Source organism: Falco peregrinus, chromosome Z (assembly GCF_023634155.1).
Source record: "Falco peregrinus isolate bFalPer1 chromosome Z, bFalPer1.pri, whole genome shotgun sequence".
Classification (NCBI taxonomy): domain Eukaryota; kingdom Metazoa; phylum Chordata; class Aves; order Falconiformes; family Falconidae; genus Falco; species Falco peregrinus.
The window spans coordinates 37,210,930-37,283,018 of NC_073739.1; the positions used below are offsets into that span (position 1 = coordinate 37,210,930).

The window sequence follows — 72,089 nt, forward strand, 5'->3', positions numbered from 1 at the left end:
TAAACAGAATCAAAGCTAGAGGGAAAGTCTGCTCCACTCTAACACATGGACTTTTCACTTTTTCAAAATGTGGCTGGTGGATGCGGTTCAGTGTCAGAAACAAGTGGTTCATGAGTCAGGCCTGAGCTAGGAAAGACAGTGGAGCCTCCTTCCTTCAGACACCTCCTTTCTGCATTCCCCTGGGATGGCCTGATGTGCAAACCTCTCTGTGTATTATTGTTGTGAGTCAGTCAAGCAGTCACTGCATGTCATTCAGTGCACCAGCTGTCGCTGCACAATAGCATTAGTTCCACTGAACAATAAATTAAATCTCCCTAAGTGGTAGCTGTAGTCTGCTCTGAGGCTTACTATCACTTTAACACGTGTTACTCCACACTACATGCTGCATGCAGGAATTCAGGGCTGGCAATGCAGACACAGAGATTGCCACTTGAAATCCCTCATGAAATGCAGGTTTCCCTTTTTTTCCCCTTTAAATATGAAATCTGTAAGATTTGTAAACGATGAGCTCACAGGCAGGTGGAAAGAGAGATGCAGAGCGAAGGTTGACAAGTTCTTGCTGAAACTGCTCTGCAGGAGGTGGTGACTGGCAGCACTACACTGTCTGTGCTTCCTGGGGCCCTGTTAAGAAAACAGCCACATTTTGTGGGAGAAGTGATAGAGGCTTATTTCTGCCTTGTCCTTTGCTCTGCAGGGAAAACAACTTTGCTGTATCAAGGGCTGTGACATCTCTCACTTAAAAAGCCCACTGCATATGCGAATTTTAAATGTCTGAGATGAAGCATGAAAGTACATATCTGGAGTGGCCAAATACAACCTCTTGTTTATTCTAGATGCTAACTGCCCTCTTTTCCAGTCCTTCCTTCATGCCGGGCAGTTCCTAAACATTTCTCCTTGGCTTGTATGAGCCAAGCACAGCTCCAATCCATTTTCTTAACCGAAAGCAAGCTCTCAGCTCTTCAGCCTTGGGCACTACACTGGCCTCCTGAGCTGGTCATAGACCAGCTGGCCCACAGTTAACATCTTCATTCCTAGCTGTGTCACTATGTCATATATATATATATATATGTGTGTGTGTGTGTGTGATATATAAATACGAATTTTATTCATATTTAGCATGGCTTGAAGACCTCCGTGACTATAAATTTGTTCTGAGGAATCATCCAAGATCAGGAAACAAAAGACAACCACCAGGTAGCAATAGTCCTTTTGAGATATCAAAAAAAGGTTGAGAACTTTAATTTTTTTATATATATATTTTTTTTTTGGGGGGGGGGGGGGATGGGAAGAGTTACTGTTTTAAACTTTTTTGTCTCAAAACAACAGGGATTGCAATTGCCAACATTCCTGTGGGTTGGAAGTACCATTTCTGATCAGCTCTGCAAGCCAGCAACCACCAGGAGCAACTATGCAGATTGTAACAGGTCTTGGAAGAACAGCACCATGTTCAGTTTCCTGCAAATTGTTTTGCTTTTGGAGGCATTGCTCAGCCTTCTGTGTCTATTAACTTTGAATTCAGGCTCCTCAAGAGCAGCAAAACTGTCGTCCTTTGTTCAGCACTTTACTGTTCACTGACTACTGTCCCAAACAATAACCAGAATGTTGAAATCATTAAGGTCATTGCTAAGTACTTGCAAAATTACCACAGGCCACTGTGCAAGTGATCACTGGCTGAAATACGAGCTTTCCATGCATGCTTGCATATCTGACTCAAGACAAAACATGTTCAAGCAGAGTATGTTGTGGTCTTGCAAAAGCATAACTCTTTGAGTTTATGAAAAACAAAACCAAAACAAAAATAAACTTGTCTGGGAATATTCATCTCTCTGTTTCTTTTTATCCAAAACATAATGCCTCAGTTTAAATTCTGGGGATTGCTTTTTTCAATTTGCAAAAAGCATTTGGAAGAGCAAGGGTGATAAACTATTAATGTTATTGGACAGATCTGTCACCTAATCATCAGCAGGCATTTTGCTAGCTCTGCTGGTTAATAAAATATTTAACATGAAGCAATCCCTAACAAGAGATAGAAACACACAATAAATGAATCTGTTATTTCCAGCTGGTTTGAACTGTGAGAGGGGAAAAGTGAACAACTTTTCAAAGACCCTATATTTTCTATCTAAATGAACTATTACATATAGGTCAGATGAATTTATATTGCTGTAATGGAAAGCTAGCTTCTAGAACCAGAATTGGAACTGCTTCTGGGCTTTGGATTTGTAAATCCGTTAAATCTTTTCAACATGATGTGCTGTATTATCCAATCCTTTTGAATTACTCCATCCCAGCCTCCTGCACAGCCTGTTCTGCTGTCACCATAAGGATAAATCAGTATATTCCATCGAGTTCAGGGGCATAGGTTTTAGGGCTTGTTTTTCCCCCCTTGCTTTTGTAAATGCTCCATATCAACATGTTACCAGACAAGCTGCTGCATGTAAATCTGGAGGCTGGTTTTAAATTTATACTTCTCATCTTCTAACTTCATATAGCTAAGTTAACTTTTACGATTATTTTCCACAGCGCCTCTGATGGATGCAGCAAAGTTGCCAGGCCCACACCCATGGAGAGCATCGGAGAATGAACATGTTGCCAGAGGCAAGAGCAAGATGATGCCATGGCAGCCAGGTGAAGGTCCCCAGGCTCGTGGCACAGGAGAGGCAGAGAGGCTGGGGATGGCGACTGCTGCCAGTGGAGAGAAGGAAGGTGGAGCTGCCAGTGCCTGACAAGGTGGCACAGGCCCAGAGCCATTTCGGCCACCTGGGTGCCCCACGTCCAGGCAGCCCCCTCATTCCTCACAGCTGCCTGCTCTGCAGCAGCCTGACCTGCTTGGTTACCCTCCAACCAGCAAGCACATGGAGGAATTTTTGCAGGAGAGTAAAGGCACTAAATGGGATGAAAGGAAGGGTGTTGGAGATCTAAGCTGCATCTGGGTATGACCAACACAATTGGCCGCCGCATCAGACTGCCCAGCTCACCACAGCCTCCTGGCCCGCTCCTGCTGCACACACAGCCCCTGTGGGCCGCTGGAAAGCCAAGCCCTGCTGCGTCGGCCATGGGGGCTTCTGGGGCACAGGGACATGGAGGGCAGGCAGAGCACAGCCTGAGAGCTCATGATCCTTCCAGGGCCCTTTCCTTTTCCCACTGGCTGGCAAGCCTCCCTCCACAGCTCCAAGCTCAGCCTCGTGCCCAAGACTCAGGGGTCTCCTTGCACTCATGGGACCCCTGAGAGCCCTGGCCTCCCCCCTGCTCGGGTGCAGCTGGATCCTTCGTTCCAGCCTGGTGCCCAGGCTGCAGGTAGGGCTGCACACACAGAGACTTTCCTGCTGGGCAACCTCTGCTCCTTGAGATGAGTTCATAAATGGCCTTAAAGAAGGATTTCAAAATCCTCTCCAGAAGCAGTGGTGAAAGTAGCATGAACACCCATAGTTCAATCTACCAGTATGACTCTGATCAAAGCGATCTTTTTGTCAATGCATTGATAAGCAATTATACAGCTTAGAATGGCTCATTGTTCAAAAGCTCGTTTTTAGGATACCCTTTAGAAGAAACAATGAAAGGTACACATACAGTACAGTCAGGGTGGTAAAACTGTGTCAGGTTAGGGCTAAGATTTCCACATTGGTGGGACCCATCAATAGATAGGAAAAGGAGTGAGAAGTGTCAGAACTCACTGATACAGAAGTTACTTTGTTTAAACAGAATTACAGAAGATTGTCCAGAACTTCAGATAGTTGCATGAAAGCTAGATATACAGACAACATAATGGCAGATGACATTAGCACTGATAAAAGTGAATTAATGCACATTGAAGGAAATCCTTTGCTCAGAGTACTGAGTCCTAAGCTATTTGTAATGATTCAGGAGAAAATACCTTCCCTTTCTGTGGACAGTGCAACAGAGAGACTGTTAAAAAGACAGTAAAAAGGAGAAAGAAAGAAAAAAAAAAAAGAAAGTGGATTATAGTTTCATCATATTTAATCAGTGCACCAAAATTTCACCTGAAATAAAGTTTTGTTCCATCCATTAAGAGTGTAACAAAGCAGAAGTTTCAAAGATGCAAAAAGAGACTGTAATGCTTAGGATAATTTAGCTAGAAAAAAGATAAACTGGAGGTCATATCAAGGGCATATCATTGAGAAATATTTTCAAGGAGGTAATGCACATACTTTTCCTATTTCTGCATTTCCAGGTAGAAGTGGAACTTAAGTTGTTTACCTATTTTGCAAGAAAAAATTAAGGAAATTTTTTCATTGCTTTTTTTTCTTCTTTTTTTCTCTAATGTTGCCATTCTTCATTACAAGGAAGTCAAAACCTTCTGGAAAGAAAAAGTAACCAAGCTCAAAATATCCAATCCTCTCATAGGTAGGGACAGGGACAGAGAAGACCTATGTGCAGAGGGCCACCCTGTCTAGCTGAAACCACAGGCCCCAGGTAAATACATTTTTCTAGCATTACAGCAGTGCAAAGGTAAAGGAGGTCTCTCATTCTCTTTGGTTTTGACAGGAAATTTCTCATGGTACTTGAGAGACTTGTTCTGCTAAAACTGCCACATCCCTTTCCCAAAATAAAGGTTTTGACAGATTGATGTTAAGTGTAATGATTTTGCCTTAAAAAATTCCTAATAAAATCTAATAACTACAAAAGAGAGAAAGACACATCACTGAACTTAGAAAGGAATGCACTTAAAGGAAAATAATTTGTCTGCATAGTAAATCATTAGCCAAGAAAATTCTGTAAATACTTTCAAGTCCAAGAACAAAGAGGAAAGATGGTGTCCCTACTGACATGACTGGTACAGGTTCCAGGATATCAGAAATTAGTATAACATCTCTTCTACTCTCATGTACTCAAGAAGCTGCAGTTCCAGCACAGCCTTATTCAGCAGTTTGGCCTCAGAAGTTTGTAAGTGCGGCATCTCCCCATGTCAAAAAGCAGATTTTTACATTTTTTTGAAGTTAGTTTCTTCCCTTACTAAATTCCCCTTGCCTACTACTTCTCTGAGACAGCTTGCACTGACCTGCAGCAGAGTACCATGGCAAAGCTATATAATACACTAGAAAATTAATTAACCTAGTGCTTAGTGAAGAGATTTGTTCTCAGTAACATGATTCTGAATAATCACTTATCTCTTGTTTTCATTGAGCGAACAGTTTGCAAGCATCAGCAGCTATTGCAGGCAGTTACATCACTGATCTGTCATTCTTTCACGGCCATACCATATGGACAATAATAACTTCAATGGAGCCTAGCAGATGTTAAGGACAGTGCAAGGCTGGGAATGCACAGATAGGACCAGTGTGTTTGCATTAATTGTGATTTTTATGTTAAAATTCTTTTCTAATAATAACAAATATTTGTGTATATCAACATATATGTAGTGAAAATCTGCATTTACATTTAGTTACGGTGATGGAAAAAGCAGAAGGCACTACCAAGCAGTATTTCTAAGCATTTAATTGTTTTTCTAAGACTGACTAGCTTTCTAAAAGGCAGGGAGAAAAATTATATAAGATCATTTTTTTAATCAGTTAGCTTAGCAAGAGGTTTTGTGTGCACATACTCAAAAATAGGGAAGATATCCTGTTTAAACTCAAAGTATATAAATATCAGAATCTTTGTTTTCCCTACCTTTGCAAAATACATTCCATCATTTGATTAGGGAACAGAAGAGATACTGCTCCATTTCTCAGTAAATATACACTAAGAAAACCAAGAAACTAACATTTTTTAATCACTCTCTTTTTTCAGTACTAACATGCATGAGGAGGAATGCCTGAGCACCTCCTTCAGTCACCAGCAGTCCCTGCAAATAGCACCCCATCCTCCTCCTTCCAGGGTCCTGGAAACATGGGAAGCACCATAGGAAAGCCTGGGTCCACAGATCATCTCTTCAATAACAGCACAAACACCCCTGTCCCTCTCTTTCCCCCTTCTTACTCTGTGAAAGGTGGAGGGGGAAAAAAAAAAAAAAAAAAAAAGAAAGAAAAAAAAAGGTCGTTGTGTCCTTCACAAAAAGAAGTGAAAACTTTCAAAAACAAATAGGAAGCTCCATGCTGCAATGAAGACAGCACAATATTACATGCACACACACACAGACACACAAGCACCTTTCACAGCTCTCAGAGGCTAGTGTTTCTCTAACTTGACCTTTGGGCTGGCCCATAACCTTCATTTCTGCAACTAATGCAAATTCAAGGGCATTCTCTGAATTTTAAGAAAATTCCTGTCCCTGTGACCTCTCCTCCTGGCCTAAAGTACCTGTCTGCACAGTTACTTCATAGCATCAGAGTTCTGGGGATTCTTCCACTTCCTTATACAGTTACAATGAGTCAGAGTAATTGCTTCATTTTCTACCTGCAAGCTCATTTTTACACTAATTTCACCTATATCTCTTTATATTGAGAGCAGTGAAAAAAGATTTTTTTCTACTAAAGTTGATTGCAGAACCTGAAGTCAGTATTATAAATGTACAATGCAGAATTAGAAATTGCATACATTAGTCAAAGAAGAAAATGCTGTATTGAACCAATGGAACTTTCACAATAAAATAAAATGCTGAAGTGCTCATGTAAAACATTAGGTTGAGTTGTGTCAAACAGCTCAGAAGAACCCAAGAATTCAAGAAAAAAAGAGATCAAGAAAGAAGAGAGAGAGAAAGGCAGAAAGAAGGAAGAGAGAAAGAAATAGAAAGAAAGAAAGAAAGAGAAAGAAAGAAAAGAAAGAAGTGAGAGGGAAAGAAAGATAGAAAGAAAGAAAGAAAAGAAAAAAGACAAAAGAAAAAAAAAGAAAAAGAAGCCACTATACTAAAATTGTTCTAAGATAACATAAGTAGGAGGTTACAACATAACTGCCAAGGTTACAAATGTGGGGAGGAAGACTGATAGCCAAGGTTACAAATGTGGGGAGGAAGACTGATAGCCCCTCTGTTCATATCAGTGGGCTCTACCTATTTCTGGGTTGTGTAAAAAGTTTCACCAATGGACTCTAAACACTATAGACAGAGAAGTGGATCATTTCAGAAAGCACTAGGGCCATGTGTAAAGCAATGTCTTCATGTATTTTAAGTGAAGGAACTACTGAAGCCTGTTTAATGTGTAATTTCTACTGGAATTTTGTGTTGATTCTAAATCCCTAAAACCTCAAAATATCTTGCTGCCTTGTGGCAGAGAAAATTCAGTACTTTTAAGAAGAATGCCTTCTACTTGTGGACAGACCTTGAGAGCACAAAAAATTGACTTCCCAGCACCAGGCTGCAAGCAAAATGGGTCTCAAGGCATTTATCTCTTCAACAGTACTCTGTAACCTAAGGGTCACTCATTTCCCTGCTCTTTAGTCAAAATATCAGTTCTTCCCAGGAAACCTACCCCTCTTTGGAAAGAAACCTGGTCATTCTAGGAGCCTAAAGTCATGTTGTGCACATGAGGTCAGCAGTATAGTAATGTGTGTTTCCCATCATAGCTTCAGCTTTGAGCTAAACTCAACAAATGCATATATACTACAACATAACTTTATCATTCCATCTCCACGGAGGCCAAAATAAACAGAAGGATATACTGCTGAATCCCACAAGCACTGTCAATATACAAATATATTGCAGTCATACATTAATATACATATACAAGCAGCTAGTGTGTTGCCTAAACGTAGCAGAAACAGTGCACAGGATCTTCCCACAATTAAGCCAGCCAATATGTCTCATAGCAAAAATTCACAAACATTTGTTGCCCCCACCCCATCTTGTGAAAATATACATAACAAATCACTTTTTGATTTGCAAGCAGGGAGACAGAGTGATTGACTATATACAAAGTACTGGCCTCAAACCTATGAGAGTTTGGCACTGAGCCTCTGAAAATTTTACCTCTGAAAACAGGCAGAGCACCCACTTCCCACATCCCCAGTCTCTAACCTAACCATTCAGGCTGAGCTTCAGCTATATTTTTCTCACAGAAAGGTGTGCTAAATGCTCTGTGCTGCAGCTTACTACAACTCCGTAAAGAATTACAACACAAATTTCAGTTTGAGCAACTGAGGAGACTCTTCTCCCTATTTTTCTGCTTCCTCCACAGATTACAGCAGATATCTTCGGACCAGATCTATCCCCTCTCATTGTTATCTTTGCCCTTTTCCAGTGATTAAAAAGGCAGAGATGCTCAGGCATTCAGCTGAAGTCTGTAAGAGCATAGCGTGGTTAATTTTTTCCCAAAGGAGGACAAGAGGAAGAGTGGAAAGAGGGATGCCTCCTTATGTCTCTGTCACACTACTGCCCCGGAGCAGCATGACTAAGGGGCTGTGGGGGAGAACAACAACATGATGCTGCTGGCTTCACCCCTTGCTTGTTCATGTTGTCTTCCTTTTCCACCCGGTGACTTGCAACCTGTAATTTTGTGAGCAATCTGGGTGTTCCCAGCTCTGCTCTCCATGTACTTTCAGGGTAATTAGTCAGCTGTTCCAGCCTTCCCTCTTCCCAGAGGATCAGCACTAGTTAATGAGCTAAGAAGGAGGCAGAATACAGCATGGGTGACATTTGCTGAGTATTTTAAGCAGAGAGGAGTTAAGAGGGAGAAATGAGAGTACGAAAGCACTTACACAGGCCCAGTGTAAGTCATCATGACTCATCAGTACATAGCTGAAAGAGCAGTGGCAAACTGAAACACAAAAAAGGGAGTTTTCAGATCAGAATCTGCTTCCCACTTGCAGAAAACAAACAGATAAGAAGGCAGGAGGCTATCAACTAGTGGTTCAATTATGACCAATACATCAGGCCTACATTAAATGAAATAACGAGGCTGCTGCCCACCTGAGCAGAACTGTACTCCTCTGTGGATGAAGAATGCAGTTCAGTGCTTTCAGAAGAAGTCAGCTTGTTGAAGACGGAACCATTTTTGAAGGAAAAAAAAACCCAAAAAACAATACCCAGCTGCAACTAGTGCTGCTGAAGTTATTGCATGCTTTAAAGAATGTCTTAAAACTCATCAGAGATGTGCAAGGGTTAAAAGACCGCAGGGAATAAGCCATTGCCAGTCTGTGATTCTTTCAAAGGAGTCTGCTGGCTCTCCGTGGGGGTCTACCTACAGAGAAGAAAGCCACAGACCTACCCACCCTGTGTCAGGAAAGCTGCTTTTTTTCATGGCTGTTAAATCCTGAAAGCTAAACTGTTGTAAAGGGCTGAGTCCTACCCTACAACAATATGCATAATGTTACATCAAGATTCACAGAGAAAGTTAATTCTGCTAGATAGCACTGGCTGTATTTAAGCATCCTTAACTAAAGTGTATATGCAAAGAAGGGAAATATAGTTTTAAAACTGGCCAGAGTGGGAGGGTGGTAAGGGCACAGTGCTGTGATGTGATAAGAACCTCCAGTTTTCACCTGTATCTCTAGAAGCACAATGAAATTATTCTACTTCATCTGGAACCTCACAGACTCATTAGAACAGTTCAAAGCTCACTCAGAACCACATTTCTGTGCAACTGACCCAAACAGCTGGTAAAAGAAAAGCAAGCAAAAGCCCACAAAACTGCTCATTCTACCTATGGCAAATGGCTATATCATTATTATTAGTTTTTCATTTTGTCAGCATGTAGCTGAATATACATGCACTATCCATTGATTTTACCTCTTTTACTCTCTAATTCCCCTGAGATACATGAATTACTAGTTATCATGTTGCCAAAGCACCTTTTTAAAAGTTAAGAATACTTTCAGAACTACTTACGATTTTTCAAATGGCATGAAGGGCATTTTTCAGCACAGCTCACATTAAAAGACTCTGCCTAACTCTATATAGGCATTTGGAAAGTGTTTAAGTCAGTAAATGTACTCATGATCTGCAAAAGATCTGAGTAGGATGAAACATTCCAAGAAGCCTTCCTTAGAGCTAACAGTTTCAGAGGATTCAATAAAGCTTTTGGGAGTAGGAAATGGATCTGTAAGTCAGGTCTTACTTCCCCTGCTGTATAGGACAGGGAGATCAAAATCGGTGAACAAACAGGAAAAATAAAACAACCACATTCTTACTTGGCAGGTTCTTTATTAAGCTAACTCTTCCCACATGTTTGAAGATCAATCAAGTAGCACAGACTGATTTAGAAGATGTAATCTTACCTCTCCAAATCCTTCACAAACATAGCATTGGAAGGTTAAGTATATGGGTTATATTGTTATTTCACAGCTACAATGCTTTAGCACAATGTGGGCCGCTTGATTCAGGGTGCTAGTACGTTAAAACTTGGGCATGAAGTCAGGAGACAGGTTTCTTCCAGTATAAATTAAATCCAAGAATTTTGTGTCTGATGCAAGAGAGAATACAAGGCCACAGTGAAGGGACAAACAAGCATGTGCTGAAGTGATGCAGAGTATGGGGAAAGCCACAGTGTCTAGCAATGCACATGGACAAAAGCTTACGACATTGCTGCCATCAGGACTTCGACAGTCTAGAAGAAAGCTCAAAAACAAACGTGAATATCAGCAAGCTGCAATTTACTGAACAGAAAGCTAAAAAATGCACTTCTGAAGACTAAAGCTTAATCACAGTTCAGGAGTTCTCAGCCAAAACTGGAAAACCAAACTATAAAGTGGCTGCATTTTACAATCATTATCCTAGAATTGGACATTCTGCACAGCGCTCCACTGGAAAATCACATGGTTGATGTTAGAAGGAAAGTTTCTCTTTTATCTGCAACTCTTTTCCTGTGAGCTCCTTTTTTTTTTTTAATTTTCCTAGAAAGACTCAGTCAGCAGCATCACACAGCATACCCCACTAACTTCTCATACAAGGACGAATTCTTATTTCCAATTATTTCCAATAATTTGCAAAAACCTTTACTCAAGGCATTTACCCTGTAGTCTTTCTTCAAAGCTAGGGGAGAGACTTTTCCTCTTCCTTGCCATGAACTGGCTATTCTGCTCCGTCGCCAGGTAGAGACTGGGCCTGCAGCTTAATATTTCTAGTATTCGAGCTCTACATCTCCAGCCCCATGCTGTGAACTCATGGGAGTGGAATTTCTGACCAGCCATGGTTTGATGCCAAATGGCTTTGCCTTCCCCTCTGTTTGTTTTCAAGCAGCGTTTTGTGCGTTTTTGTTCATTTGCAGGAAGGAACACTGAGATTTTATTGCTAGTGAAGATAGTTTCACAAGCTGTATGCCTTCATTGGCAGCAAAGTTGAGAACACTGGGTTAGCTGTCTGAAGGAGGCAATAAGCCTCCTGGCTTAAAATATCAGACACCCAGTTCCCACACAGCTAGAACGAAAGCATCTCCTGCTAGGTGACAGACATGAAGGCAATGCCACAGGGAAGACCTACAAACTTGCACAATAGTACCAGACACCTCAGTCACTAACTGAGCATCTTTGCTAGCTAAAACCATGGGAATTGTCAGCAAGCGTTAGCATCCCCAATAGGAGAAGGAAGAGGTGGGGAGCTATCCTTTGGCAAGTCCCCTTCCCAAGGCACCTGCCACTGTTACAAGGTGCCAAACCCAAGCTGCATGCTCCCTGAATGCCTGAACTGGGACACTGAGCAAGGGTATCCTCTGCTAGAGAGACCCTGACCCTGTGACTACTGACAAAGCTGCCCAGAGTAAATGGCCCTCCAGATCCTCCCTGATAGCATCCCATTGTCCTTCACAGCTTGCTAGTGTGGTCTCCTGCTACGCATGCCTCTGACACTGCTGCAGGCACACCTTTGCTCTGCGCAATGACCATGGACAGTGTCACTTCCCAGCACAAGCAGAAGGCAGTTTTTAAGAACTTAGGGGGTTTTTAAAAGTCTTAGAGATTTTTAAAGAACAGTATGCTTGCCCTTCATAGGGCATGTTTATGTGGCTTGGCTGCTTGCCCTAATTAAAAAAAAAAAGCAAAAGCAAAAGCAAAAGAAAAAAAGACAACTCTGAATTTGTTGAGTTGTTTTTAATATTGTGAATGAGGCAGAATTTTCATCCAACTAAATTTCTGTCATAAAAGTCAAAGAGGAAAGTCAAAGGGCTCACCCTTTCCCCTATCCCTGTAAGTAGTTATTAGGATTTAATAAATGTCAAGCCTGGAACATGGAGTGAGATCATGAGGTTTTTATTTCAAAACTGTTTTAAGAGCTACCGATTTCCCATTCATGCTAAAATCTCACTCTTTAGCAATTGTATTTGGACCTTGACTCCACAAACACATAAGCACAACTGTAATATTGTGCAAACAAGGAACTCCATCTTGTGCAGCACAGTCATCAGTCCCACTGCCTGCTGGACTGCAGCTTTATTTTGTAAATCAACACCACCACTTTAAAGACTATTTTTTGCTGAAGATATCTCACAGACACATCACACATTGTTTCCCTGTGCATTCCAGATGTACATCCTACTAGAAGGGCAAATCCAGCCTGTCCATGAAAACCTAATTCTCACAGGTAACAGACAGGCTGGATAATGTGCCAGAATATTTTTAATGATATACATTAAAAGAGAAAATCAGCTAATGCTTAAAAAATGCTTTGAAGATATTTATACATAAATCCTAACTAATATTTATGTAGAATGCAAACAGAAAGGGAGCTATAGTATTCAGGCTCCTTTTTCAGGTAAACAGTGACTTTAGCTCTATACAATGTTCCTGAATTGTATTTTCATTGGAAATCAAGAGCTCCAAAATCCCTCCAGAGCCAGCCTTTCAGCAGCTAGTCTGAATTACACAGAAATCATTCTGCTGGGTGAGCTTTAAAAGGGTCCAAGGTGCTGTTGAGCTAAGCAACACTGTCTGGTGATTCTTCGAAACCTATCCAAATTTCTCAAGATTATGAAGCTAGGTTGGAAATAGACTAGCTATGCACTTTCTTGTGTGCTGTTTCCATTTCTTCCTGCTTCAGGCTAGACCAGAAAAACAACAATCAGCTCAGGCAAGCCTGCCAAGTTTTCTATTTTTCCCAGGAGCTTGCTGCTTTTTGCTCGCTTATATGGGTCTAGTGGAAACCCCAGCTACATGCTGCAGCTCCTAATGACAGGCTTTACAATTGGCATGGGTGGGCGGATGCAGCTGTGATTCCACACATGATCAGATAATGACTTCTGGACTTTTAGAAAACAGCAATATCTCACAACAACAGTAAAAGAAAACAGCGATATCTCACAACAACAGTCAAATAATTGCTGTCAGGTTCAAATTGGTCAAACCGGTAAGAAGCAGAACTTTTGATTTAATAGATGTGAACCTCATTACTTTATGATTCTGCAAGCATGCTTTTCTAAGAGCAAGCTTTCTTGTTTGAATGGTTTCTTAATACTTCTGATTCCTGTGTTCCTTGTGGGAAAGATCCGAACAGATTATTTATTAAAATAGGAAAACAGGAAAATTGACATTTCTCCATATAAGGATAAGCAAGGGAAGACAAAGGTCAACACAAAGGCAGCACAGAGCATCTGGTGACAAAATCCTTCCTTCTGCTTTTAAATAAATAATTAAATAAACACCCTCTCATCTCAATGTCCTTTCACATCCAACCACAGATGAGGGAAAACAAGAGGCAGATAATTGGCTTTGTGACATCTTTTTCGTCTTAAGTGACTCTCTGAGATGGTCAGTTGACCAAACTAGTGTTAATGTTTTACCTCTGGTCAGCCTGGCAAAGCCAATGCCCTGAAATTTTGATGTCTGTTTGCTTTTAACTGGTGCTTGACTGAGGCTGAGAGGCCTAAATATGTGTAAAATACTGTATTTGTGTATTTCTGCACCATGTGTTCCCAGACCACTATGTGTCTTTCTGAAAATCAGTGGGGTTTGACCTGGCTGTTGCCAAGCCTTTGCAGAAATGAAGGCTTCAATTTCCCAAGCTATTTTCTCTCTGAGTGCAAGGATAGCACTTGTGGCCAGATTTGTGGTAAGACCTGGGGTGATGCTCTAGGCACTTTGTCTTCTTTGGATGAGTATTTAAGACTAGACTCACTCTAGTTCAACGAAATTGCTGATTTCACTACATCTTTGATTCTTACTCAAACTTTTACTGCTCCTGCTAACATCACAACCATTACCCAACATTGTTGCAACGTCACCACTTGTTGCAGGAAGGGAAATGGCTGTGTAGGCAGGTCCCTGGAAGTTCACCTCTGCACCCTTTGGTCTTACTCATAATAGTAAAAATAACCAAAACCAGACTATCCTTCAGCAGTCTGGAGAAAAACAGCTAAAATTTTTTTCTGCTATAGATGTGGCCTTTCAAGGAGGCACTCAGAATCAACTTTCTTAAGTAATAAATTGCGAATACGTATGCTAGGTTGTGGGTGTACAAACCAATTCAGTTTAGCTGATGATTTAATAATTGGATAGGCTGGTTACAGTATAATTTCTTCAATTTCCCATTTTAAAATCAAGTTGAAAATGTTTTGATTCACAGCTGGTATGTGCATGATGATGGCAACAAGCAGTAAGTCATTAAGCTCAAATACTTGGCTGTATTTATTGCCTGCACCCTACGGCTCGGCGAAGCAGTGAGACAGGGGAGTGAGTTTGCAGTACACTAGCTGGCTACTTGGTTGCTCTGTGCTGTTTTCCAGTTGCATATAACACATCTGCATTAATACTGATTATCCTCTTGTGTTATATGCAAAGCACACTATGCATACATATTCAGACCTCTCCTCCAGTCAAGTATTATCCTTAGGTTTTGACTGTGGATAAGAATGGCCAGACTCTCATCATTTTAATTTGTGCTATGTATTCTCCTCTGTTCCTCCCTCATTGTGCAAAAATATCTGAAGTATCAAATTTTAATGAAGTGCATTTGTACCACCTTTCCCAGAAATTCCTGAGCTCCTGTTCAAGATTGTCACTAATGCACCTAAAATTGCATTGGAACACAGGCTTTACACAGGCATAGACCCAGATAATGCAGAGCAGTGTGGCTCTGAAAGGTTACAACAGAATCCCTCTTCAGGAAAATTAGCTGAGTGTGAAATCATATGTGGGCTTCAAACATCCTCCTTATGTCTCTTTGGAGTTTGTCTCTCCTCACTTAATATTGAACTGATTCTGCATTCCCCAAGCCCAAGGACTGCATTTTTATCTACTCATACCTTCAGGCTAAGGAAAGGGAATATATATTTATTAAATAATATTTATTCATATTTATTCTATATGTTCACATCCATTTTAAGAATTGTGTTGGATAATAACAATCTTTCTCTGAACAAGTATTTTTAAATCTACCAGAGTGCAAGCCTATAAATCAGCTTTCCCCCAATGAGGATGGGTATGCAGACAGGTAGGTTACTCCAGAGGAGGCTTGTCCTCCTTTCTAGAAAACAACTCCCATACAATAACAGCTTTAGCTCACCTGCCTTTGCTCACCATGATCAACATAAATTCAGATGAGTAGGAACTGCTGCATTTAAATACATAACCCTTAACTGTGAGCCAATTCTTACAAGCAACCCAAATGAGGGTTTGGGAGGCCCAGCTCTAAGGGAAAAAAGGAAAAAAAAAAAAAAGGAAAATCACCCTTCTGATTTCTACGTTTAGGAGGCCCACATTCAGGAGTATGATCTACTCCATTGCTCTGTGCAGCAACATTCACTTTAGCACCTATGTTAGACTAGTGTTTTTGCTGAAGATCTATCTACCTCAATCTGATGAAGTTATCAGGGGCAATTACTGCATCCTGATAGCTACCTGCACAGTGTGGTGGTTATAAAGTGTGGTGGAATTATCTATCCATCCTAGGAATGGTCTTGCTGGGAGGGACCAGTGAGCAGTGACAAGACAATATGCAACAGTATGGAGTGTCAACCTGTTGTGCATCTGCTGTGGGTGAACAGAAAGACTCCAGTCTCCACTATGTTCAATCCAGATATTTTCAAGTACATTCAACGTATACTCAGATGAATATGGAATTGAAAAATATTGTGAATATATGCCCATTAAAACTTAGTTTGAAGAGTCAATTATTTTTTGTGTGAAAAGAAAGCAAAGTCTACTATTCAACACAAAGTCTCTTACAAAGCATTCAGAAGCATTTACATCAAAATATGCTGTCTACTAACACACACTGTGCCCCATTACACATAAGTATTAGACGTTTGCTGTTTGAGCATCAACTGAGTATGTCAAACTCTCAGTGTTCCCCAAAGGTATTTTTCCTTTATTGAGTACATCTGTATTATTGATGTTTTTATATACTTTGAAAATACTGCCTCTGTGGTCAATGGAGGTATTTATGTACTCCCACAGCATACCAGGCAGCTTCCTGATGAATCACTTTCCTCCCTTGCTTTGAAACACCAAAGAATTACTATGACAGCATGAGGAAGGTGATGAATTCAACTTATCCTTCGTGTTCAAGGCTGCACAATAAATCGTGGTACAGCTAGTCACCGTAGTGTGGAGCTGGCAAACACGTCAGGTTTTTATGCAATTACTACCTCTCTTTCATTGTACTTCATATCCTCTGAATGTCAGTTCACTGTCTTTTCAAAATAATTCACTCCTTTTTTAATTACTTTAATCACTTCCTCTTCTTTTCACCCTGACAAAATTATTTTGCACTGATCATTTGTGTTTAGCATAGGTTACACAGGGCCAGCATTATGAGAGGAAGGGTTTGTAATTAACCATGCCGTTATGTTGTATAGCTTCGTATTTCTTCCAAAGATCCTTTTATGCAGCATCATTACCTACAAGTCTCTGAAAAAAAAAAAAAAAAAATTTTAGTCTGTCATAGCAGGGAAGAGGAACTCTTAACTTATTAACGGTCATGATGGTATTAACCCTAACCATGAAGTTGCCAGGTCAAGCAGCTGAGATAACACTTGCGAGAAATTGTTTCATATACAAGCAATGCCTACCTCACCTTTTAGTGACTTGCTTTTACTCTAGCCTACCTCTTCCTTCAGTCCTGTAACAATTCCACGTAGTAACACTTTCAAAGTGATGTGCTAGGATGCAATCTTGTAGTTTCCAGAATAACCCAGAAACCATGGTAGGTGGCAGCATTCATGAATAACTATGACTCAGCTGACATTGGCTACTGTGGCCAAGTCTAAGATAAGGGCAATTGTCACAGCTCATCTGGAGTGAAAATATTAATGATGAAGATGGTGGTGATGATGATGACGACAACCACTTGGTCTAAAGAAGTAAATTCACAATTAAAATCCAAAACCATTCATGGCAACAGGCTAATAAATCAAATTATACTGCAGAATAGTGCATGCCAGCAGCATAACACAGTTCAGTGCAGATGAACAGGCAACAGAGACCATTGATTTGGGGATATACCACAGAGCTTCCTACCTGAACCTTCCACTTTTGCAGCTATGCTACCAATTAAATCTCAACTAAAAAGAAGATACAGCACAGTGACCTTTTGCAGATGCGAAACACACTGTGACTGGGAATAATGACTAAGGATAAGAGAGCGCTATGGCAAGCTGCTGAACCGGACGACTTTGCATCACATTCATAATCCACATGTAGATTGTAAAGGCACAGTACCAGAAGAAAGTACCAAGCCAAACCAGAAAACTCATTTCTGTAGTAAACACTTGGAAGATCTAAAAAGGAATTCCAGAAGTTTAACACTTACTAGTGAACCTTTGAGATAAACAAAGTTACATTACTGAAAGCCACATACTATGTTATTAATTATAAGAACTAAATGCAAGGTGAGAAAGAAATGGTCCAGTGAACCAAAGCAAGTTGCTGAGCCAAGTTCACATATCAATACCTAGACATACTTATGTGGTCACTCAGACTCATATTTTTACCTTTGTGTTTTCTCTTAGTACTGAAATCTTGCTTATGTGCTGAAGTAACTCCCTTAGGTTTATATTAATTTTAAAAACTGGAATTATATAACTTTCATAATATGTGCCTATAATCTGGTTATCTATGGAATGTATGTGTTCAAAGTACATTGGAGAAGCTATGCAATGAGGACAGGTTCTTTTGTAATGCTAAAATTGCAATCTCAATTATGTTGAAAAATCTACTGTCAAAACCAGTGCACAACACCACCTAGTTTTGGTTTTTCTTTTCTTTACAATGCAAATTCATTAAGGCTTCTCAGTAATTAGGGCAAGTTTAGGTACTTCCTGATGTTACACTAATTCTAACTTAACTAAAAAAATAGTAATACATATACATCTGTTTTGTATTCACATTAATTCAGAAATGTTGACTTTTTCTCTCTTGGTTAGAGAACTGGGCAAGAAGCTCTGTTTGGAAAAGAAGGCATACCTTGCCTAAAGTGACATTAGCCCCTAAAGTGACCTTGTTTATTTGAATCACAAAAGCATCTGGAGACAGGAACAAGGAATAGCATGCTAAGCTTTCTGCAGGCAGGGCCACTACAGAAACAATTTATTGCCTAGATTTTGCCAAGGGCATTAAAGAAAGGAGGCTCAGTGAAATTCTGACAAAGTGTGTTCACAGAGGGCCTGTCCCAACAAAAGCAGTTGTCAGCTGTGCAGTGTTTTGCAAACTTCTGCAAGAGCGATTTTAAAGGTAGGAATACATGGAAAGGTAGGTTGCAACTCTATCACCACCTATGGTTTCTCTTACTTTTGCAGCAGTCTAAGAGAAAAGCAAGGGAAGGTGTTTGTGTGCTGAGTCTCTCCAATATGACAGTATTGCAGCCTGCCCACTTCATTCCAGCAAGGAGTTTTCTTCAGATTCTTTGTTGCAGTGGTAACTGCTGAAGGACTGTGGCAATGAACAAAGACCTTGGCTCCTTTAATGATGAATTCCAGGCTCTTTCAGATCTGAAGGCTTCTCCCAGGTACAAATTTTTTTCAGTAGAGTTTGTACATTAGAAAACTCCCACTGGAAACTCAGCTTTACCCTGTCTCCCCACTGATTTGCTTGGGAGCTTAGGCAGAGTCATCAGTCAGATAAAACACCATACTAGATAACTTCCAACTGACTCTGGAAAGCCTAGTATGGTAAATTAATTCCAAAATAGAGCACTTCAGATTGTCCTTTGTCTGTTTTTAAAAGTGAATATACATTTCCTACCTGGAACCATTGGTTTCATGGTAAGTGATTTTCTGGGGCTTAATATATTATTCTATCTTTTCTGGCTTCACAGATAAGCTTCAGATGTATACAGCTGTGGTAAATAAGCTAGCACATATACTTGGGTATATCCAATGTTTGAACTATTCTAGCTGATGTACACAGTTTATATTTTCTAAGATCCTGTTCATCAAATAGTGACATTCAGAAAAACCTTGTATGAATGTATAGTCCTACTATTTCTTTTATAATGAACAATAAATTACTACAGAAAAAAAGTGGGAGATTTTGATTTGTATGGGGGAGCACAGCTGTAAATTTTTTCTCTGAAAGGGTATTAGATGTTTTCAACTTTATCTTTTTTCTTTTTAGATCAATTTCAATTAGATTGGAGATGGACAGTAAGGATATCATACTAGTATGAGGGAGGGTTCAAAAAGTACTTCTGAGAAATATATATATATAAAAAAAGTCCAGCTGGGGAAGAGGAGGGGACAACATTCATTGAGTTCAGGTGCTAGCTGTCATGAATGCTAAATGCAGTTGCAACTGTTGACACAAACACGATGACTGCACTTCGCAGAAAACATCAGCAACCTTATGTATATTGTCAAAACAGTGCTGTACTGAAGACGCTCAAATATCAAGTAAAAAATCTGGGGTTTGAGTTGACATAATTCCTGAAAATATTTACACATTTATGGTTTGAATGTACGAATCACAGGAAACAAGCTCTCCCTGCCTCACTCTCAGATCCTACCAAGTGTAACCTCCACTGAAGAGGTTTAACATATTTTTAAGTCTAAAGACCCTCCACATCCGCAGTGACAGGTTTCCACAGTCAGCAATGAGTCCTACAAAAATGAAAGTAAAACTTAGTTCGTTACTGTTTCTTTAAGTCTTTGTAGATGTTTGTACTGGTTGGTCTCAAATTCAGTAGTCCATTTTACATGCTTTGGAGAAAAGCCTTCCTCCAGTACTGCAGAGCTGGATCTTAAAGGAGCAAACTCTGTGATGCTCAGTAATGAAAGCCATTGCCCCCATCGTAACCGTATGGCTGTATAACCCTAGAGAAACAGGTTTACACTGCTGTTGGATCTTTACTCTCTGATCCAATTGTTATCTAAGGTGACACTAGTGCAGCCCTGTATGGAGCAGGGAGCCTGTGGTGGGCTTCACGGGAGGACATTCAGCCACTGTTGTGTTGTGAAGATATTAAGGCATAAATAACTTGTATCTCAATGTTATGCACAGGCATTTTTTAAAGTCCAAGTTACTGAAGAGAGGCACCAGATCATTCCTGGGAAGGTAGGTGGGCATGGAAAATTACAGCAGGTCCCATTTCACTCAAGGGAAGGGCCTGTAGTGAAAAGCAACAGGAGTATTGCAGGTCACCCACCTGGGTTCCAGGCTCAAATGTCAGGAGTCTGGGACAGTTCTCCCTGCAAGATATTTTCTCTTATAAACAGAGGTGATACACTACTGCTGTTTTGCTGAATGAATTTTTCAGTATTACACTGCTTACTGCCTTACAAACATAACATGCACCAAAATACCTTGGAGGACCAAAAGGGGGAATGTAAAATAAAGGTATGTTTTGTAAACCCTTCCAAGCATGAACTTAGTATTCTTATGTTGGAAGAATTAAGAAAGACCCAAATCTTTTTCAGAAAGAGGATGTTGAGTTTGGGAAGGTGTTACTTTAGTCTGTGGTCATTGCAAGAGATGCTAAATGCCTTAAACAAATGATAGCACAGCATGTGGTTGTATAGGCTGAGGGACGCTGATATGCTGTTGCCACAAAGGCCCCATAGATCTGGGAATACATCAGACCATCTAAGGACCATGTCATTTCTATGGCCTTGACAATGTGGAAAGAGGCTGATAGCAGTTGACTTCAGTAGAGAATCACAAAAGCATCCTCCAAAACCAATGTTTAGAAAATGTGTTGGATTTTTGAGTATGGTAAACAGTGATCTGGGTGGCACTCATCATCTAGGAAGGGAGCAGATGGCACTGGGGAATCCTGGCAGAGACAAGATCACATGCTAATGATTCTTTTAAAAACAAGAAGGGGACTGGGAATGGGCAGATGGAGCAGTGTAAAGGCTGGGAGTAATATGGGCAAAGGGGGCTTCATTTTAATTACTAATTTTTTAATTGAGAGTATTACAAACATGAATCAGGTGGGACTGGGCAGCTGTGAAAGGACATCTGGGACAGGATAAAGGATGGCAGAGATTTGGGAAGAAAAAGAGGGGCACAGCTTTGTGAGGGCGCTTGACAGCACTGTGTCAGCCTGAAAGCCAGCTGGGGACTTCTGTCCTCTGCCTCGAAGACGCTTCATTTGTCCCCTGGGTGAGTATCCTGGGCCAAGGGTAGATAGTGCCACTCAGATGATGCTTCCCTGCCGTATGTGTCATGGAGCAGTCAGTGCCATCCTCTGTGCAAATGCTATGTGTGTGCTTTCTGTGTGCTTCAGCCTCTGTGAAAAAAAAAGTACAGAAGAAAAGGTGAAGTTAGGATCATGTTCTCTTTAACTGCTTGTGTTATTCAAATATTGCATTCCAAATGTTATTTAAACATTTGAAAATGTTTTATTTTAACACCTTGGTTAATACTCAGTAGAAACAGCCTGTCATTATTTATGCAGTACATTTACGTCCTATGTTTATTGAGAGTTTTAAGCATTTTAAATCAAATGTAGTGATCTGCTGTGTCAGCCACACTAATAGACATTAAAACTGAAACTTGTCATGTACTTAAAAAAACCTCTAAGTTTGTTTTACTTGTGACTAGAGAATAATCTTTTTAAAAGATAGAAAGTGAATCAAGACAAAATATGTTGGCCATCATTGACATTAGGGACAACAAACAGCTTTAAAGTGACCTTTCAGGAGTTCTTAATTAAAGTGTGGATGGCTCTAAAAATCAAGAAGCTTGTTAATACTTGGCATACTTCTGTACAGTTACACCTTGCTGCTCATTCTAAGAATCTAAATTAAACACATTATAAGGATGGCAAATGATGGGGCAGGGTGTGTGTGTGTGTGTGTTTTCTTAACCATATTTTTTTTCTCACTGCCCACAGTAAGTTTAAAATCAGTATACGGTGATTTTTAGAACATCATTCTGACATGATGCACAGACTTCACAACTCTGCAGCTGGCAGCAGTCACGCTGCTGATGGGTACTGTGCACAGGCTGATGTGTCTATAGACCTTTGTAGGTGTATACAGATAAGTACATACAGAAAGTAAGACAGAGTCATCAGTTACAGTTACTGTTACCTTCTGACGGAAGGGCTTTGTGAATCAATTAAGACCACTTCAGCTGAAATTTTGACACAAGCAATTCCTTTTGCACCCACACAGTACTGATAAGCATTTTCAGCCAGGCAGTCTAAAATGATGCTGATCCTTTGAAAATCAATAGATTCATAACAGTTTATTTCAGCCAAGGACCATGCCTGTTGTTGATGCTGTCACTTTTGACAGTAATATAGCTTCTCTTTATTTAAGAATATATGCATTTATAATACATGCAGCAGGAAGTAGCAATTCAGTTGCTGCAAGTTGACACAGTATTTGTGTCCTAAACTGAAAGTTCTTTATAAAATATTTCAGCAGTTGCACTTAAGAGGGATAAATACTTGGCCTCATTAAGGACAGATTTGTAAATTACTCCAGTGAGGTCAAGATTTGTTCAGAGCCTATCATCTGAACCATGCAAACAGATGCTGCAAGCTCGCTGCTCTTTGATTTTGACTAGTGCTGACATCTTGCCATTCCATCACGTTACAACCTGCTAAGCACAGGACGTTATGACAAGGACTCAGAAGAAAAATTGAGAAGTATAAAGAAAGTTGCTGTCCAGTTTTCTCCGGATTTTATAGTTGATTTGTGAAAAGGACAACAGAAGCAATGCTTTCTAATAATTCTTGTTCCATCTTGACCCCCAAAGACACACTTTGAAAACTAAACATAAAACAGTTCAGGACAGTTTTATTCACATACATGCATAGTACACGTGGTCCTGAAAGAACCGACACACACACAGGAGCTCATATGCTCTCTAATCTCTTCTAGCTGGCTGTGGCATCCTGCCTGCATCCTTTGTCTTACACAAACACGTAAGCCATGGCTCTCGGCCCAGTAGGATTCATGCCTAGTTAGGTCCTATGGCTTAACTGCAGCTTTCAGAACAGGCCATAAAAATTAAAGTGGCACCCATACCATTGCATGAGATAGGAATGCATCAGCTTTTCAGCCCTGATAATACAGGAGAGACCACCAACTGCAACGGAAATCATGTTTTTGTAGAAGTCTTTCATTGATTACATACTACCTATGAATCTATGAATTTGTCTGGAGTCAAGTCCCAGTTATTGCAAACAAAAATGTAAATATATCTACAGTACACAAAAATAAAAGTTTCCTTCCCTAAGGTCACTTTTCATCAAAATGTTTAAAAAAAATCATTGTCAAAAAATCACGAAAAAGGGAGCATCAGAAGTCTTCTGCTTAAAGCAGCACCAGATATACCAACTTTATTCCTGAGTGGTGCTTATCTGACATGTTCCTTTAAGACCTACAATGACAGCAGTTTCATATCCTTCATAGTCTAACCTTCCACTTAAAAGTTGTTCTTTTAACCTAAATATCCCTTATGCATTTGAAGTTTAATATCAGTCTCCTCTCCAGACTAAACTAATCCAAACGTGTAATTCATTTTCTCATTTTCGTATTTTTAGATGATTCATGTTTCTTTCCATTAGATTCCTGTATTAGTCCACATATTTCTTGAAATTCAGCATATGTAAGTAGAGAGTATACTTGTCAGGACCACCCAACTGTAATCCCAGAAAACCTACTGAACAAATGGCCTTATTCTGTCATTAAAACTATACATGAAACTCTTAGCAGTAACAGAGCCAGCACAGATCTCTGAAATCCCATTTGATCCTTCCTTTCATTTAGCAATTATTTTCTCTCCCCAAATACTCCATTTTGCTTATGATTGCCCAGCACTTCTGCACTTACCTGCAGTTCTGTGCAGGTCGTAACTCCCTAGCTTGTCTTAGGGATATTCCATGAAACACTGTCAAAAGCTGTACTTGAAGTCTGTCATGGCTATCAGTTCTCACAAGTGAACAAGCCTGATTGCAACCCATAATTTTGAAAATTTCATGCTATCTATTATTTATGACTTTGTTAGGTTGTAGATATTCCTGTGCTACTATTTGTTCCACTGCTTTTCAGAAAAAAAATCTCAGGAAGAGTAGCCTTCAGTTTGTAAAGAACACTTTCAAATCACTTCTTACAGTTATAAAAATTACACATGCAAAACCTGTGAGAAAATCAGTAGAAAATTTATGGAAAACTAATAGCAAACCCTGATTTTACAGTGTTAGGCTCTCCAACAATAAGGGATGCTCATAACTCTTGCTAAGGATTAATCTCTTCAAAGCAGTCTTGTTATTTTTGTTTATATTACAGAAATTGGCTTAATTGGGGGGGTGTTTTGTTTCAGGCACAGAGCAAGTTTGCTTTTGCAATTACACAGCTGACAACATAGCCTTCTTTTGGTTTGAAAACCTTCTATAAAACTGGATTTTATATGAAGCTGTTTTGGGGTTTTACCATGGTAATGGTGTTGTGTTTCTATTTTAAGCCAAATTTACTTCACTAACCAAAGAAAGAACTCATCCATATGAATTAAGAGTCACTTCAGACATGTTATAAGGATAAATAACAGTAATTTTTATTCACAGGGAACAACAAAATAGTGAGGTTTTTCTCACAGCAGGTAAATGGTGACAATGGTGACAATGGGTGACAATACAAGGACTATGCGCATCCTATCTAGGTCACATGAGGTGAAGAGTTTGCTTAGTCAAGCTCCACATCCCAACTGAAGCAATAAAGTGGAAATTCAGTAAACCTCTTTTGGACAAAACTGAGTTAATGTTGCCCTCACCAAACAGCAGTGTCCCACACACTCCACATTTTGGGGCAAAAGAATTCCAGTCTCAGCAGTACTAAGCAAAAAGGCATTAGGAATTCAAAACCTGCTGAGACAATATGAAAAGCTGCCTTTTATAGATATAAAGGAAAAATGTGGGACTGATTTTATTTGGCTACATTTAACTGGAGGAAATTCTTTTGTACTTCCCTGTTCTCTGCAATTCATCTGCCTTCTAGACGAGGAGTTTTACACTGACTCCAGTGAGAGACCTTGTCTGATTTAAGTCTCCTAGGGGCTTTACAATGTATTTGCCTGTTTTTTCCATCTCCTTCTCCCTTTCTCCATTCTATATTTGTTATACAGCTTAATGCCATTCACCCTAGCAATACAGTAATCAAACTGCACAGTCTGGACTGCTGTTTCTGCTGAACCAGAGCAGTGCTTGGATTAAGACTCCATGAAAATTCTGAATCCTGACATTTTCATGGCAGCAAGTTTGCAGTGGGCTTTTTTAGACATCAGTTATTTCAGTCCTGCTTTTCTCTGTCCTTCTCTCCTGGATGCTTAGCTTTAAGGTAGAATGAAGTTCATTCTGTGGCGCTCTGGTATTTCTGCGGGCTGCAGAGGGAAACCCTGCTAGGGATGGTAGTGCCTGCCCCAGAGGAATATACTCTGCTTGTGGGCACTTTTCAGAAACACCACAGAGGACTAACTGAGAGCACTGTGCCCCCTCCCCTTCCAGGAACTGAGATCCTCTTTCACAAGAAGAGTACTAAGTGTGCACCCTTACTTGCTGACCCAGACACACAGCAGAACCAAATACGAGGTTATGCTGCAGTCAGTAGTCTGGAGGCACAGATGTTTAATGCTTAGCCATGTTGTTCTTGCTTTGCATTTTCAGCACAACTCTTACAGAAAAGTTTTCAGTTGTGTCCTGGGACCTGTTTATCTTCTCATATAACAGATGCATGAATTTGCATGAATTAATGTGACTGATTAATGCTTTGGTTTTCCATATCTGTAATGTTTGGTATATGCAGTACAATTCTGAAGACTGTGAAAGAGAAAAATGTGAGTGGTAAGTGGGAATACCATGCTAGAGGAGAGGGAGGGAGCAAAAAAGGCAATGGAAAGGAAAACTTTGCTATCAGTATTTATCTGGCACCAACTGCTGAATTTTAGTTGATAGCGACCATCTTTAATGACCCTTGTCTTTAACTGTTGAAGACAAACACAACACTATCATATCATCTCAAACAGCAAAATGCATGAAAAGGACCAATCTGAAAAACTTGTCAGCAAGTTTCCATCAATACTACCACCAATTTAACCATCAATATTAGCATTACTTAAATTATTTAACCTACTTTTAGATTCTGTGTAATATTAGTAAAATCAAATGCATGAAACTGGGGACTGCAAAAAATATATTAAAAAGCAAAAAGGTTTTGTAGGAGTAAGAAAAGTTTGGGCTTAGTGTAGCTGATAATAGCTGGCACACACCTCTTCTGCCACTCACACTTGCCTGTCATAAATAATTTACCTATGATGGTTACAAAAGCATTAGTAATACATGACTGACAAGAGCCCTTTCGAATCTTCACACTGGGCCCTGATACCCTACAGATAGTTGTCAAGTACCCACCAGCCATCAAACATTTGTAAAATCTCCCTTTCTCTTTCAACTGCAATTGTAATACATCTAAGTAATTAAAATAACCTAGATGTCAGCGCAGGTAAACTTGGTAACTAGGTGAAATGTCCTAAAAATGCCTCACTTTCAGAAATAGAGTGTAATATGCAGACCCACAGCTATATTAATGAATTCAGCTACCATCTCAGCTTCACTCATACTAGGTTCACAAGGAACTCCCCTGCACATTAATGAGAATATTACTATGACTTATAAGTTGTGTTAAGGAGTAAATTGCTCTGCAGAGTGCTAAGCAATTACGCTGGGAGGGCAGTCAGTTTGTACAAGGCAGAAAACAATGCAGACCTCTACTTACAGCAAACCCAAGATTGTCATCTGTATCAGATAAACATGTACACGAGATTTTCCAAGCACTGAAATAAAAGCTCATCTTAAGTCTCTCCAAACCAGATGAAAGAGAAGACATCTGGTCACTCAGCTTAAAAAATAAAAGGCCTATGAATTGGTCAGATGTTACCAACACACAAATATTCTCTCTCACACCAAGCAGAGAATGGTCCCGATGCACACCAGAGGCAGTCTCCTCCCCCTCCTTGCTCAGAATCCATCGTGACACACTCCTGACACACAGCATGGCCTTTTTTGGGGTCACGAGTTTGTGAAGTGCTAAATTCCTGCTACTCTAACTTGGCTTTGACACTGCCAGGCTGTTGATATACAACGCCTGTTCCAGTACACTGGCTAGTCAGCATGGCACCATCCTTATCATTGCTTGTTTACTGTAACTCCAGGGCAGGGTTTAGCTGGTTGCAAACATTTCTTTTCATGAAAGACTGGACAGTTATGTCTGCCTCTCTGTATCCTTCCCTCTTTTAGCTTTTGGGAGTAAATGCTCCCCCCTTGGAAATGTAGTTTATGAGTACTGAGATTTTTTCTTGCTTGATCTGTCAAATTGGGCAGTTTCACTTCCTCATTTTTTGGACTTTACATCTCATGAGACTTAAATATAGGTGATAATTGAAAGTTTACCTCTGCATGAAAAGACTCCTGGAATCTATCAGCTTAACCAAATGAACTCACTCTCAGACACATGGAGGGGAATGTCACTTCCCGTAACACTATACAGAGTAGCATGAAAACATGGCAACATGACTTTAATTTTAGTATAAAAGATGACTTTATTGCATTACTAATTCCCAGGTGTATCTTGATGACAAGCAGTAGCATCACGTTTGTCATATATTTGACTAAGGAGATTGTAATGTATAAAATAATATTGGTACTGTGCCTTTAAGTTTCTTCAAGTCCTCTCGTTTTGTTGCTAGTACTCAAATACTCCTGAAATGTCTGCGGTGGCATGATTTGCTATGCTTTGCCAGAGCAGGAGAAGAATTTGAAGAAGGCTTTTTGGCACAGATTCAAGATAAAAGCATGTTTCTTATATGCCATATCTCAATTCCCTGAATGATTAACAAACCACATTTAGCATATGCTTCTGATGCTTTGAATATCTTTCCAAAGATGTGGTCCTAACATTTTTTTATACTCTTAGGAAATAATAAAGGAATTAAATCTAGTGAAAACTTCTGTATGCAATGCCTTAACTTTCAACAAGATTGAATCTGCTCCATTGCAATTTTGTACGTCTTGAAAAATGTAATTATGACATTATATCTGACATTAAGGCAAAGAATTCTGAGGCAAATACTACTAATAGTATTGTGCAAAAATTGCAGTTTTATTTTCAGTCACACGGTATATTGTATATATATTATAATACATAATACACCAGGATTTTTACTTTTAAAAAAAGTGTGACTTCAGGTCCAGCTAAGTATAAACATAAAGGAGGAAAAAATATTTTTAAATTCTGCATATATGTAGATCCCAAAGCTGGGGCTTTTTTCCCCCTGTAAACTCCAAACTCCCCTTTGTAGGTATTAAATAGAATCAAGCATGTGCAAACCTTAAATTTAGCTCATCAGCTATCACAACAGCTGAACCACTCCATAGAGAGGCAGCTGCCATTGATGGTATACACATTTCTGTGCTCAGAGCTATGCTCATGGAAAGTGTATACTGTACATTCCAGCTTCATGATGACACAGCTGTACCCCACGATAAGCCTTTCTGCACTGCGGATGTCCCTCATTTGCCAGGACTGCTGATGCCTGCAAGCCCTGGTTAAAGCTGGCATTGTCACCAGCAGAAACGCAAGATGGGGCGCTGTGCTCCCTTGCAGGGGATTGGTGTGTCTAAGCACACAGCCTCACCATTCCTAACAAACAGCTGGTCATAAAATCCACAAATGAACACATAAAGTTCATAGAAATATCCAGAAATTTCCTCTATGGCCGTGGCATGAGTTAAGACAACTTTTCACAGGCAGTTAGCTAAGCCTGCTGCTCTCCACTGCTTAAGCTGGCCTTGTCTAAAACAAGAGACAAAAATGTGAGTCATTTTATACAGGAAGAAGTGTGTGGAGGAGCAAGGATAATTTTAAAGGGGAGTCAGCATGAGGGCAGAAGGAAAAGGCATACCCAGCTCTGACATAGTAGACCATGAGTGACGCGTCAGTTGGGTACCTCTGCAGGAGCTACACTTCCAAACTGGCAGATGTCATCAGTGTACCATCACCATCATGACTCCTGTTCCACAGACATCTGGATGAAACTAGCCCTAGGTCTTCCAGCACTTCAGGGACTGAGTCATCTAGATAAAGGGTCCATCCTCCCACAACGAGTCATCTAATATGACTTTTCCTGGCCCTCAGCTTCTCGATTTGTCTTTTGACTTAGAGCTGAGCACTTGTCTTTGAACAAGGTTACTTTTGCCTCACCATATTTCCAAGGAAGAGGATGCCACTGTGTAGGAGTCTCCATCAGGAATTTCAATCATCATGTTTCTACTAGGACTGGTCCCCCTGCCAGAGCAAGCCCACCCCACAGAGATGGCTCACAGCTCTACACTGCAGGAGTCATTTCACCTTACAGTCACCAGAGGGAAGGGAAAACTCCATTCCAAAAATCATTGCATGACATCTGCCATGGCTGGTCATGACTTCCTTCTCATGAACATAAGCCAGCAGTGTGCCCAGGTGGCAAGAAGGCCAATAGCATCCTGGCTTGTATCCAAAACAGTGGCCAGCAGGATGAGGGAAGTGATTGTCCCCCTGTACTCAGCACTGGTGAGGCCACACTTCAAATACTGTGTCCAGTTTTGAGCCCTCCACTTTAAGACAGGCATGGAGGTGATGGAGCGTGTCCAGAGAAGGACAATGAAGCTGGTGAAGGGTCTGGAGCACAAGTCTTACCAGGCGCAGCTGAGGGAACTGAGGTTGTTTAGTTTGGAGAAGGCTCAGGGGGGACCTTACTGCTCTCTGCAGCTACCTGACAGGAGCCTGTGGGCAGGTGGGGGTCGGTCTCTTCTCCCAAGTAAAAAGTGATGGGACAAGAGGAAATGGCCTCAAGTTGCATCAGGGGAGGTTTAGATTGGATATTAGGAAAAATTTCTTCACTGAAAGGGTGGTCAAGCATTGGAACAGGCTGCCCCAGGGACATGGTGGAATCACCATCCCTCGAGGTGGTTAAAAAATGCATAGATGTGGTGCTTAGGGACAGGGTTAAGTGGTGGACTTGGCAGTCCTGGGTTAACAGTTGGACTTGATGATGTTAAAGATCTTTTCAAACCTAAATGACTATGATTCTGTGATTCTATGTAGGCCAAGCAAGGAGTATTCTCTACTTAGCACTTCAAGATGATACCAGAGGAACATGTTTAGCAGACAAAAACAACAGCAGATACTTTTAAGGAGGCCATGGGAAATGTAGTGCGCAAAGAAGAGAAAAGGCCTTTCAACCTAATTATTGCTCAGCCCCTCAGCTGGGCGAGCAGGAAACAACAGGGGAACGCTGCACGTGAAAGAGTCCATCCCCATCACAGAGCTCAGCAGCAGGAACAGAAGCACTATAGCCAGGGGAAGGGAACTCTTGAACCTGATTAAAGCCGAACCAGTTGCTAAAAAGGATTTAGTGTTCTTCGTCCTTGCTCCAGGATATTAAACTAGTCTCTTAGGTGTATTTAAAGCAGACTGGCAACACCTGAATATTGGAAAAATATAAGGTAAGGTCATAGGTTGTGGGGTGGAAAAAGGTGAATTACATGAAGTTGTGGTTCTCCAGGTGGCTCCAGCATGGAGCACCCATGCAGCCCTGTTCTCAAGCACAGCTGGTCTGAGCAGGAGGTATAAAGTTGCACTGCCCTGAGAGCTGGAAGAGGCTCCAAAGGGGGAATAGTTACAGGAGGAAACATTAACATAGCTACAACATTGTTCTTAATACTCAGAAAAAGATCTTTTAAATACCTGTGCAGGAATTTGTCAGGCAAAAATAAGAAATTTCCAGAATCTGAACTCTACTGCACTAGGCATGAGACAAAGCTGTCTCTTCACATTGCCAATCCAAGTATCAGTGCAACCGCGCCCTACATTAAAGTCCAAAACACACCTGCTAGGCTTGATGGGGTTCTAAGAGCATTATATTAGCTTTTATTGGAGGTAATTTTAAAATTAATTCATTTTTTACCAATTCCACCCTTTCCTCACTTTTGCATTTCATTCAGCTCAAGCTGTTTCCTAGATCAACCCTAGCACTGAAGTCGAACAGCCTTCCCACTGCTGTCAATGGGCACTACACCTGACTGATAGTCAAGCAGCCACCATAAGGAGGGAGGACAGCCCAGGCACGGGTTGTTTTGGTAGCCCTTGGGCACATGGTGAGGTTCACATGCTGCAGCATAGCCCCTAGAAAGGCTGCCAGGACTCTGCAGGAGCACTGTGCAGCCCAAGTGGTGCTGAGCCTGGTGAGCTCAGGCTATGCAGGAAGATGAGGGAAGCAAGGAATGGGGTTTGCTGTCTCTCTGCCTCCCCAGCAGAGCTATGTGGCAGCAGGGTCCAAGCCCCATTTGAGACAAGCATTGGAATCAGACTACCTATGCAATCAAACATAGCTACAGTTTTATTTACCAAATGTCAAGGTGTTTTTCTGTGATGTGTATTGCATCCTATTTTTTTCTAAGTGTAACTCCTGGATAACTCTTACCAAGTGTTCCTCTTACTGTTGCCATATAATTTCAGAAAAATATTCATTCACTTTAAATTCCCAAAATATAGGTAATCCACAGCATGTTTTTCTTTAAATATAGGCACAAATAGCTCTGCACATACTTACACAAATACAGCCCCAACAATTCCTTAACTGTACCTGAAGAATTTTGAACCCATAATAATTAATCTATCCCAGGCTTTGGACTAGCACTATGGTACATGTTGCAATACTAACCTCATCTCAGTAACATCCACAACCATTTTCAAAGAAGTTCCACAAGTGTTTTGTATATGATGTTTTAATTTACAGGGGAGTTAAAAACGGAATATAGAATATCCTGGACAATTGCTGACTTTTCATGCATGTGTTGACTGAGTATCTTGCACTGGGCTAATAAGAAAATATTTGACTGTACAAGGCTTAGGGGCTTACTATTCTTCAAGAGCAAGAGACGACTAAGTGTGATCAATGTATCAGAATACTCTTTGCAGATCTACTTTATCTTTTATTCTGAGACTGCAGAAGAAGAAGGCGGCTGTTACTGGCATGTTTTGGAAGATACTGTTTCAGAAGATCAGTTTTGGCCAAAACAGGAGTGCTTGACACATTACAACAACCCCTTAACCACTAAGCTGCTGACTTTTCTGTATATTTAGTTATTGATCCCTCAATCTTAACAAACTAGAACTCCTGTTGCAATACCAAAATTGCAACATAAGTACTGCTGAAGTACGTGCTACCAAAGCTGCTTTGCTCCACACTTAATTTTTATTAATTAAATTGATGCTAATGCAAGTTGTTGTCAGGTTGAAAATATTGGAAAATTATTTTTACCCAGGCCTACCTCCAGCAAAAAACTTAGGCATATGCGTAAATATAAGCATGTGAATAGTCTCACTGATTGCAATAAATGGGGTTGCTTTGTGAGCCTGAAGAACTTTGTGAACCTCTTCTGTAGCTTGTCCCAGGTATAACACTGCAATGTGTCCTATACTGCTGACAGTATATTGCAAATAAAAAGTGAAGACTGCATGCAACAGGAAAAGGCTATCCTACTTCTGTGTCAGGTAGGCACGGCAGCTGCTATGTGATCTCTGACATTTCACTGTGCACTGGATAGAAACTTCAAACGCACATGCACATACATCTGTATACTGTGTTCGTAGCACAGGACCCACATTTGCTTTCCTCCAGACAAGATCCAGAGGACAAGACTAGGACAGACTGAGAATGACTATGCCCTTCAAGATTTCCCTGCAGGCTGACTTGAGGCAGAATTACTTAGGAACAAGTTGTGTAATATACGCAGTATATTCCAGAAATCATTTGAAACAGCTCATCGACATTTCAAGAGAGTTTTGGTGTTTAGAACTAGATACCTTCCCAAATTTTACTCCCATTATTGCAGTAAAGTGCAAAGGTCCCTCTCAGCATAAATATGCCTGCTGTGCAGACCTTGCACAAAAGCAAGGCACATCTGGAAGTGTAGCAAGAGAAGGACAAACAAGAATAGGAGCAAAGTAATATCATAGTATCAGAGAAAAACAGTGGTGGAAATGTGCTGATGAGGTCACACCGCGATGCTTTCCCTCCCTCTGTCCCAATGCTGTCCCAAATGCGTATACACTGTTCCTCACTGCTGTTTGTCTAACTTGTTCTGTAAAACCTCCAGTGATGAAGACACTACAGTCTCCCTAGGCAAATCATTCCAGTGCTGCACTGTCCTGGACAGGGAAGACAGACTGTTCCCCTGTTTTTTACAGCAGCCTTTTACGTATTTCAAGACTAGTTACACAGATTAGATTAGCCAAGAACCTTGATTCTGACTGAGCTCATGGTTGGTTTATGTTTCAGACAGTTATTGATTGCTGGCTCAGGTCCTGTTCATTTTCAAACACTTTCCTATCTTCTTTTAACTTGATGTGCTCCCTGAGTGTAGCCAAGGGTTCAGGACTCACACATTCAGCTCACCTAATTGCTCACACCCTCCTGTTCTCTCTAATATGCTCATTCAGGTGGGAGCAGCAGCACATGCAGAGCCTGCCAGATGTTGGTACAGAGGATCCACAGGCGTTCTCATCACCCATGGACCATCCAGAAGAAATACAGCTCAATTTCAGATGCCCATCCATGTACATTGATGCCTCTTCTTTTTTCCTAAGTAATCCCACTGCAATGGGAGTCCTGTGAAGCAGTCGTTCTCCCTCTCAAAAGCCTGCAGAAAATTCTGACCATCAGCTGGGCTGACACCAACATCTATATGAAGTTGCTTGGTGCCAGAGCACCAAGACATTGAGACAGGAATAGGGAAAGTTGGACCAGCTGGGAGCCCCAGCTGCAGCTCAGCTCTGGGGCTCAGCCTTTCATGTGCAGCTGCAGGATTTACTGTTGAAGACAAAAAGGGAAAAAATCTATTATCTTAAAACACCTTAGGAAACAGTTGGTTTGTGTGGCATTCAGTAAAATGTGGAGTACCCCAGAGTTATGAAACATTATTGTTAAGGTTAGGCACATTCAAGGCCCTGTGCATCTGAGGTATGACACAGGCAATCACTTGAGCAAATTATTCTTTTTCCCCCAGCGAAAAGAACAGGGAAAAGATAAAACAAAGAGTTAAAATAAAGCTGGGTGAGAATTCCAAATACACTGACATTTCATTACCTTCAAACATTCAAGTGAAGAACCCTACACAGCAGTCTCTGAAGGTGTTTTTAAGGCAGTTTAGGTATGTATTACATTTCAAAAACCTGCATTACAGAGGTTACAGACTTACAAAGTCTACCACTGCATGACATTTCCTAGCTAAACCTCTCCAGACTTTGCTGGAACAACCTTTCACTCTTCAGATTATTGTTCTTAACATCATCAAGACATTTCCAGTGAAGGCTGATAATCTTAGATACATCACTGTCCAAAACCAGATTCTTGGGCAAAATACAATTAATAGGAAAATTTCTAGCAGTCTTATCAAGACTCATGTATTGAGTTTCAGGCCCCAGATGGGGAGTGTGCACCTGCCCTTGTGCAGGCACATGCCAAACCTCAGCTCAAACTCCTCTGACACCTGCTTCCTTCCACTAAGAGCAACGTACTCCACAGGCCACTCCCACTTCTGCTGTCTCCTGCCTTCCTCCTTTCCCAGGACTCATACCCCACCTACCCCATCAGGAAATTTTCTCCTCTTCCTCAAAGGCAACATCAGTAGCGGGACCATTTATAGTATGCAGAAAGAAGCCCTCCCTGCTCTGGCCATGCCTTCCACCCATAACAAGGAATCACACCTTGAAGCTTCAGGACAGAGCCTGGCCACCACAATTCTTTCAAAAATTCATCAGCCAAACTAATCTTATCATATGGCTAAGCTTGGGAAAAAAATTAGAAGAGACCTCACGAGATGCATCCCTGACATGAAGGGTGTCCTTGCTTTCACATAACAAATCTCTCCTCCAAAGCATGGTCTTGTCTACACTGGTAGGATTTTGATTCTATGTGGAAAAATATACCTTCCCCATCTTATTCTGGGGAACAGCAACAACATTTTCAGTTGGAAATTATCCAACAAGGAAGACAAACTCAGCAAGGCATCTGCTTTGGAAAAGTCATTCCTTTCCATCAGAAATTCTTCAGACCCTAAAATTTCAGTCAACATGGGGAACAAAGTTTCATGAAAGGAGCATAGACAGACTCACATACAGATGACACTAGATTGTAATGGCACTCATTACCTCAAATAAAAGGCAGAAGAGAAGCCTGTTATTTTGCAGAACCCTGACTCCAGCATTCAGAGGCTTTTTATATGTAACTATTAAACGTGCTGAAGATCTTCAAATGGTTTGAAGCTATTTGGATCATCAGTTTCCAAATTGCACTGCATATATGTTGGCCTGAGTGACCAGCCAGGCAGCATGATTTGCCAGAAAACAGCATACACAAACCAGGTAAGTATTTGGTGTGATCCTTTAAGAATTTAGAGTGTAGAAACAAATAGCAAGCTATTTCTTGCTCACAGTTACCACATTCCCCACCTGAGCAGCTCAAAGCCAACCAGAACTGGCACATCATTCACCATCCACTGCGGCTTTTGCCATCCGTTTTCTACCCCTCTCTCTCATGCATCCAGCAAGCTTTCAGCCAGTCCCCACTATGACACAGTCAGTCAGTTCTCTGACCTTTCCATGGTGACCAAGAAGCTACTGAGCAAAAATGGTGCCTTCCACAGTTTTCACTTATTACATAAATAGTGTATAGGATGATAATATTATAAAAGCAACTAAACACAAGGCATAAAGGCCTATGTTATGGAGATAGGCAAACGATCAGCATTTAGAAAACCTAAATTGTTGTATTTGGAAATAAAATATCTAAAAAACGCATGACAGGGATTAAAATGTTGTATGTGGTGGTTTTGGTCCTCTCTACAAAATATGTATGAGTATGCCTTCTACATGCAATTGTCCCATATTTATGTGCAGCAAAGAGAACACAGGAATAGAGAAACTCTTATTCCTGTGCACAAACTAGTCTGAAAAATAAGTAAAGTCATAAGTTGCTCTAAACTGAATATATAACCCATAAATTTATACAGCTGACTTGCTTAATGTATAAAATTGGCTTTTAATGTAGCTGTTAGCTGAAGTCAGTGGAATTTTGATGCATTCAGGAAGTTAAATATCCATTTCCTTAAAGTCCTGTATGTTTACCCAACAGTACAGCTATCTCCTCAAGCTCTTTTTAAAACCATGTATTCTTTATTTCTCTTTCTTACCAAATTATTTCCAATGCTGTGCATTGTGAAGTGCAGAAACCAAGGAAGACTTCCCATTCCCTCATATGCTGGAGCTGGTAGGACCTAAGATTTTCTAAAGGCAGTTCTTTGACTGGATGTGATACAGCTGTCTTTTTTGTTATGGTGATTTCTGACCATTAATGGAAGAAAGGAGAACTCTGAGCTGAATTCTTTGCGGTGGAGTTTGCACCAAGCATAGCTGTCCACATGCATGCAGAACAACTCCAGGCTTGGCCGATGTGCTTCTCTTTCTCCTGTTTTCTCCTGTTCTGTACAAGCGTGTTCTGGGATGTATGTTGTTTTGCTCTGTTACGTAAGACAAATGTTGCCTAGCCTGGTACAACCTTAGGTCAAGTTTGCTATACCAGCTGGTTTTCAATGCCAATGCTTGAATTAATACTTCTTTAAATACTGACTGAGGGACTAGTGCAGGAAAGAATATTTAACTCTATGGAGAAGCACATGATTATCATATGGACACTACCAGCTCTGTTCATCTGTGCATAGAATAAGTTTATATAATGCAGCTAGCATTGACAAGGTAAGTTTTCAAAGGCAAACCCTTTAATCACTTCAGCACAGTGAACTAAAAATATATCATAGTCATAGAATGGGTTGGGTTGGAAGCGATTTTAAAGATCACCTAGCTCCAACCCCCCAGTCATGGTCAGAGACATCTTCCACTAGACCAGGCTGCTCAAAGCCCCATCCAGCCTTCCCTTGAACACTTCCAGGGATGGGGCATCCACAGCTTCTCTGGGCAACCTGTTCCAGTGCCTCACCACCCTCACAGTAAAGAACTTCTTCCTAATAGCTAATCTAACCCAAGTGAATAAATTGCAAGGCACTTCTACAAACTTCCTGAAATGCGCTGATAAACCTAAAACATATAGATGAAGAACACTTGAATCTTGACACAAGTGAACATGTTTAATATTCATTACATACAACGACGTACCTCTTCCCAGAAAAGTCTGTAAGCCAGGCATGCATAACAAGACACATGAAAGCATGAGTGGGGACAGAAAATACAAACCCTGAGAATGACCTTTGATAATTCATATATACCTATGGTGCTATGTTGTTATGGAACAACCATGTCCTTGAAAAGCTTTAAGTTTCAGGAGTGCTGTGCCATGCCATCACCTTCAGCTCCCAGGGAGAGCAGCGGTCTCAGGGAAGTGGGAGGTGGATAGCCGGGGCAGGCTGGCTACCCGGGTACCTACAGGAGCCTGGATTTCACATGTGGCTCATTGCCCTCTGCCTTCAGTTTGACCGTTAAGTACATTTTTAGTAGATGCACAAGAACATAGTAATTTATGTCTGCAGACCGTCTAGAAAAACAGAGCTACTGCATAATTTAAAATGCTCTTTAAATTGATTTTATACCAGTAAGTCGCATTGATACGCAGGGACATTGTACTAGTACCAGTAATTACCTGGAGATCTGGTGGAGGAAGAGAAAGCAGTCCAGATCTTCTCTACTTTATGTTGGTTTAAAATAGCAACAACCCATCAAAATGAAGGGCCCTGTAGTGGTGTAAATAACACGTAAGGCCGCGCAGCCACTACAGCCGCACAAAAACAAAAACCCGTTGTTGCTCGGGTCTGCCATCGCGGGCAGGGACAGGAGCAGCACAGCACACCGTCAGCAGAACTAACACCCGCACTCTGCAGGAGCAGAACAGCCTCCGACCCGCGCCCCAGCGCCGGGTGACGCCTTCCACGACCACGCTGGGAGGCGCGACCCAGCGTGGGCCTCGCCGCCGCCGAAGGCCCCGCGCTCCCGGGAGCCGCACGCCGGGGCGGAGCCGCCTCCGGCCGGCCGGGCCCCTGCGCACCGGCGCCTGCCCTGGCGGCCCCGCGGGGCCAGGCCGCTGCCGCCTGCCGCGGGCCTTGTGCGGGCGGCCGCGAGAGCCGCCGTGGGCAGCGCGGAGGCAGGCGGCCGGCAGCCAGCCTGCTGCCCCGGCAGCGCGTCGGGGCGTTCCGGGCTGGCCTTGCCGGAAGCAGAGCCGGCGGGCCGAGGGGCGGCGGCGGCCCGGCCGGCGTTTATGCTCGGGGGCCGCCTGGCTTCTCCGAGGGGCGCGGCGCGGCCCGGCCGGGGCACCCACCGCCAGCCTTCGACGGGCGGGATGGGGCGAGGGGAGCCGGGCGGGCGGAGCGGGGCCGCGCAGCGAGGGGGCGTCCGCCGAGCCGGGGGGCTTAGGCCGCTTGGCTGCATGGGAAGGGCGGACGGGCAGGAGGAGAGAGCGGCCCCGGGCGGGGGGAAGGTCCCCGAACAGCTGAACTGCAAAAGCTTCACCCACCTGCAGCAGCCCAGCAGCAGGGAGGGAGAACGGGAGCGGGGAAGGAAAATTGTCAGCGGGGCTCAGCAGAGATGTGAAAGACCTGTGTCCAGTAAGCACTGCAAGCCTAGGTGCCCTGGGGAGCAGGGAGAGACTCTGCTACCAGTGAAAGGTACTGCAGAAGGTGGCATTAAGACAGAATTCAGTTGCTGATGCACGAGGGAGATTTGATGGTGAGGACAGGTCAGCTTTAAAGAAACCCGTCCCTGTAAGAGGTCTCACAAAGGAAATGATTCAGTATTAAAAAATATGGCAGGATGCATTTCCCAGCATTGGAGCTGGAGGCAGTGGAAGCACGGGAGGGGATTTTCAGAGGCACCTGCACCATTTGGGAGTATCCTGGTGCTGCCAGCTGCAGTGGGGACCACAGGTGCCCTAACATACCTAGGAACCACATGGCAAAGCTGGAAGTGTAGGGACCATCACATGCATGACATATGCTTTGACCAAAACAACGACAAGGTCACACATGCCTCCTCCAGTCCTGCAAGATTGTTGACAAACTGAAAGCATTAAACTAGTCCTAACACGTGATTTCCAAGCAAGTAAGTATTTTGTTAAGCAACATGCAATGACAGCACTTCAGAAGTGCAATTAGGACAGTACACACTTGCTTTCAGTTTTTCTAGTTTTCAGTTTCTCTTAATTTTATAACTACTTTCTGCTTTTTGAAGTATTGCTAAAATATACCACCATTCAATCTTACAGAGTTGCCTGCTTATAGCATCTGTGTTTCTGTGGTTGTGTGCACTTCATAGCAACACAGAGCTATTGACATGCACTCGGGTACATACCCTGTGCCCACAAAACTGCCCTGTTCTGTTCCCTCTGCAGAGGGGCAGGGTGCCTGTGCAGCCAGCACAGACTCCAGCACCTCCCAGCAGGGCATAAGGAATTGGAAGGCAAGAATCCATCCAGAAACAAATGTGGAAATGCTTCCCAGTGCCCAAGCAAGAGCATTTGAGTGTGCACTGGGCATCTCTCCATGACTCTCAAGGGATCGTGCCACTGGAATGGTGACTATACTTCAAACGGTGGACAATGCTAGGCTTAGACAGGCATTCATTTACTGTATAATAGAGTGAAAAGCTGTCATAAAAGTATACATATTCTTAGCGAGGTTGCTCTAACTGATAAGAATAACAATCCATTCCTCTGAACACGCAAAACAGCAAACCATCAAAAGAGGAAATCCAGTCAAAAACTTCATGTTTTTCCCCCCCAGCCCTTTACATGCCCCACTGAGTGAGGACAAAAATTTTCAAAACAATGATGACAAAAAAATGTCAAGTCCAGTGTCTGTTTTTTTTTAGTAAATACTTACTGAGCTATTTCAGATATTTAGAAGAGGACTTTTGTTTTCCTTTTTAGCAGACAACTTGCAGAACCTACTAGTATAAATGTACTCATCCGTAATTTAATACACCAGTGGACAGTCAATGTAGTTTCAATCTAAAGGTAAGCACAGAACTGTTGCAGTTATCTTAGTAAAATCTATGTATCTATACTAGGTTTCTTCTTAACCTGAAAAAATGGAACTGGCACTGTACTGGGTCTGGAGCTCAGCCCCATAGCAGCCCTTGTACTGCTGCGTTTGTATTGGTAGCTAGAAAGGTGCTGATAACACACCAGTGTTCGGCTGCTGCTGGGCAGAGCTGGCACAGCATCAAGGCTCTCTCCAGCCTTAACCCCTGCTGCCCCCCAGCAGGCTGGAGATGGGCAAGATCTTGGAAGGAGACGTAGCCAGGACAGCTGACCCAAAGTGGCCAAAGGGACATTCCATACCATATGACATCTGCTCAGATATAAAAGCCAAGAGAAAGGAGGAGGAAGGTGAGGACATTTGTTATTTATGACGTTGGTCTTCCAGAGCAACTGCTATGTATACGGAAGCCCTGCTTTCCAGCAAGTGGCCAGACATTGCCTGCTGATGGGAAGTAGAGAATAACATCTTTTGTTTTCCTTCACTTCTGTGCACGCAACTTTTGCTGTTGCTTCATTAAACTGCCCTTATCTTAACCTACAAGGTTTTTTCCATCTTATTTTCTCCCCACCCTGTTCTGCTAAGGAGGGGAGTGACAGAGCGGCTTGGTGGGCACCTGGTGTCCAGCCAAACTCAACCCACCACAGGTGCCCCCAGAAAAGATGAACCATGTTTAATTTACTCAAAACAGCATTCCAAGATTTCTATTCTGACTGCCAGCCCAAAATACTGCATTTCTGATGATACACTGTGGGCTCCATAGTTCAAGTTGCTACAAAATACTGCCAGGGAGTATCACTACTTGTACCAAGCACACTCTGATAGCAGAATTGATAGTTTCAGACAATGATGATGTCGTGTGCCTCTGAAGGGCTTTATCAGAGATACCCTCTGAGACACCAAGCAACAGAAACTGCAACAAAGGACTTATTTTCCTTTGCATATTCTGGACTGGTTTTGTCACAAAAGGAGAAATAATATTGGCTTGCGCAGACATAGATAGACTCTGAACTATCCTCCCAAGACAATTTTCTCTCCTGAACTTATATCAGTCCTAACTTAGAATTACAGTGGATGGAATAATTTATTATAATTAGCATATTTTTTTCCCCCAAGGCTGTAGTTACCCAGTTTCTGATCTTTTTTGTATTAATTCTTTTTTCTGAACTCTTCTGGAGCAAAGACATGAGTCTACATAAATAATTCATGGCAAACAGCACTTGCCACATACGCAGTGGCTTCCCTGTTGTATAATCTATATTCTTAATACAAAAGTTGTTGATATTCAGTGGACAAAAGCCATAATATTGTTTTCATGTCCCAGTGAATATAACTCTAAAGAGGTTGTTTCAGCTCTTGTGCACAGGCACAACATTGCTAAAATAAGACTGGGTTCAGACTCATGGAAAGAATACATGTTTATATATCCAAAACATGTTACATGTGAATATTCTCAAGTTTTTTTAGAATGCATTCTTCCTGTTAGCACTGCTGCCGGCAAATGTGTTTTTAGAATATTCACAATGATATTACATAAAAGGAAAGCAAACACAGACAAGTCAGGTCTATTTTTATGTGATCAAGTATTCATGGAAGTTTTCTGCTCTGTTAATGAAGACCCCTTTATTATGTTTTGAGAGGATTTTCTAGATCTACATATACTGTTTCTACCAAGTCATGCTGTGTGCACCTGTAATATAGCAGTATGAAAGAAGCAGAAGAAAAAGACATGTTTATTTACACTTTTGGTGTAACTTGGGCAGCTGTCCAAGGTAAGGTACCATTCATCTACAGAGTAGCTTTGTACAACTATTAAATATTTACTGGTGACAAATTATGACAAACCTAATGCATATTTTGATAAATGGTTAGATTTTCTAATTGAATAATATGATGCAAAATTATTCTAAACAGCAGCAGGACTCAGGATAGTTCTATGCAGGAAAGAATTGAAGCTGGAGATGATGTAAATTACTAAAAAGTTGCAAAAGTGGCTGGTTTTAGAAGACTGGCAGTGGGGAAGATCTGGAGGAGAATGACAATGCTGCAGTTCCTTAAGGATCTTGGCACACGCATTTGAAACTTTCAATAATGGTCATTTACAAAAATTAGGACAGGAGGAAACCTGATGACTACATAAATTGATGCAATGAGGTATGCTGTGACGATGGCAGAGCCAGAGGGCATTGCCAAGGCAGGAGTGAACAAGGATATCATTACAGAAAGAACTCTGAGAAACTAAAAATTACAAAAGCAGGAGAAAATTCAGTAGCTGCAAATGGGAAGTCGTGCACAGGGCATCAATGACAGCATTCTACCTGAAGGTAAAGAATGCAAAAGGGAAGTGTGGCCTTGATTGCTGGCCATGGAGCCAGGCAGGGGGGTGCCTCAGCAGCAGGGCCTGAGACAGGGTCTCAAGAGGACAGGGGACAGTGGTACACAGGGATGTCTGCACGCCTATGCTCTTCACTGCTCTGTGGCTCACTTGCTGCTGGTTTTATTTTACCAGGAGAGGCTTTTTAGTAGAGCTGCTTCACTCTTCAAGAATGCTTTCATGCTTTGTAAGCACTCCTGCACTCAACAGAAAAAAATATGGGAAAAACAAGTTAACTTCTCCTTTGCCACATATTTGAATTTCTCTGAAACGTGAGGATAGGATTCTGAAAATCTGCAATCAGGACACAGTCAAAATGTTGGACATTTTTTGGAAAGAGTGCCATGTGGCATATCCTTCTCTCTTGGAATGTCACTGAGCCAGCAGAGCTGTCAGCTGGCTAACACAGGACAAATTAAAATGCATTATAACCCGAAAAGGTGGCATCATGCACTAATCCTATCTCCACAGTGTTTTTTTTTAAGATGATAGTGCACACACTCCCAAGCTGTCGCAAAAAGCTCAGGTTGCAAGAGTAATGCAGGAATCAGACAGCTCACAGCATGTTTGTCCCTCAGAGGCAGAAGAGTGAGAAATAGATATAATTGAGGACTATAAGTGGTTACAAGAAGCAGGTAGTTGCTAGCAGTCTTTGCATGCTGGCAGGGCTGAGAGGTAAGCATTTATACCTCCAGTCAGTAATTACACACAGTTCTTGCTCTCTTGCCACGAAGAAACTGAGCCACAGCCACCTCAGGTCTCACCACATAAACTAAGCTGTATTTTTGAAAAGGTTTGCAGAGCAGTGATTAGCAAAGATACTTCTCTAAACTGCCTTACATTCTACCTTACCTCTAGCTACCTGTAGAGGATGGTGCTACCTATATCTTTGAGTTTGGGCTCTTAGTCTCACAAGACGCTGAAGTGTTGTGCTGTTCATACAACACAATCTACATAGCTTAGCCCTCCACACTTGTAAATGCTATTACAGGGAATTTTTTTTCAGGCACACCTCACACAAATGTCGGTTTTCCTGTCAGCATTGTACATACAGCTACCATTTACAAACCAGGTTAGGCATCAGCCACACAACACCACATAGGATATAATTTTAGGAAGATTTTTGAACTCTTGCCCTAAAAGAGCTGATGAATCTGTCAAGAGTTTTACAGAAAGCAGTACTAAACCAAAGTTTTCTCTGAGCTTTTAAAAAGCCATCCATGTTGGGGAATTCTGTTACTGGTTTCTCTAACTTGGCTTACTAAAAGCTCCTTGGTAAACCTACTTTTCCTCTTCATTCTCCAGTTCTCAGTTACCTTTTTTTTTTTTGCCCCGAACATATTGTCTTTGACTATATGTCATCTAATAAAGAAAAACATGTTTTGCAAGCTTGCGTCAATATTGATGCTCAGTGAAATGCTTTTCTGACTCTGGGATGCAACTGCCATGGGGAAGGAGGAGAAGAAAGCATCTGCCTGCACTGTTTTATCAAAAACTAGAACAAAAGCTAACACGAAAATTTCAAAAATCATTCTGAACTGCTTTTCTTAGACAAGCTTCAGCAATTTCTGCAGTTCCTATCACCACAGCATTCACAAAAATCACTCCACAGGGATTCGGCTTTGCAAACAGATAAAAGAAACTGAACTAGGTCACATTTAGCAGCTCACCACCTTGCCCGTGTCACTTTATATTTAGTCACTTAAGTCCCACATCTGACTTGTCCCAACTGCAAGAGTTTATTTACATAAAACAAACAAACAGTATCTCCATCAGTGGTACACATGAGGCTATGCCACTCATAAATGACTGAGATGGAGAAGCTGATGTGTTTGCTTGAGAATAAGCGTCACATTAATTAAAGATGCTCTCAGGGGAACAAAATATAAGCCACAGCAACTGAACTGAGCAGCCTCTGCCCCTATTGCTTAGGACTCTCTGGGGCAAAGCCAAATGAAATATAATTAATATGCCTGGGAACCCATAAACAAATAAAAAGGGCAGGATGGGAAGTGGGATTTTCATGTTCTTTACATGTAAGTTTATCTGAGTTGATAGCTAATAAATACTTTTGGGAGTGCTTATCTGTTGAAAATTATTTCCGTTCTGGAGCAATGTTTCTCTAGTGACAAGTTGTGCCATGCAAGAAGCAGAGGGAACTTTTTTTCTTAAAAGCTGTGGTGCCAAAAATATACTACCACAGACATTTTTTAAGCTAAATCCGGGAAAGTTTATTGACTAAAGATGAATGTGTCTGAAATGGAGATGTCCTTTCTACTGAAGTCTTCCCAACGGTCCTTATAGCATCTGTCAGTGCTGGGATCATGGGGAGATATTAAGTAGCACAGTACAACACTCTGTGTACATATTATAAGGACTACTGCACAGCATTCAGATTTACAATCCAGTAAAATATTCATGAAGACTAATGCACAGCTGAACTGGAGCCTGATCAAGCCAAACTATAACTTTATTTCTTATGCCCATCACACTGCACAGCAGCAAAGCTAGAAATAAGTAACTGATAATTTAGAGTAGCTTCCTGTTTAAAAGTAATTTAGCCCAGGAAATGCTGTCCTTCCAGCCAGGTGAATAGGAAGCATCTTGATTCATTGGCGTAAGACAGCAATCTCCCTAATTTCCACTCTCCAGTTCCTTTCTCAAACCCCACTGTTCTCCAAGCTCTTCAAGGAAGATATGCTACAAATTCAGTATCTACAGCAAATGTGATGGGGAGCCTGAATCTGTAAGGAATTAGGTCTGTAAATCCCATTCAGTAAAACTATACCATTGAACCCACGAAGAGGCCCTGCAGAGGGAGGGAGAGTATTAAATATGTACAGTTCTGCACATATCTTTTCAAGCACAACCAGGCAGAAAAAGAGAGAGGTGAGTTTGCTTTTCCTATCTGGTCTCTCACTTGATGTTTCTAAACCCTGACACTAGCCCTTTCAACAACATAAAAAATAGTGGGTAAAAAAGTAGCTGATGTACAGGTGAAAAAGCACCCTGATGTGCAGGCACTTGCCTTTAAATCATAACATTTAGAGAGCAGACTGGTAATTAATATTATTGTCATGTTACTAACATTTTACTTAAGATACTAACTGAATGTAAGGAAAATAATAGTGTGTCCTGTGTGGACTGAAAGCAATCGGATCAATTAAATAATCTGCCTAGCAGAAGACTTGATTTTGCAATCCAAAATAGGACCAAATTCAAAACCAAAACATATTGAAGCTGAATGACAAGCATTGGTGGTGGGAGAGGGAAGAAACATGGGAATAAAAGACAGCTGAGTGCATTGCCCATTTGTAGGGTACAGGAATTGTTTAAAGTATTCCTTTGAAGTATGAGATCCTGTGTTGGTTGGCTTAAAAGGCCTTCACACCACAACTGAAGCATTAAATAATTTTATCTTTCAGTGTTACTTATTCCAAGTTTAATGAAACTTCATTCAGCTGTGGCATGGCTTAACTCCCCTGTGTCTCAGCTCAGTAGTATGACAAAAATACCATTGTATCAGCACCAAACAGAAGACAGTGGAGCAGCATCAACATTTCAGAGCAAAGGAATAAGGGTGTCTAGTTTGTTGTATTTAACCTGAGAAGTACCAGGACTGGTCCTGCATCTACTAAGACCTGCATAATACTGATTTAGTGTCAGGGATATGAGTAAAACGAGCTGGTGGAGGACCAAGTACCACTATGGGAACCTAACTATGTTGCATGTTTGGATTGCAGAACCGAAAGGACAAACATGTTCTGGCAGATGTGAGTACAGGATGAGATTGCTAGCATGCATATGCTAGACACCTCCACAAGCACTGCCCAAAGCTCCCAAGTGGATAGACAATATTAAATTTTCTTCCCCCAGGCTGAGGGCAAAGTAAATTTTCTTTGTAGTAGCAAAATGTAGATTAGCCAGAGCAGCAGAGTTGCTGATTCTGGAAGGAAGGAAATAGGTTTCAGGGAGTTTTAAAGACCATGGGTGGAAGAAGTCAGTAATGCTTTAAGGACTGAAGATGGGGACATAGTGATCAGTGCAGGTTTGGGGGCTTGGAGAAGTGAGGACATTCAAATAGAGTAAGGAACTGGAAAAGATCAGTGGAATGTGAAGGGACTGGGAGTTAATCCCCTCTGTCAGTGCTGTTTTATGAGCTGCCCCTTTCTTCAGTCCCATCTGCCCCCAGCCCAGCCCTAGCTGCTCCCTCTAGGCCCACAGAAATATTGTTTTAGCCTGTGCCATCCCTGCTGCCAGTACCTCTGACACAGGTCCCTCTGCAGAAGCTCCTGTTCAGCCACCGTAGGCCACTGCTACATGAACGCCTCAGGAGGGTGATATGAGATGCTAAGCATGAAGCCCTTAAACACCGACAGTCAAACACTCCCTATGAAGACAATTCTTTACCTGTCATAGGTATGAGCTACAAATTCAAGGCCTCAGGAAGCAGCTTTGCTGATTTCCAGCAAATTCCATGTCTGTTTGGAGTAAGAGTGATGGTGGAAATCACAAGGAAGGAGAAGAAGCTCTCCTGTTGCTCCACTTGTGCATACTGTCATATGTGGAGCAATGGAGCAGCCCCAGTTTGTCCGACAACTGACACCAGTGTCTGCACAATTTCATCTGTGTCTCAAAATGCAGTGGGGAAGTTAAGATTTATCTGGGCTAAGCATAACCTATCAAAGCTCAGACAAGCGGAGTTTGGAGAATAATAGAAAGAAAGCAGAGTTAAAGAAAACACTTGGCCAACATTTTTACCAGTAGCCTGAGTGATGCAGAGAGACTGCACAGAGGAAACAGTGAACTCCCCACTCTGTTCAGCACACACACACAACAGGGACCAGCAGGAGCACACAGAGATCAGTAAAGAAAGATGGCTAAAGAAACCCTCTGAGTATGCTGAATATGCCCTGCATGCAGAAACAGGGTACTTCATTGCATGAGGCATTTATTTTCTGCTACATAACCTAAATCAGCTATGGTCTCACCATTCACTGGGACGGCACTGAGGGGATGAGAGCCTGGCAAGATACTTCAGCAGGTAGTACCACTCTGTGTTGCAGTACTATGTCCAGTGTCAGGTCCCACTAACAGGACAGCTACTACTAGAAGAGTATTTCTGCTTCAGCAAATTCTTCCTGAAGGGTAAGGTCTTTAAGATTCACCCATCAAGTCTTTGTCTTTACATGTAGATCTGTGCAAGACTGAGGAGCAATATTAGAAAATACGGGGAAATGTTATGTATCTGTACCTTTCTTTTTAAACATAAACAATGGTTCTTTTCATGCACACACGAAGTGTTCAAGTATGTTTAAAGAACAAAAAGGAACTTGGAATGTTATGTGTGAAAGCAAAGAAAACAGAAGAAAAATTCTTTAACAAAAACCAACATTTTCACAAGTTACCAATGACAAATAGCCAATTTACATCTATAGTATCTGTGCATAAAGAGGTGAAACAGTAGCAAAGGCAGAATAAATAACAAAAAATTGCAGGGGAATGAAACCCACTTTTCTTCGCTCAAGCAGCTTGCCAAGGCCAGTCACACATTTTGTATTCCGGAAGACATCCTCAGCTTTTCAAAGCAGCAGTTTTTCTTGAGAAAATGTCTGAAACAATTATTTTTTTATCATAAGCTAAAACTTATGGCTGGATGCCTTGGTCAGAGGACAAGAGTAGCATCCTTCATGGTACAGGGCATGATGCCGGTATAAGATCTTATTGTGTATGGGGCGACACAATATGCCTGAAAGTTGAAGGGCTATTTCAGAAGTACAGGTTATCTCCTATGTACTTTCCCAATAGGAACATGAAGAGGAATAGTTTTGTGGTCATCAAAATTTAATTTGTATCTTGCAGAATCTTACACCTACTTTCCTACTAAGTTCCACAGAAAACTATTTAGCTTTAAATTGTGATGTATTGTTCAAAGAAAGGGTATCATGTGTTCTTTCCTTTGACCTTAATATCTTCAGTAGAACACAGAATAGTTACTTCATCAAAAATTTGCTTCTCATGAAATTGAACTAATAAATCAATTATTTGTAAACGTACACTACAATCTCCTTGCAATGAGTAATCCAAATGTCATCTATTTTGTAGTACCAGGCTACCTTATTTGCCATTTAATCAAGTGCACTGAAAGGGAGTGAGACCATACTTTTAAGTAACAATTAATGGTAGTGTGTTGTCTTTCTATTCTGATAATATTTTCCTGTAATGTACATAACCTGTACTTGTAAATGGTGTAGAGAGAAAAATCTGTATTTCTCATAACACAAATTTTCCTGTTTCTGGCCCTTTGGGGAACACAAGGTGGTCATTCTCTCATCCAAGAGTAGCTACCTCAGTACTCATGAAGAATTTTTAAAGTCAGCTTAAGAAAGACTGGGCCAGTCCTTTAATTTGTTTCATTATTCTATTTCATTTGCTTTTCTGATAAATACTACAATTTTCCTAGAGTTACTGCGTGCACCAATTTCCTGGTCACCTATGCTTTCTTCCGGCTTTTTGTCTCACTGAGTGTACAGCAAAACTAGCACTTACTAGAGTAATATATATATATATATATATATAATTGAACATGTTGTTTTCAGTGGTCGTTAGGCACCTAAATATCTTTGGAAATTTAAACTAATAACTGAGTCTGACACAAATCTTTGTGCCTATGCTGCACAATGCCAGTGGTGCAGAGATCTCCATTGCCACACTGACAAAAACAGACTGTGCATGCATAGCTGTGCAGGCTTGCCAGCGTAGGTTCCAGTTGCAAAGAAGCTGCGCTTAGGAAATATGGTGCCCAAGTCAACGGGTTCTGCGTATAGTGCTGTGTGGACACAGCTGCCCTTCTTCTAGAGCTGAACTAGCTCTGTACAACTACAAGACCTTTTTCATCCTGTCAGTGGCTCTAGTATCATGAAAGGAATCAGACCTGCATGTATAACCAGTGGCAGGGACTGTGCTTTTCCCATGTTAATACCTGGATGCCAACAAGGAGGAATATATGTCCGCAGAGATTAAATTTTGATCCTGAAAACCTAGCCTCTACTGTTCCCCAATGCTGGGCATGTTTATCTGACTCAAAATTCCCCAAGCACCAAGTGGATCTGAGGAGAAAAACTGCTCTGAGCAGCTCTTTGTCTATCTCCTGTTCAACTCCAATGAAGAACCAAACCCGCAAGCAGCCATCCTTTATGGTTTCCAGGTAAGCCTTAAACATATCTTCCACATATCCCCCAAACCGGACACCTCACATAAGGGAATGAGATTTTACAGAAAAATAGAGATGAAGTGATTCTGATCTTCTAATTAATGGTCCAATATTTAGATTACTCGCCAAACTCCATTTTGCTCTCAGTTTGCCAACCCCATTAATCTTGTGTTCTTGCTGCAGAAGGGTGTTATTTCAGCAGGAAGGATCTCTCCAAACAAAAATTCCCATCGAGTCATAGTTTGAACACTGTGCTGGCTGGACATCAGTGTGGTTTTGAAATGCTTTGGTTGGGGAGAGAAAGTGAACTCAGGTCTCCCACTTCCAGACCAAATGTTTTTGGTTTATTGAGTAATGCTTTTCCACTTTGTTCTACAAAGAAACAGTTGATTAAAATCATGGGTAATGGTGATTACCCATAGGAGGAGGCTCAGGCCTGTGAATCCCAAGATGACAAATAAGAGCCGGCTTCAGGGACCTTGAATCTACCCCCTTCATCAGGTTTAGAAAATCTTTAATGAGCTTGCTGGACTTTGAGAACCCCTTTCTGAGGTATCCAGCTCTGACCATGAGTGACCTACTTCAGAACCAAGCTTCTTCACTGTTTTTTCTTTCAAACTCTCAGTAGCCCTGTACCACACTTTGGTTATTCAGTAAAGAAGAAAACCAAAGCATCTGTTAATTTAAGGGTGCAAGTGTGCCACAGCAGGTGAGGCCAGAGCTGATCACAGACAGCATCTGGTCTGTGACAACAGTCACAAGAAGATGCCTGTAAGGAAAGAAAGCAAAGTGGGTATGGGGCTTCCCCAACATACTCTCCCAGCCCCCAGCACTGTGTGCCTTGGGCATTTATTGAAATAGAGCTGTTTTCTATATACTTAGTAACCTTTGGTGGATTCCCCTTGCATGAGCCTGTCCATTGCCACTTCAGTAAGGATGCCTTATAATATAAACCAAAGTACTGTATGGCTAGTGAACTACATTCACATGTTCTAAAGAGTCCAGAGAGCCCGGCTTTTCAAGTCTGGAGTGATGATGTGCTCATTTCAAGGCACAGCAGTACACTCTCCTAACTCTGTGCCAAACAAAATCTATGAAATCTGAGCTAAACTTCTCATACATTCATTATACTTTTTGCATAAAATGTTTAAGCCATGGAAGTCTGTCACAAATGCAATAAAATTCAGACACTGTTTCACAAAGCCCAAAAATAGGAGCTCTTCTGTTGCTGTCTTCATCTGAAAGTTGTTTATTTGTAAAGCCATTTCTTGCCTTTGGTATCATATTTGCTGCCTTTAGTCTGCAGTAGTCTAGGGGATTAGCTACAGATAAAACATGTAAGACCTAGACCAGAAGTATTATGATTAGCTTGACGTGTTGGTCTGTATTCCCTGACAAAAGCTATCATCTTTGATGTTCTCTTGGATTTTGCTAAACTTCCTTCTTTCACATTAGAACTCAAGTAAAAGTGAGCTGAAAGTTTCCATCCTTTCAGAGTTGACTATGCATATGCCGTTACATTAATAAGATTTATAAAAATAAGCACAGGTCTTAAACCAGAATTAATTTGTAAATTCACTCTGATGTATAGTATGGGCAAAAATTCTACAATTTAAACAAATACTGTAGTCTCTGACATTGTCACTCTAGATGGGGTATTTGTTTAAGACAGATGTTACTATCTTTGACTCTGTTCTGGAACAAACCTTCACACTGAACACCCAGACATTACCCCTGTTTGTAAAACATCACTGGGGGTGCCAAAGTAAAGAAGAATGAATCTTAAAAATTAGCTGACTTGCTCTGGCAAAATATGTATTAAGTCCCCCAAATCAAATCATAGTAACTTACATGTACTGAGGACTTTTTTTCCCAGCAAAATTAAACCTTAGATTTCCACAGTGTTTTAAATGATACTTTCTTAGCAAACCAGCAGCATAACACAATAGCATCGTTCATATGTGTCTGGTACGTTTAGCTTAAGCCTTATATACAATTGCCTTACAAAATTACCTGGTGCTTTTTGGTATTTTGGTGTTTTGCTATAGTAGAGAACCAATGCAGCTGTTCCTTCAGTCTCAAAATTTGTCCTTCTTTTTCTTTTTTAAACTTTGCTGACTGTAAGCCTTGTAAGCAACACAAAACAGTCCAGACATTCAGACCAAGGTTTTAAGAAACAAGTGCCTGAAAATTAGGCCTACATTTTCATCTGCATGTTGGGCCTCACTTTTAAAATGTCCAGGAGCAAAGACATTTGTGGGCATTTTTCTTTATGACAACAAAATAAACCTAGGAAATTGACGGCTACAGTGAAAATACATTGTTTTCTTCCTCAAAGAATAAAAACCACAATTTTTTTCCTTCTAAAACATGAAAAGGTTTGAAGGATTATTATAGAAAAATAGTAGCTATACTTTAAAAACATCATCTACACTATCCAATAAGGACTTGAATATATTGTTGGTTTATTTAGATTAATACATGTATCAACTTCAAGCAGATCTGTAGCAGAAGCCATGAAGTCATCCAACAACACCCATTAATTTGGCTAGCAGAGTCAGGGTGTAGGCAAAGGAATGACCTGCTATCACATGAGTTTGTCACTTCAACTACTACAGAAAACCTTCCTGGTGCTTGCCCTAGCATATGCATGCATGCTGGGGATGCCTAGTGATGCTATTCATGCTTGCCTATCTGCCCTAACCTTGGGACAGTTAGGGATACTGTGATACATTTGCAATCCCACTGCTAGCACAGCAGTTGTTCTCACAAGTAGAAGGGGAACACTTCTGACACACCTTTCCCAAAACCTGTGCTTTTTTCACCCTGGAGTGACAAGTCTCAAGTACTGATTTTCCGTTTTGCTCCGAACTAGCAGGCACAAATTACTTTGCAAATTTATCTGAAATCCTGGTTGACCAGATGCACAAGGCTTCCCTGGTTATCAGCCACAATCCTCTTTTTGTGACTCATTTTGTTCATATGCTACATGGCTTGCACATTGCAAGATATGTAGGCAGTGTTTTACTACAGCATGTATTTTGGCACACAGATGCTTCTAAAACAATCACTGTTGTTGGCAGCCAGAAGTTTCCCTCCTTCCCTGATGTGGTGGCCAAAGTGAACAAAGCCCTACATTAGACTCAAAGGACCTCTTGGAGAACAGATGTCCCACGCGGGGCTATCCTGGCTGCCCATAAAAGGCACCTCTTGGCCTGGCGTTTGCCCCCTGCATGGAGGAGCACAACATGTTTGGGTGCTTTCCAAACACACAGAAAGTGAGTTAATGCCGCTATTATCCCAACAGATGGGCATAACTCCGAGCTGATCAGAGGCTATGTTTGGACATAGTTGCCAGTAGTAGTATGCCTAACTGGGTGACTGAAAAAGGTCTGTCAGTTTTGAGCTTTCATGCTTCTAGTTAAAGACATGCCCTGCTGCTAATCTTGCTTTTTCCAAACTAGATTAGATTTAAGACATTCAAATGCCTTTCCCATGGCTTCACAAAAGCATTCCTTATCTCAGGCCTAAAACATCAGGCACAACAGTGACAGGACAATGTGTGATCACAGCCCCTGAGCCATCTTTTTGTTCTTTTCTCCCCACGTAAGCTCAGCTGGATATATAGCTGGGATAAGCCTCACTCTTCCCTAGTGGCAGGAATTGCAGGCCAGTTAGGCCCATTCTCATGTGCATGTGCAAGGCAGCATGGGCTTCTTGTTGGCTATCAAATGCAGAGGATGTGCCACATCTCCACAGCTGACTAGAAGGTGGGAATTAGCAACAGCATGACAGCAAAATGATAGACCCACTTATGACTATTTGACTGCTTTGGTGCTGCACAATGGAATAATAAGATGCTTGTGATTCAAACTTCTGCATCGTCTAGTTGGCCACCTGCTTTGCTTGAGGTCTCATTCTGCAGCTGTAATGCTGCTATCTGTCAATCTCTGACTCCCCACATCCGTGGCTGGCCCAAGTGGTCATTTGTGCCAGCCTCGGTGCTAATGGCTTGAAAAGGTTGTAGCTCCCAGCAGAAAGAAAACTGATGGCACTTGACTGTACATAGAGCTGTGTGACATAATCTTCCATTTCCCTCTTCAGGGTTTTGTCCATTACTGTTATTATTATGCATCATTGGGTTATACCTTTGATCTTTTACCAGCAGCAGCTGTCCTTAGAGATGATTCATTAATGAAAATTCCTTTGAAGTAAATGTCACTCTTGTTCCTAGTGCATGATAAAAAAGCATTGACTCAGTCACAGAAGCCCCAGCCTACCCAATGACTCGATCCCAAATGACAAATCTAGGAGTCTGTCATCTTCCAGTCGCTTCCAGCTGTTTACTCCTGAATGGCTATTTTCCCTGAAATGTTTGTCAACTTTTCTATGAAAGTCATCTCCTTTTTAGCAGTGTCTTTCTTCGATTTGAAATTCTTTGGAAGATACTATAACACAAAATTAAAAGCACATATATAATTGGAAACATCTCATTGCCATTAGACTTTTTTTTGCACAAAACTCTAGGCAGATCACATTCACTGCAAATAAAATTGCCGCTCAAATGTTTCATGCATTAAACTGATTTGAAACAATCCTTCTTTACTTTAATCAGTTTGTCTGTAAATTTACATTAACTGTGTGTACATGAGGTAATTTTGCTGCTTTCAACATACAACAGTTGTATTTCAAATTCATTCCAACTAGCACAAACCATTAAGTACTTTCTGAATAAAATCAGCAAAAGATTAATCTAGTAATTCTCTCTAGCACAAGCAGCCAAGAAAAGCAATAAGAATCTCATTTCTGGGTATAAAAAAATACATACTTTTTTCACTTATATGTGTTCACTACTGTCTTGATCTTTTTGTAACATCCCATTAAATTAGTCAGTGGGGAAAATAAACACAGCCGTGACTAAAACCTGGATTTTGTTTTGTGAGGACAGGTCATAAAAGGAGTCTTTAAAAGGCTAAAGGAAAGTATACACAGGATTTGAGATAAAAACTTATAGAAACCGATAGCAAAATGGAAGTTAAAATTTCCAGGTACAAAAATTATGGTGTTAAAGTTGCTGGTAAAGAAAATGTTTCCCAAACACTCCTAGTCACAACAAAATAAATGTCAAGGTGGTTTTTTTTTATTTAAGGAAAAAATAAAAACACATAAAACCAAGCAAACAGCTGTGTCCCTTTCAAAAAACTAGGGCCTGGTTTTTGCATGATTTAGGGCATGCTCTGCATTATAAACGTCAGGTGCCCTGTCTGTGCCTGTGCCTCATAAATGCCCAATATTCACTCATTTCATTTCAGAAAGGGAAGGAAAAAAATTGAATTCTGATCTCTGACAGCTGCATGCAAGGCATTTTAGCAGATACTGCAAGCACCCAGGAAACTGGAAGGGGATAAAAAGGCTTCAGAAGGTCACAAAGAGTGTTTGCTGTCCCTGCTGCAGATCAATGCCACAGTATGCACTGTTCACACCATCAGCCAGACCAGGGGCACATGGGCACATCCTGCACCTCCCAGTCAATCCACAGGCCCAGTCGTAACAGTGGAGGAAGCAGAGGATGGCAGCAGCCATTGACGCATAAGCAAGTCTCAAAAAAATGACAGAGTCCAGTTGCATCAACATAGTTCAAAAAAGGGTTACTCTATTTCCAATGGTAATTGAATTGCACACAGTTATTCTCTTCAGAGAACATGTAGCTAATGCATATTTTTTATTTTGAAGAGCAATTATGTAAACATTCACAGAAATACAGTGATGGGGTCATTTTTTTGCAGACTTGGAAGTTGGAGCTATAGATAGTAAGCCATCAAAACATCATAGTACAAAACTGAGTACCTAATAAATATTTATAAAATTATTCTAATGTACTTGGTACATGTGTATATTTCTATTTTGCAATTATGGTGTGTATATACACGAAAGTAAGCATGGTGCTTTCCAACACTGTTCTAGATCACTCTCACCCAAAATTTTACTAAAATAGAACAAAAATATGTAATGAACCACAAGAATCTGTATTGATTTAGATATTGAGTCTTAATAAAATTCCCTAAATTCTAGAAAAGATAATTAAATATGGTGAAGCATTCTAAGAGCAGAGTGCTATTGTCCCTATGGGTAGATTTACTCGTGCAGGAAACCTGTGTCTGACAAAAGGTCTGGAAAAGAGTATCTATTAGGAAAAGCCTGCCATTAAACTTTCTGCAACGGTGGGGAGAGGACCTGGCAGGTAGCTGAGTTAATCTGCTAAGTAGTTTCCAGTTAATAAAAAATTTCCCTTGCTTCTTCTCACTGTTAACACCAGCCCCCAAGAGAGCTATCACTTCCATCCAGCCACAGGTCCTGTCTGTGCTCTTCTTTCCCTACTGCAAGAGCAAATACAGCCTGCTCAGTTCCTCTCCCTGCTAAATAGACTTTGAAATATGTAACTTATGCCTTTTTTTATTAAATAAGAACTCAGTTATAGAGGTCTTACCCTTTTTCCCCAAATGTTAATCCCCTGGGCTCTTATTACCTTGTTAAATGTTTAACATTGTGAGCATGCCCTGGTGAAAGCTGGGTCAGGTCACTGACCTCCTTGGCGGGGGAAGAGGCCAATTTCAGAGATATAGCGTACATCCCCCAAGGGCTGAGGGGGAGGAGGAGGCAAAACAGCTGTTAATCTGCCATAGCAGGGTGACAGCACATTCTCCTTTCATATTCGTATTCGTTTTTGCAATTCCCATCACTTTGTTTTCTTGGGTGTGTGTACATCATTTAGCAACTTAGCATAGCCCAAGAAAACTGAACAGGCAGCTCTACAGAAAATAACGCGTCTGGCTTTGACTATACAGATACGTACAAGTATGATTAAACTTTTGGCTAATAAATAGGCAAAAACTCACAGAGACGCTGTCAGCACAACACTGGTTTTGATGCTGAAAGGGACAGAGGATATTTAAAGAGCTGGAGTTACACCAGTTTGCATGTTTGGTTTTGTGTTTTTTTTCCTGCAGGAAAGAAACACATGGACGCTCAGGCCAATCTTGAACAGATTCCCATTAGCTCAGAGAAAATCTCCTTGTGTCCAGACAATAATCCACTTTCATAAGAGAAATAAGTTCACTCAACAAAGCTGTTCTCAGCCCTCCTTGACTGAAACATTGTATAGGTGCATAGGGATAAGGTGAAAAGTTTGTATTTAAAATGTAAAATTATTCTGCCATTTCACTATGGTTCCTGGCAGACTTGAGAAAGAAATCATGTGAGTTGAAAACTGAGGACTGTCATGCATTAGAGTTTAAGGATATCTACACTTAAATGATCCAAAAACTCATTCAAATATGAAACAGAAAGTCATGTTATGTTAGAAAGTTATGAAGGTCCTAATTCATAAACCTTACAATTTCTTTGTTCTGACAGATATCTTCATAAGAAAAATCAGTCCTTTCCTAACAAATTCATGGTTTTCCTCCTGCCTACTTCTGAGAAGCCACAGGAATAAGGATATCTGAATAAAGTTGGTGGAAGAAACAAATATCCATTTGTGATCACATATCTCACCCATACTAATTTTCCCTGACTTTCATGTCTGATTTTCCCTTTCATGTCTGATTTTTCCCACATATATTTCATCCTCGAAATCCAATCAGAAATTGTTTCCTTTCCCCATGCCCTGTGCCTATTAATGTCTTTCTGTGCTGGGAAGATGATACATCACCTCTACAAGACACAGAAAATAACTCAGGCTTGAAGGGATTTTTGGAGGTGACCTGGTCAGATGTCTGCTGAGACCAAAGCAAACTTACCTCAGGTTGCTGAGGGACATGTTCATTTGGACTCTGAGTACTCCCAAGGATGGAGAGTTCACAACCTCTCTGGGCAATGTTTGCCAGTGTGTGACCACCCTCATGGTACGGAATTAAACCCCAACATATGATCAGAATTTTCTTTGTTGCAACTTGTGTGTGTTGTCTCTATTACTAACCCTGCACGCCTTGGCTAACATGAGAGAAAGCAAAAAAGCCCAGAACCACTCTGTGAGTGAGACTGGAACGGGGCAGCCAAAGAAGTAAATGTTGCAGAAGAGATTCTCCCATGAGGAATTTCCGCTCTGGGAAAACCTGCAGTGCGTCACAAGTGGCTCATCTGAAGATTTGGGATTCATATGCCTTCTCCCAGTAGTTTTCCAGAGAGTTGTTTATTTTTTTTTTTTCCCCCTCAATAGTCTAAGTGCACCACCATCTCTGACCTACTGAGAACAAATTATTTGTAACCTTCCTGACAGTGAAAAATGAAGCTATGTTAACTACAGGCAGTCCCTATGTGGTGATCACAATATTTACATTGGATTCTTTCATTAAGCCTCATGTTCACTTTGTCAAAAGTACATTAATTACTTGAAACTTGCATCATATAAGTCAACATGAGCATGCAGGTCAAGATAATACCTTGAGAATGCTATACTTCTTTTGTGTGGCAACGTACTTCCGTTCTTGGGAATTACTCTACAACATGTGATGGGGTAAAAAGCTAAGCTACAGAAATGTTCAACACCAGTAGTACAGTGTTTTATGAGAAGGCAAGATGAGTATCTTAGACACAAAGAACTCCATAATGCTATTGTCCAAATAGATCTTCAAGCAAGCAACAAAAGTGATGGTTTAGGTGTTGTCTATGAAATAGTAACCAATTCAAGCACTGATTAAAAATTAATCTGATTCATCTCTGTCAAAAAGATGTCCAGATCTCATACTTGATCTTTCCTTCATTTTTGGGTGTAGGTAAGGACAAGTGTGCCTGATGCAACAGCTTCTTAATGCAGCGTCCAGAGTTTACTCTGCTAGAAGAAGTATAATCTAATGTACCACTAATGCACCACTCATAGGAGTGGGATAATGCCAACATAACCAGGTAATGTGACATAGGCCGATATCACCTTATTAGTATGTATATGAAACTGTCACTGAAAAATGCTAGGAAATGGTTTCCTGCATTGAAGGTCAGAGGTCTGTTAGCCTCTGATCACTGGCACAGACTGTAACACACATACTGAATAGCCTGCCATTAGTCTGGACGTGGCTTAAAGGACAAATCTCAGCTCCAGCGAGCCATCTTCTGTGGTGAGGATGCAGGCACTCCACCCCTTGTGCTGCCCTGGCCCTCTGAAAGTGTAGTGCTGCCAGAGGCAACCAGCCCCATCCTGGCACGTTCCGCAGCAGAGCAGGAGATGGCAGCGTGCAGGGGCTTCCCTGAACCAGGGCAGTGCCAGGGCCACGGAGGGAGCCATGGTGGCCACCCGCAGCCACCAGAGTGGCTGAGGAGGCCTGGGCAGGGCCAGGAGCGAGGCAGGCAGTGTAACTGCCACTAGAAGAGTGGCTGCAGGGAGACCTTGCTGCAGCCTTCCAGTACTTAACGGGGGCCTACAGAAAAGGTGGGAAGGGACTCTTTATCAAGGAGTGTGGTGATAGGATGAGGGGTTACAGTTTTAAATTGAAAGGGGGTAGATTTAGATTAGATACTAGGAAGAAATTCTTTACTGTGAGCGTGGTGAGACACCTCCTCAGTTTTACAGGCCTTTCCCCCACAATTTGAAGCTAGGAAGTTACTGGTTATGCTAGTCCATGAAGCATGAGAAACAGAAGACACTCTGTTAGTCACGTATTTAATCTATAGGGCTGACTGCATGGTGAGAAAGAAGGTTGTATCATCTCCAGATGTGGCCAGTCTACCCTACAATGTCCCAGAAGAGCTGCAATGCAACAGGCTTACCTCCAGCACAGCTTACTTCCCACCACAAAAGGAGGAAACTGAGACAGATAATTCAAGCCCAGGGTTACTACTCTCTAAATCTATAGTCACTAGATGTCTTTATTGCCTTTTTATTAAGGAAGATCACATACTCATTATGGTGCCTTAAAACATTATTTAAAGTGAATTATTTTGTGTAGCGGAAGATGAGTTCAGCCTGGCATCATTGTAGGCAAAAGCTACTTCAGGAGGCAGAAAAGAGGCCATAGCGGGTGTCACAGTAAGGAAGGGGGTTTCCTCAAGCCCTTTATATTTGATCAGCCTGACAGTTTCCCAAGAAAGATGAGACCCTTGTGTCCAACCAGACTGTCCGCTGCCTGCCTTTTAACAGCCCAGGAGGGTGATTTGACTAAGGGACCTCTGCTGACAGCATCACCGAGCCAAATCCAAACTATCCACCAATAAAACTGAGCTGGAAAACTCAAGCTGGCTAACCACAACAGCAGAGTCATAACCTGAGGTGTAACAGGGGCAAAAACAGTGATTGTGTTACAGATGCAGCCAGATCAGTTCGGGTGAGGGTATCTATCACACAGTTGCCTATGATAGAGGGACTGATCTTGATGGCCAGGGAGAATTAATTCCAGTTCCCTGTTCCTATGCCGTATCTCTGGCATAAAAATACATACAAGTGCCCATTTGTAAAGGTATCCTTTACTTGTGGGGTGCTGCATGGTGAAAGAATGTTCTGCATGTGGGCTTTAATCACAGTTGTCAAATACCATCACAGTGAATGTGACCCTTGAATATCAAGGCTTACTAGAATCCAGCCTCTGGATTTTTTTTTTTCCCTTCAAGCCACCTCCTACCAAGTTCTTCTTGGAAGTGCTTGCTTATGTATTTGGGCACCTGTCAGTAATGACAACCTGACTTTCAATGTCATAAAAGAAAATTTTGTGATTATCAAAGGCTTTTTGATAAGCTGTAGCAATAAGAGGGCAATGTGACAAGCAAAGTAAATTGCAGAACAAGCACTTGTTGTGACTGACCTGCACTGCTGCTGCTAAGATGACAACATTGTGTACTAGCACTTTACTGACACCAGTCCAACTTCCCCAGTTGTTCTGAGGGCAATTTGGTTAAGTAGAAAAGCAGTACTTTAGGAATACTGTGGACAAGGAAAATGCTACACCCTTAAGCTTACAATATGAAAGGTGGACCAGTCTTTTGAGAGCTGATAGCATATGCTATCTATCTGATAGCATATGCTGTCTATCTGAAGGGCATAAAACTGCAAAGTAGTACAACTTGCTCAAGGGGATGACAGAAAGCCTGAAAAATTCAAACAGATATGTATGATCAGTTTAAAACATGCCTCTGTTTTCTGATGGCCCATGAATCCAATAAAAAGTACAAAGAGATGTTTCCTGAAGAATCAAGCCATGAGAAGCACTGTCCTCTCCCCATTCGCTGCAGCTATCTTTGTCATTTTAAGGCTGACATTGCTCAGTCAAAACTTTCTTTATTATTACTTTCCTTATTTTGACCTAAACCAAGACTGACTTCTGGCTACAAGATTGTGCATAATTTTCCACATCTTTAAAAAAGGAGAGATACCTTATTTGTTTAACAAACTGAAAACTTCAGTTAAGGGGGAATCCTGAAGAATTACCAGAACTGCATGTAAGCTAGCTTACTCAGTAGTGAATACTGCCCATTCCCCAGGCCCTGGACCTCAAATTGTATGGACATTTTCCTTTCCAGATTTCTCTGAAGTTTAGCAAATGTGTTCCCAAATTTCAGAAAGAATAACCGTCTCTCTTCCTCTGCAAGGCTGTATCACACAAAAAAGCTAAAAAAAGTATCATTGTGGTAAATGAACAAGCATATTTTGAAGATATGAGGCTGCCAATGCATTGTTTCAAACTTCCATTACAAGTCACCAAGCTCAAAGAGAAGATGCTAGGCCATGTCAGAAAGGGCAGAATATTATTGCCAAAGAAAGAATAACAAAAGGGTCAAAGAACCACAGAACCACAGAATGGTTGACATTGGAACAGGCCTCTGGAGGTCAATCACAATGTCAAACATTCATGCTCCAGCAGGGCCACAAATAGCTGTTTGCAGTGGACCACATCCAGACAGCTTTGAAGATCTCCAGGAATGGAGACTACAGCAGCTCCCTGGGCATCCTGTACCAGTGCTCAGTCACCCTCCCAGTAAACAAGTCTTTCTGATGTTGAGGAGGAACCTCCCTCCCATGTTTCAGTTTGTGCCCATTGCCCCTGGTCCTGCAACGGGACACCACTGGAAACAGCCTGGCTCTGTTGTCTTTGCATCCTCCCTTCAGGCATCTGTACACCCTGAGGACATCTGCTTGGAGCCTTCGCTTCTCCAGGTTAAACAGTCTGAGCTCTCTCCACCTTTCCTTCTATGGGAGATGCTCCAGTCCCTTCATCATCTTAATGTAGCCCTTGGCTGCAATACCTCCAGTAGCTCCATCTCTCTCTTGTACTGGGGAGCCCAGGACTGGGCACAGTACTCCAAACAGTGGGCCTTACCAGTACTGAGCAGAGAGGATGGATCACCTTCGCATTGTGTGTATGGCTCCATTTGCTTGACTTGTTATTTCCCTGTGAAAACTTAGAAGTGGATCAAAGACACATGAACCAACAAGTCTCATGATTTTCAACACTATGATTTTCTTTGAAATTGAGCTTTTGCAAGCCCTAAGAATAGTAAGCCTTATGTTGCAGTGGTAGGATTTGCACTGCAAAATCCATGGAAACGATGTTATTCACAAAAGTTGTATATTCAATTTCTCTCTAAGTGTAAATGGATGTAAGTTCTTCTAGAAATGGTATCTGCTATGTATATTGTGCCTGTAGGAGAAGGAGAGAAGGAATGAAAGTAGGAACACAACTAATTTTTAATAGGTTTTTTTTTTCAGTTGTTTTTTTCTAAATTGCGTCCAATGTCCCCTGCTGACTCCCTCCATGTAGTCATAATTAAGCACAAATGTCTTCAGGGAGCAAACGGTTGGCATTTAAATAATTTGGTCATTCTCAATGGCCTTTAACTCCAGTCAGGACCTCCTTCACTGTCGTCCCCTAATTATCTCTGGCAACCACAATGGCACAAACATACCACTGCATGGGAAAACCGTTCTTCTGTTCCCATCTTTCCCACTCCTTCCCCCGCAAATCTGGAAAGATCTACATAGAACTGCCAGTGTCAGTTTACCTTAAGCATCGGTAGCAGAAGATACTTTCTCCAGTTCCCTTAAAGGAAGGAAAATGAGATTGTGCACATCATCTGCCCAGTCACAGTGCCTCAGCAGCAATCTTCTACTACAGCTATTACAACAATGAGTCTAATTGGATGATCAGGGAAAGCACTTTGAACAATCCACAAACTTGGAAAGTGCCACAAGGATTCTTCTTCAAATTCCTTAGGCCATGGAACAGCCACAGAATATTTTTTTTCTGTTACTATTTTGAATAAATAACAATTCAAAGAATTTGCTCTTGTCACAGTAGTTTTCATATATTCTAAAATTCTACTTAGAGTATGCAGAATTTTAGGATTAAAGCCCCTCTGTTAAGAAACCCAAATAAACAGTAATGATGCTAATACAGTGTATAGAAAAAGGAGAAGCTACCATGCCACCTTTGGAGAGAGAGTTAGAGGAATCCACAGGGCAGAAGTGTAGAAACAGGAGCCAAGAGGCAGAATTTAGATTACATACACAATCTAGGAGAGAGAAAAGCACCGTAGTTAAATGTTACCAGTCTCAGTGACAGAGTTTTTTAAGGATGGGGATACTGACAGACAGTAATGCCAAGTGTATGTAACATATGCCAATGTCTCTTCATTGGGGTTTAGAGGTATAAAAAGAGAGAGAGATGACAATGAGAAAAAAAAAATTGCTTTGTTTTGAGCAACTATTTAGGTTTGGTTCCAATACGTTTGAATTTTATTGACTCAACTGCATGGTATGGATACAGCGAGGATAAACATTATTGTCTAAAAGCTGGTCCTTATCCATTAAAATTCCTGCACTTGTATCTTACTGGTTTTACAGTGTTTCAGAGCTCTTAGCTCTTAATTTGCTTTTGTGTTGGTAGACTACAGTGCAGGAACACTAGCAACAAATACTCAAGATTCTAATCCTCATTTTTTTTTGATCCAGTTAATCTGAAAAAAATATTTTATGGGTAACCAACTATCCACTCCAAACCCACATATTTCTGTTGTGGCCTCTTGGCTTAATTACATTTTATAAAATGGTTATGGGGCCTGTTATCTGGTGACATAGCATTTTAAAATAACATCATGCTATCTTTCAGGCAAAGCTTTGCAAAAGGCTTGTTCTCTGGTTATTGATAATGATTAGTCTATCAGTCTAAGAGACAGTTGAAACGAGTCCACTCTCTGCTGGTCCTGCTTCTTGCTTCCAGCCTAGCATGTTGGTGGGGTATAAGCATTGCTCCCAGGGTCATGCCTAAGGGAATACACCCTCCCAGGCAGCTGAGGCAAGAGGAAGGTCTGGCAGGGCAAGATACACAAGCACACAGCTCCCATGAACAACTGCTGTGGGAGGTCATTAGGCAAACTACCTAAGACCCCCTCTTTCATTTCAGACCTTGCCTCTGTCAAACACAGCCTATGACTTACTGTGACACTCACCAGCATAGTCTGGGTTGAGCGAGCCTGAAAGATTTGGGAAAAGACATAGTCTATCTGCATCCAGCAGCGTGCAAAAAGTTAAATTTGGGGGTGGCGGGGGAAATCACTTTTGTGTTCACTACAAAGAAGTTCTGCATGTTCACTATTCCAAGAGTCATTATGTACATTCAGGAAGCAGCTGTCTTTCATGAAAGACAAGATCATAGTGATCGCTACAGTGACCATTTATCTAAGATACTTCAATATGTAAAGCAAAGTGTTCGCAAGACCCCTTCCTGCCTTTCGCACCATTTAAAAATTACCCTGCAGCATGTTTCACTCCTCAGCTTCTGCATGCCCATCCTCCCAAACTTCTGTTTATCTCCTCCTTATTTTAGTCCATACTGGTTTCCACACCAATCCTGGAGTTTTGAAGGGCCTCCCATTTCCCAACTACCCTCTTTCTTTGAGTTTGTTTCTTAGAAAAACCCTCAGCAGGGCCAGATGAAATGCAGGCAGAGTGGGCAGATGCCTCAGGCAGCAAGCTGCCTGTTTTTCTCACCTAACCAGGAGCAGGGAACAGCCACCTGAAGACTGTGAATCTGTGTGCAGCACTGGGGAACCCAGCCATGATGATGCCCCAACAACCTCAAGGGCTCTGCACCATGGCCAAGGGAAGGTGTGGGGGTGCAGGATGCCAAGGCACACATGAAGTCCAGCTATCGCTCTGCTTTTTCTTTATCCACTCCCATAGCACGGTTGCCACATCCCATGCCAGCCCAGCACTTCCTCTTTCCTTTCCATGTGCAAATCTGGAGGTGGCAGCCTCTTCCCTGTCAGCACTTGCAGCAGCCACCAGAGAGGTCCAGGGAGTCAGGAGGTCACAGTGCACCTGTGGGAGGAATGAGGTGGTAAGCAGAAGTGGGAGGAGAGCAATTTCTGTTGGGGTTGGGAAAGGAAACTGTGTCAGCTGGAGATGAAATTTGCCCAGGGTATTGAAAGATACCCTCTTACCCGCAGGTATAGGCACTCTAGACCCTGCTGACCCTGCCAGTCCCCCCCTTTCTGAAGGTGCAAAGCTAATTTTGCTGCTCTGCTGAAAGCAGGAGTAAGTTATTCAGTGCTCTTCCCCAGCAACCAAATTCAACTGTGCCTGCTTTGCTAGGAAGCCCTGTCCCAGGGCCATCTACTATGTGCCACTCCCCTCTGACATCTTTTGGCATCTCACCCCACACCTTCTGTACCTGACACAAAGTTAAGCTCTAAGAGCAGGATTTTTAGACCTGTTATGCTCTCTTTCTGTACCCTTCATCTCATGTTTGCCTTTCTCTCCCTACTTACAAAGAGGCTGCCCTTTCAGTTATGAAAGTGGAATAATTCCGCCAGCATTTCTGGACAAAAACGTGATCTATCCAGCCATGATTATGCAATTGTTGTGGACTTGATTGCTACTTGGTCAGTTTATTTGTAGGTAAGCTACATTAATAACTCAACTAATACAAAGTAGTAGGATATAACAATAAAATATTCTTAGAAACATATTATAGAGGTCTTGTCTGCAGAAAAAAAAGATAATTAAAAGTCTTTAGACTTAAAGACTCCCAAAATAGGTGTTTCCTGTTCTTTAACTTCAGTTTTCACCACCATTTTGCAAACGTTTCCCCATAACAGATTATTTTGCTGTAACACAGAAGATGGCAGTGATATGGGCAAAATTAAAACCCAGGATAATGTTATTTTCACAGCAATATAAAGCAGTACAAAAAATAGGAGAGAAGTAATTAAACTGGTGTTTGTTGTTTTCCTTTAGCGTAAATTATTTTGAAAACACACCAAAAATGACTACACCATTTTCAGAAAAAACTTCCTTGATCATCAGCAAGATGTGTTGAATTCAACCTGTATCCTGAGCCCACACAGCATAACCATATACATCTGGGGCTTCCACACACAACCTGTGAAACTTACTGAAAGATTCTCTGAAGATCTGAGGTCCCTGTGAGTTCATTTTGACTCTTCTTTTTCAGTGGCAGAGCCACCAGTCCCCCTCACTAGCTTGCCAGATTTCTGTTTTTCTTCAAGCTACAGAGATAAAGCCTGTGAGTCACCAGTGGTACAGCCAGACCAGCCCCAGGGATGTCTGGCAGACCCGCTGGACCTCATGGCCACATCAAGATGACTGAGGTAGACTCTGGGAAGGCACAGATGTCCCTGGGGCCCTTCTCTTGGGTGCTTTTGTCAGTAGTCGGATCTGGGATGGAAGTATTTGTCATAGTCCTGTCACGTTGGTAACAGCTGCAGTATCAAAGAAAAGGTGTTTTGTTTTTTCCTTTGGCATTCTTCTTCTATAAAGGCTTCTCATCCAAGTGCCCTACTGCAGCAGAAAGGTGGTTTGTTACAACTTACAGAAAGAGGGAGAGAAAACCTGATCCAGTTATTCCATTTATTCTTCAAGATATTTGTTCTGTGTTCTTTATCTAAAATAAAGTAAATCTAAGCAAAAATAGCTGTCTGCCAGCACAATGAAAATAGAGACTTTAAGAGACACCTCTGCTGTTTTAACAGGTAGCTAGCCTGCTTCCTTCTTCATAAAATGTTATAGATTTTCTTCAATGTTCTTAGATTTTTTTTGACTGGGATACAGAGCATATGTTTTATTCTGTTTTGTTGCTGTGCATTCACAGCTGTGTTCATCCCCCTACCTATTCATTTCCAGCTTTATGGTTAGACAGTCTGCTGAGTATTTGCAAGAATGAAATACTTATATAACTAAAAGCTAAGCACCTGTGACATTTGTACTTTGTTTTCTCAAGTACTGTCAAATGCTGTCACATTTTCATCATTATGCTTTCTTAAAGACCTTTTTAAAAATACAACAAAACTTGGTTGGCAAGTTGTTTCTGGGACACTTAGCAAGATGGTATTGTTTCATATCTGACATGTTACACAGCCCCTAGTTTTTCTATAACATTCTTTCAGGCAATTCCTAACATATCCTAAGGGATACCCCACATTCTACCAAAACACTTATCATTAGAGCTAATGGGCAGATTCATTTGCTCTAGACAATTTTCAATTGAACTCTATACAGGAATCCTCTCCTATTATTTTTGGACCAGGTTGGTTAAATATTGTTTAAAGCCAGAATCGTTAGTTTGGAAAAACACTCTCAGAACAGCCTGTATTTTAAAGCCAAATTAGAGTATTAAAGCAGTTCTTTTCTGTTTGCACTTTCACAAAGTAGATCTAAGCTTGAAACACCAAGAAGTAAACATATTATCTTGATTAGATCCTCAAAGTGATGGGAAATTGGATGTTAAAAGGCCTTTGAGGATGCTGATTAAAATGCTGTCTTCAGTAGATAATACCAATAGTTTCAATAGTCTTAGGGCAGTAATACACTTTCCATCTGAAGCCATCTCCCATTTCATGTTATAGCAGATTTTATTGGTTATAAATTGTCAGAGTTGACTCCACACAGAGAGGCCTCTCCTTGCCAGAGGAAGATGACAAAGTGAAGTAACAGAACTGATGTTCTTAGGGCCCAAACACATCCCTGTGTCTGCAGGCCAGTGCGCTGGGCTGCTCTGGAGGTAAGCAGCCCTTTGGTGGGGAGCTGGACATGTCCCTCTTCATTTTGCCTTTCTGATGTATTATCTGCTATATAATCAGGATTCTGGATTCATGAGAGAATAGTGCAGCACTATTCACCTCTCAGCAATACACACCCAAATAGGACATTTTCTTCTGCTGAGTATATTTATTGGAATATTAATATCATCGATGAGGAACAGCAACAAGCATGCTTCCCATTGTTGCTTAAGGCAAATTCTTCTTACATCTGTCAAAATTGGCCAAAGTCTAACTTTTGCGTGTTGAAGAAAGACATACCCTAAGAGTTCATCACCAAGTAGAACATTTTATAATAAAGTATGTTTTGCCAAGCTCTGCATCACTGTCTTCCAGGTAATCCTGCCATGAACACACATGCCATCCTGTGGGAACGCCACAAGGGTTAGCTTCCCACCTCAGGAAGCAATGCTTATCACTACCTATGGCATCAAACAGAAGGTTCCAAATTTAGACAGTAAGGGAATTGATCTGATAAAAAACTTCTGAACTAATCTTGCGTTTATCTTCCCATGTGTTACACCTTTTTTTTTTTTTTTCTTTGTTTTTCTTTTTTTTTTTTGTAAATACTGAAGAATTTTAACAGCTTTGGATATAAATGGCAAGAAAAATTATACAGTTCCTGTAAATCAAAATGCAAATGCAACACAAATTCAAGTATTTCTCACCTTGTTCAACTAAATCTGATCCAGTATTTTGCATGTTTATGCATATCTGTGTTATATAGGGTTACATATCTTTTCTTAAATCTTTCTCCTTTTTTTAGCCAAAGTCCTCTATAAAGGTTCATTAGATTTGTTCAATCCCAGAAAATTGAATAGATGAAGGCTATTAAGTTTGTCAATGGAAGACAAATCTAAAATTTCACTAAAATCAGAGTGGTACCGCAGGACCTTCAAAGGAACTTAAACCCAGAAATTCCCAAGGGCACACCTGCTGAGAGACAGAGGTAAGCTTTCTAAGCACAAATATATGATTGCTAATGGGGGCTTTTCAAAAGTCAAAGTGTAGAATTGTGAAAGCCAAGTGCAGTCTCAAAGACAGGCATTTCTGTAGCATACCTCACCAGGCCATTTTCCTTCTGAGCCATACTGCAGTCCAAGTACAGACTCAGGCCAAAGTCTGGCTAACTCTGTGTGTGTTTTTGAGTGCAGGTGAACAGACCCTCTCTGTATTTTCTGTAAATTTGTCAAAGTCTATGATATATCATTCTTTCAGAAATACTGTGTCAAATATTTTTTTTCTTGAAGGACTCAATCAAGGTGTCTTGAAACACCTTCTGAAATGAATACTTTTTGTTCATTTCTTAAACCCATGAAATACTGATATTGGCATCTGGAAACATGTTCTCATGACAGGAGCTGATCTCTGTCCTTGTATATACAGTCATACTTTCAGCTCTGCTGCATATTCAAAACACTCCTCTTTCTTCACTACAGTTGGCTTTAACTCTTTTTGAAGTATGTTCTTGCCCTGCTAACATTTTAATTTGCTGCTGAACAGGAAGATGCTAGAGCTGAGAGTAGGTATTGATTTTTTTTTTTTTTTACTTTGTTTGTTTGTTTTTTCAGTAATGTCTTGAACAAACAATGCAGTTCTGGAAGGAAAAACCCAAAGTAGGGCAGGTTTGGGTCCTGGGAACATCTTGCTGCTCCCCTCCCTTCACACACTTACAGAACAGCAGAGAATTAGGGTACAGAGACAGAGAAGAAGAAAAACATACAGTATATAAATTAAATTGGGCTTGTGTTTATACATTCTGCCCTATGAATGACTCCCAGCCCTGATAACTCATTTCCTTTTTGCAGGGTGGAAATTGCTCAGTAACAGCAAAAGTGAAAAGGTGGATCATTTTTTTACTGCCTCACAACAAGCCACTTGAGTGATTTGAAATTACTAGGTCACAGTCTCTGGATTGGAACACTCCAAGAATCCCATCCTTTTGTTCCAAACAGGAATTAAAATCTCAGACAATGATTAAATCACAGGAACCCTGATCCCTTAGACAGTAGCTAAGCTACAGCATGCTAATTGCAGAAGGCTGGATACAACCAATATGAACAAGAAACAGTAGGGCTTACTAGTTTTATACCTGTAGGAGCCTGTGTGAAGTCTTTTTCTAGCTTACTTTTACAGTGTTTTATTTTTTAAACTTTTGCCTAAAAAGAAGCTAGCATATTGTTTACAGGAGGTATATAGGGACACCAGATTTTTTTCTTGCCATTACCCTGCAAACAAGAGAACATGAGTAACAATCATGGTTTAATAATAATGATCAAAATCAGTAGCCAATGATATGTTGGTATTTCAAGTTTGTTGATTCAGTGGATTCTAATTTGTCATTTGGTGAATGATCTTTTTAACTGATTTTAACTGCTTTGATAACAAAAGTGGTTTGTTACTCAAATAAGAGCTGGTTGTCATATGCAGCTTTGGCCTAAACTGCTTTGGGAGAAAAGAAAACAAGATTATTCATGTTGGGAATTACAATTCCTTTTTGTCTTGGGTGTATAATATATATCGGGAAGTGGCTAAAATATCTAGTCTTTGTTATCAGAGGTAATAAGGTTATCTGGTCTCCAGAGTTTAATCTCTGCAGACTGCTGCGGGCATTTCGGGCGAGCGGGAGTCAGATTCAAATACTCACAGAGTTCAAGATCTGATCCGTTTATTGTACAAACCAGGTAGACTTTTATAAGGCATTCTATAAGCGTGCAATAATGTGGTTGGCTATTTTACAAGCGTATAATAATATGATTGGTTAACAATTGTTTACTGGGAAGATTTCTGTTTCTGCTTGTTCTGGCATGTAGGCTCCTTTCTGCGGTTTCCCAGCTCCTCTTATCACGTCCCGTTGGCCTTGGTTTTGAGCAAACATCTGCAATTTGCTCCTTTTTCTTCATCCCACTGTTCTGGCCGTAACCTCGTCTTATTTCTTCAGTATTTTTCCACTTGCTTCAGAGTTCAGTATAATCATTCAATACAGCAAGAGCCCCAACACCTCCCCCTTTCTTTTTAAATACAGCATTAATACTGCGTTCCACACAGCTCTGAAAACATTGTAAAAGGCAAGGCACTAAAAGTAACAAAAGAATAACAAACAACAATATAGACAGACCTTGTTTCAATAAATCCCTCAACCACCCTCAATTCTTGTTGAGGTAAATAAATTGATACATTTAAATGGTAAATCAACTGTACATATTTTTAACAAGTGTAGTATTCCACCAGGTACAGTTATCACTAAAGCCAAAATTCGTGTCATTATACTTCTTATCTAACCAACCCCAATATGATTGATTTATAGCCGTATAGTTTACTCCCAAAGGCTCAAAAGCTAGTTCAAAGCAGAAACACATTTCTTGTAGGTGACATCTGAAGCACCTTTTTTTCCTTTTTTTTTTTTTTTTTTTTCTTTTTTTTTCTTTTTTTTTCTTTTTTTTCCTTTTTTTTTCTTTCTTTTTTTTTTCTTTCTTTTTTTTTTCTTTTTTCTTTTTTTCTTTTTTCTTTTTTTTTCTTTTTTTTTCTTTCTTTTTTTTTTCTTTTTTTTTCTTTTTTCTTTTTTTTTTTTTTCCTTTTTTTTTCTTTCTTTTTTTTTTTCTTTCTTTTTTTTTTTCTCTCTCTTTTTTTTTTTCCTTTTTTTTTTTTTTTTTTTTTTTTTTTTTTTTTTTGGGGGGGGGGGTGGTTTGTAATCAAGTCCGTATTTTTCCTTGAGAAGCTTAAGCTGTTCCTCTAGTTTCAGGAGAGTTTCCAACTCTGATTTGTCGAATAGGTCCGTATTTCCCAAATAAATCATACATTTCCTCCGCTGTGATTTTATACGGCAGGTTCCGAATATAAAGGATCCCATTGACCTCTGGGGGCAACCAGATGTTAGCTCGCTTGGCCGCTTGCATCGCCATGGCGCCGATCGGAGGGGGGGGGGGGTGCCGCCTTGGAGAGAAACCGCGACCGGGACGGGGCCTGCCGGGCCGCACGCCGCCGCTCGCCGCTTGTTCCTTTTCAGGACACCAGGGTGGTAATTGCGCGACCATACCCCGTACAGCTCGATACGTGCGAGCCAAAGTCTTTACCCCCTTAGTCCCAACTTGCACAGATTCCCATAAGTCCTCTCCTACTTTCTT

General features: G+C 41.1%; 1 long non-coding RNA gene across 1 annotated transcript; it reads right to left on the reverse strand.

The window, feature by feature from the left end:
* Positions 1–21,118: 21,118 nt before the first annotated feature.
* Positions 21,119–38,286, reverse strand: LOC114012809 (uncharacterized). The gene is made up of 2 exons (XR_003555517.2): positions 37,951–38,286; positions 21,119–21,484 (listed from the first exon to the last, which is right to left on the reverse strand). It is a non-coding gene; the product is annotated as an uncharacterized LOC114012809 (long non-coding RNA).
* Positions 38,287–72,089: the final 33,803 nt, after the last annotated feature.